The sequence below is a fragment of the Amborella trichopoda genome, chromosome 1 (assembly GCF_054954075.1).
Source record: "Amborella trichopoda isolate Santa Cruz 75 chromosome 1, AtrichopodaSantaCruz75HAP2 v2.0, whole genome shotgun sequence".
In the NCBI taxonomy this organism is placed as follows: Eukaryota; Viridiplantae; Streptophyta; class Magnoliopsida; order Amborellales; family Amborellaceae; genus Amborella; species Amborella trichopoda.
In genome coordinates this window covers 18,659,111-18,731,199 of record NC_142336.1, presented here as the reverse complement: position 1 = coordinate 18,731,199, position 72,089 = coordinate 18,659,111, and the positions used below count along the sequence as shown (strand labels likewise).

At 38.5% G+C, this 72,089-nt stretch overlaps 1 protein-coding gene and 2 long non-coding RNA genes across 7 annotated transcripts in view; 2 read left to right on the top strand and 1 right to left on the bottom strand.

The window, feature by feature from the left end:
- The window catches only part of LOC148783731 (uncharacterized), a 2,951-nt gene extending 124 nt beyond the window's left edge, over window positions 1-2,827 (top strand). The window contains exons 1-2 of the long non-coding RNA XR_016045469.1: window positions 1-263; window positions 2,339-2,827. The exon at window positions 1-263 is cut by the window's left edge and continues 124 nt beyond it. This is a non-coding gene — a long non-coding RNA (uncharacterized LOC148783731). The remainder of the gene's footprint in view (window positions 264-2,338) is intronic.
- A 510-nt stretch (window positions 2,828-3,337) lies between these two features.
- Window positions 3,338-4,479, bottom strand: LOC148783730 (uncharacterized). The gene is made up of 3 exons (XR_016045472.1): window positions 4,326-4,479; window positions 4,012-4,047; window positions 3,338-3,803 (listed from the first exon to the last, which is right to left on the bottom strand). It is a non-coding gene; the product is annotated as an uncharacterized LOC148783730 (long non-coding RNA).
- Window positions 4,480-22,351: 17,872 nt separating this feature from the next.
- Window positions 22,352-32,131, top strand: LOC18429812 (thylakoid lumen 15.0 kDa protein). 5 transcript variants are annotated; one of them, XM_006839094.4, is made up of 7 exons: window positions 22,352-22,711; window positions 23,503-23,606; window positions 28,920-29,010; window positions 29,104-29,172; window positions 30,370-30,479; window positions 30,837-30,984; window positions 31,129-31,387. In XM_006839094.4, exons 1-6 carry the CDS (start codon window positions 22,516-22,518, stop codon window positions 30,927-30,929), a joined length of 663 nt encoding a protein of 220 aa, XP_006839157.2. In that variant the 5' UTR covers window positions 22,352-22,515; the 3' UTR covers window positions 30,930-30,984; window positions 31,129-31,387. The 5 variants fall into 5 exon arrangements, with proteins under 5 accessions (XP_006839157.2, XP_088709281.1, XP_020520317.1 ...); XM_088853155.1 differs by lacking the exon at window positions 31,129-31,387 and adding an exon at window positions 31,592-32,131 and having other exon boundaries at window positions 22,353-22,711; window positions 30,837-31,053; XM_020664658.2 differs by having other exon boundaries at window positions 22,353-22,711; window positions 30,837-30,993.
- Window positions 32,132-72,089: the final 39,958 nt, after the last annotated feature.

Genomic DNA, 72,089 nt, shown 5'->3' with positions numbered 1-72,089 from the left:
TTGAATAGCCCTATAACCCTCTCTCGCTCGCGTGGTATGCCTACCTACTACCTCAACCCTCGCGCCCTCTCTCCCACACTCATACGCCATTCCCTCTTCTCTCTCTCTAAACCAGAAGAAATACGCCATTCCCTCCTCTCGTTGTTCTCTCTCTGCATGCCATTCCCTCTCACTGTTCCTTGACCTAGTTGAGCCTCTCCCTCTCTCTGCGCCTCTCAGACGACAACAGAAGGGAAAGCCCTCTCCCGCTCCCTGTCACAGAGGTACGAATAGTTTAAAATTTTATTAGAACTATATTTTTGGGTTTTTTTTTATTTGAAAACCCTGTGATGGGTTTATTTTTATGGGTTATTGGACTTGAGGTATTCTTCAGATTTATTTTCTGATTAATTTGATGGCATTCTTGGTCTCTAAAATTGTATTAGATCTGTATTTTTTGGGTTTTTTGGATGAATGATGCTTAATTTGGAGTCTGTAAAATTTTGTGAGCTTGATTTTGTTCTTAGAAGAATGATGCTTAGTTTGGGGTTTTTTGATGGTATGAGCATGGTTTTGTCCTTAGATGAATGGTGCTTACTTTGGAGGTTTTTGATGGTACGAGTCTTGACCATTGTAAAATGTTGGGGAATTTCTGAGATAATTGATCTCTGTCAAAGTTTCCATCTGAGTTTACTGCGTTTTTAATACTGCAGGTTGTGGTATTTTTTGTTTTTCATGGATACATTTAGATACATTGAAGTTAATCTCCATGTCAGTGGCGTTGGTTATGTCAGAGTTCTTAGTGCAAAATATAGTTACTATGGCTGAAATATCAGAGTCCCCATTTGGTAATGTATGACTCAAGTTTAGTATTGAGTTTTTGAAAGCCGTTTCTCTAATGGGAAAGCTTGTTTGTTGAGTTTCTTGATTCTTCCATGTAAGCTTGTTTGCTTCACTTTTGAAAGAGAGACACACTATTTCTTTATTCTGCTTACATTAAACTTGTAAATCTGTTGAAGTATCTATTTTTGAATTGAGGAATTATTATTGCTACTCAGGTATGGTTAATGAAACCATAATCAGATGGACTTGAGTATTTTTCCTCTACGAGCCCCAATCTAGAGGGAATAATTAAAGAGTTGAGTTGTACTATTTGTTGTTCTGTGTACTTGAACTTATAAATCTTTTAAAGGATCTTATTTTGATTTCTGGAATAATTGTGGCTACAAAGTTATGGTTACTGAAACAATAATAAGATGGACTTGAATACTTTTTCCTACCAGGTCCTTCTACAGGGAGAATCCCAATCATTCTACAATTCATATGTTCTGGATAATTGCTACCTGATTGTTCTAAAAAGCTTTCTTACTTGTGCTAGTAAAAATTAAAAGCAAGTCTTTATGCTGATTTGGTTCATAATGTTGTGCAACCTTTCAGTACTTGAATTTTCACTCTAAAAGAAATTTGCTTGCAATAAGTGAAATGTGTTATATGGTTTTTAGGACCCAAATTTGCACAAAACTCTGATAAGGACCCAAGTTGTTCTTGTATTCAAAGGTTTCAAATTTTGAATATAAACAAGGGAAATAATGGTTGTTTCACCCAGGTCAATGGATTCAAAAAATGAAGCAATGGTTGTGAAAAATTTCGAGTAGCAATAATCAGATGGAAGAAAAGCCCAATCATGAAGTGGATGTTGTAAATCAATCAAGAACTGTACTTCAACCAAACCATATGTCACCAATCTGATCAAAACAAATAAAGGCCCAAGAAAAAACAATTCAACTACTTCACTCTAGGGTCCTTTCCTGAAGGAAAACTCAATGAAATCAAACTACAACTCTCCATTTTGTTCTGCTTAACATGCCTAGTCGATCCAACTCATGCTAGTTTTTACCAAGTCGATTACTTTTTGAATGGGCCACGTCAGACTTGAAATTTGAAGGACAACTAATCAATTACTAATATAACATGAAGGACAACTAATTAATTATTCTAAATTGTTATTGTATTATGCACATCATGTATAAATTGTTATTGTTTGCTTCCAAGCATATCTGATTTGAATAGGCTTATTTGTTTAACCTGCAATGATCGACTAGTTTGGTCCCGATGTTTCATGCGATTTTGTGGTTAATATTTGAAAGAAAAGTTCTTTGTGTGAGTTTTTTTTTTTCCTATCGGTTACTTTAGTATTTGATTATGCTATACATATTTTTTTGACTTGTTCCTTAAAGGAAGATATTTAGTATATAAATGCTTGTTTCTATATGAGAATATAAAAAGCTTATGAAAAAAACATTAGATTTCCAAGATAAATTCATTTCTTTTGTTTCTTTTTTATGAAATTGGGATGCAGGTCTAGACCATTGAACTACACAACGTGTCATCAGGTTCCACAAGTGTCGGAGGATATCAATGGTGAACCTATCCACGGTGCAACTTACAATGCAACTTAAGTACATCAAGCTCCCGATCTAACCTTGGAAGAATATACTATCGGTGTACAAATTGTACTTTTTTCCAATGGCACAATGAATATATGGGAAGGGATGAATTATAATATAAACTTGGACGTCGTGATATACACCAGAACAATTAGTCACAATAATCGCAAGAGCATATTATGGTCAAGCCTGAACTGATAGTCATTCAACAACAAATTATTGATACTTTAGGGCGTATACATCAATTTTTAGTTTTATTGTGTGTATCGAATGCGTTTATGTTTGTATTACTTTTGTTGAAAAGTGTTTGATATGACTAGATAGTATGTAACCAGTTCACTCTCATCAGATTTGAGTATGTAACCAGTTTTAGCAATGGCACCTGAAGAGTCTTTTTTTCAGCTATCAAGATCTTAATTTTTAAAAGTTTTGCCTGGAATAAGAAATACTATCAGTGTTAAACACCAAGAAGGTGAATGCAAGAAAAGGATAATATAAGAAAGGAATACAAAAGGACTATTGTGATGAATCAGCCATGTTAACATGCATAAAACTGGAAGAAAAGAATACGAAAGGATAACATAAAACTGAATCACCCATGTTACAGGCATTGACTGTATTCATATAGTGTTCATGCATTAAACTGAATCAGCCATGTTAACAGGCATTGACTGTATTATCTGCCTCAATGGATCTGCTGGGTAGTGAACAAGAAGACGGGACACAATGTAACTTAATGTTTATGCTTGAAAGACACAAGATGAAGGATGACTTTAAGAGAAGACTTATATTGCAAGAAAAACTCAAGCTGTCTTTGAGATATACTTCCAAGTTCAGATTTCAAAAGTGCCTTTGATTGCACAGTTCAGTCAGGTATACTACCTATCTATGAGCACAAAAAAGATATTTTACAACAAAATATGGAGTAAGCCTCAATATGTCTCGCACATCAGTATTACATAACTATAGAATGCACATGAATAAAATCCACATACTCAGATGACTACGTTTGTCACTTATAAGTCAAACCAAAAAGGACATCACAAGAATGAACATCATTATTGTATAAGTACTGCTTACATAATTGTCTTTTTTTCCCCTAATACTACCACTGACTTGAGCATCAATGAATGGATTACCAGACAAAAATTGATTCTTTGTTGTACTCATTTCCATACAACACAATCACCACATTCACTACAAGTCCATTACAAAACTTCATTTTACCAATAAATGACTCTTGACTGCCCCATTTTCATACAACGCAATCACTACATTCAGCACAACTATGGACCTGCATTCACCACTTTCACCACAACTATGGCTCTTGAATTTTCTGTAAAATTTACTAGATCTTCTGTGGAGCATCTTTTGAACCTGTAACAAAAAAAATAGTCTTGATCTATTACACACTGAAATAGAGGGGAATAGTCTTGACCTTTTACCAAAATGCACAGTAATAAAAACATGAGACACATGGAGAGAGACTGAGGAGCATCTTTGTTGGCTTAAGGGAAGAGACCCATTATTAGGAATTTAGAGAGAGAGAGAGAGAGAGAGAGAGAATCAAATTTGGGAAAATTACCTGATATCATGCAGTCATGAAGATCCACTATTAGCCCTGCGTAACAACAAATTCTAATATTATATATAAGCTGATTTTCCTACCAATGACATCCTGAAAGAGCAACCCATATCTGGTCACAAGCAACATACATACAACATGCGCATCCCTCCATATATACAACATGCAAGCATACATGAGTATATAAAATATTTCATACATAGATGCATAATTGATACACCCCAAGAATTTACAATACTGTTATTCTTGAAATGTGATAGGCAAAACATATATACATCTATTGATAGGACAAATTTACAGTGGCGAGGTCTTACATAGTAAATAAAGAAAGCTAGCACAACAACAGTATCTTCCAAGGTTGATCTTGACTAGCACTCAAAATGAATCCGCAGTTATCCTGAAAAATGTTTACCATAGTTTGATGAGTTTGGCTACTCAGTAAGTGATCATCATAATCCTAAAAATAATCATGATTGAAAGATATCAATATTTTCCAAAATGAGATCTATTAACAGAAATGCATCAACAGTTTCACTTTCAATAAATACATAATTAAGTATAATCCGAGTAATTGAAATGCTTATAACACTTTTAACGGTAGTACATAATTCAAAGGATTTCACAAAATACCCTACTGGCGTCCCAAGTAGGTCACCTATATACCCCATCAGCGTCCTGATGGGTCCACTTAATCCCTATCGGCGTTCCAGATAGGTCCACTTAATCCATGCAGGTCCACTTATACCTCACCGGCGTACCGGATGAGTCCACTTAATCCCTACCGGCGTCCCAGATAGGTCCACTTATACCTCACCGGCGAACCGGATGAGTCCACTTGCATACTTAAATTATTTCTAAATCTCTTTAAACATTCGAAAGCAGCAATATCATGTACTCAACATATCACTAAAATCATTAATATGAATTTCACTTAAACCATTAATAACAATCACTTTATATAACATTTCAAAAATAACCAATCAAATATTTTGGGCTCAAATTTAGAAAGGTAGCAGTTTGTAAAGGCATTCTAGCATAATTGCCAATTTAATATGTATAGAAAAACTCTTATAAAAATTCAAGAATATGGAATTATCACAATTTATGGGATATCAATCCACAAATAAACATTTCACAACAATACTATAATCAATTGTAAAAATGTCAATTTTTTTAAATAATAAGGCAGTCATTTGCACATGAATTTTACAATGTCTAAATATTCAAAACAGTAGAAAGAAATTTCACAATTTTACTAAAAGCAGAAATATCACATTTATTTTTAACAATAGACAAGAAAAATGAATAAATTTATTTTTCTAATTTACAGCATTCAAAATTTCTAACATAGATAAAATATCACAATTTTTATAAAAAAGATTATTTTTCAAGATAACGAGGTCACGTGCGCATAAAAATTATCGCGCCTAAAATTCATGATAATAAGCAGAAATAATTATTTCATTTTATTTTTTAAAAAGAATGGATTATTTTTCGAGACAATGAGGTCACTTACACACAAAACTGATAAAATAAAAATCCTAGACTGAAATATCACTATTTATTAAAAATAGACTATTTTTCAGAAAGACGATGTCACTTACCCACAAATATTTGAGAGGGAACTTCGATAAATTTCGGCTAGAGAGAGAGAGATCTCAAAATTTTCTAGGGTAGGAGTGCTCACCTCCCCTATTTAAATTCTTAGAACGTATTATTATAATATTTTATTACGCTCTACCTCATACCTGAGGTGTCGCGTTAAGCGTCTGCTTTTAACATACGAAAACCACGTCTGCTAAAGAACATTGCCAGCTGCAAGCAGCAACTGCAAAGGCTGCAAACAAAAGCAGCAGCAAAAGTTTTACCAAGTAAAACTTTTGAAAATAGTGATGGTCCCCAAGGACCACCATCACCTATTAAAAGCATATTTTCTCCTTTTTTTTTTTTTTTTTTGAAATTTTAGGATTGTTACATTCTTCCCCTCTTAAAGAAATTTAGTCCTCTAAATTTGTGTACCTGATTATTGAAAAAGATAGGGGTATTTTTCTCTGATTTTGTCTTCTCGTTTCCAAGTCGACTCTTCTCTTGAATGATACTGCCATAATACACAGACTAAAGGAATCTCCTTGTTACACAACACTTGCACCCTTCTATCCAGTATCAAAATTGGCTGCTCAATGAAGGATAGGTCCTTCCTGATCGGTAAAGGTTCATATTTTAAGATATGGGACGGGTCGGGCTGATATTTTCGTAGTGAAGATACATGAAAGACATTATGGACATTTGCCAATTCAGGTGGTAAGGTAAGTCTATAAGCGACACCTCCGATTCTTTCCAGGATTTCAAATGGTCCGATGTAACGTGGGCTTAACATTCATTTCTTGCCGAATCTCATAATGCCCTTTATTGGTGAGATTTTTAGGAAAACTCGATCACCTTCCTCAAATTCAAGATCTCTCCTTCGGTTATCGGCATAACTCTTTTGCCGACACTGAGCTGTCCTGAGCTTTTCACGAATTAATGCTATTTTATCTGTGGTTATCTGGACAATTTCTGGTTCCAAAAGATTTCTTTCACCAACCTCGTCCCAACATATGGGTGACCTGCATTTCCTTCCATACAGGGCTTCATAAGGTGTCATCTGAATACTGGCTTGGAAGCTATTATTATAAGCAAACTCAATCAGGGGTAAATGGTCATCCCAGCTTCCTGTAAGGTCAATAACACAGGCCCTCAGCATATCTTCCAAGGTTTGGATGGTCCTCTCCGATTGTCCATCAGTTTGGGGGTGAAAGGCAGTACTAAAGGTGAGTCTCGTCCCCATGGCTGACTGTAGTCTAGCCCAAAATTTAGAAGTAAACCGAGTATCCCTGTCCGATACAATACTGACAGGAACTCCATGCAATCGCACTATTTCCTTAATGTACAACTGAGCCAGTCGATCCAAAGTGTACGTCGTTCGAATCGGTAGAAAGTGGGCAGCTTTGGTCAACCGATCCACAATGACCCAAATGCTATCATGTCTTGAATTTGTTCTAGGCAAGCCAGAGACAAAATCCATAGAGATGTGCTCCCACTTCCATTCTGGCACGGGTAAAGGCTGCAACAACCCAGCGGGCCTTTGATGTTCAGCTTTTACTTGCTGGCATGTTAGGCATTTAGACACAAATAGTGCTACATCTTTTTTCATATTATTCCACCAAAAGGTTTTCTTCAGGTCCTGATACATTTTAATACTTTCGGGATGTATTGTATAACGAGAATGATGTGCTTTTTCTAAGATAGCTTTCTTTACACTCTCATCATTCGGGACACAAATCCGACATTTGAATCTTAGCAAATCCTCACTACATATAGAGAATTCATCTCTCTTTCCTTGCTTCACCTCTTCTATAATTGTTATAAGCTGAGGGTCTTTCTTTTGTACCAATCGAATCGGTTGGATTAATTGGGGTTCCGCCTTAATGTTGGCAATCATACTTACCACACCATTAATGGACGGAGTTGGATGCCAATCCACTATTTCCTCTAACAATCGCATTTCTTGGATCATTAGATGAGCTAAGACTCCCGTAGATTTTCTACTTAGAGCGTCGGCCACAACGTTAGCTTTTCCTGAATGATAATGGATTGTACAATCATAATCTTTTAAGAAATCCATCCATCTTATCTGCCGCATATTTAAATCCTTCTGAGAGAAAAGGTATTTCAAACTCTTATGATCCGTGTATATTACGAATTGCTCACCATATAGATAATGCCTCCATATTTTCAAAGCGAATACTATTGCAGCTAGCTCCAAATCATGAATTGGATATTTTTTCTCATATTCTTTCAACTGTCTGGATGCATATGCCACTACTTTTCCATATTGCATTAATACACAGCCCAAACCTTTATGTGAAGCATCACTATAAATCACAAATCCCCCACTCCCCTCAGGAATAGTTAAAATAGGTGCTGAAGTTAATCGAACTTTTAGTTCTTGAAAACTCTCCTCACATTCACTTGTCCACTCAAATTTGACATTTTTATGTGTCAATCGAGTCATTGGGATTGCGATTCGAGAAAATCCTTCTACAAATTTTTTGTAATATTCTGTCAATCCCAAAAAGCTTCGAACTTCAGTCACATTACTTGGTTGTTTCCAATTAACAACGGCTTCAACCTTTGAAGGATCAACTGATAGACCTTCTTTTGATATGACATATCCTAAAAATGTCACTTGTTCAAGCCAAAATTCACATTTACTAAGTTTGACATACAAATTTCTTCTCTCTTAGTATTTGCAATACCATTCTTACATGCTGCTCATGTTCCTTCTGATTCTTGGAATAAATTAAAATATCATCGATGAATACCACAATAAATTTATCCAAAAAGGGCTTAAAGATCCGATTCATCAAATCCATAAATGCAGCTGGTGCATTGGTTAATCCAAAAGGCATGACTAAAAATTCATAATGGCCATACCTTGTTCTGAAAGCTGTCTTGAGTACATCTTCACTTTTAATCTTAAGCTGATGGTATCTAGATCTAAGATCAATTTTAGAAAACACTTGTGATCCTTGTAATTGATCAAATAAATCATCAATTCTAGGTAATGGATACTTATTTTTCACTGCCACTTGGTTCAACTGTCTATAATCAATACACAATCTCATAGTCCCATCTCTCTTTTTGACAAACAGTACTGGAGCACCCCAAGGTGACACACTGGGCCTGATAAAACCTTTATTTAATAATTCTTCCAATTGTTGTTTCAGTTCTTTAAGTTCTGCAGGAGCCATTCTGTAAGGTGCCTTAGAAATTGGTGCTACCCCTGGCAATAATTCAATGGAGAATTCAATTTCCCTGTCAGGCGGTAATCCTGGCAATTCTTCAGGAAAATAATCGGGAAATTCTCGGATAACCGGAGTGGTATCTAAATTTATTTCTTCCTTCCTATCTTCTTTGATATAGGCAAGAAAGCCTTGACACCCTTTTCGAAGGAGGCGATTAGCTCGAATACAAGAGATTAAATATGATGGGGAGTCTTCTTTGACACCATTGAAGTAAAATACTGGTTGATTTGGAATACTAAAGGTAACAATTTTCTTATAATAATCAATACTTGCATGGTATGCAGAGAGCCAATCCATGCCTAAGATTACATCAAAATCTTGAATTTCCAGGAGTATTAAATCAACCAACAGTTCTTTTTCTTCTATCTTTATTACACATGATTTGTACATTATATTGGTGTTAATTGAATCTCCCATCGGTGTGGCTACCTCTAGAATGTATTCTAATTGTTCTGGTTCTACCTTTAAGTGGCATGCAAAGTGTTGTGACACAAATGAATGAGTAGATCCAGGATCAATTAAAACATGAGCTACTTTTTGGAAGATAGTAAGAGTACCTTGGATCACTGATTTTGAGGCCTGAGCGTCTTGCTCGGTAATCGCAAATACTCTTCCCTTCATCTGAGGCTTCGGAGCTATCTCTCCCTGCTTTGGAAGCTGTTGTGTCTGTAAGCTAGGACATTGTTTAATCTGGTGTCTCAATTTTCTACATTTAAAACAGGCTCCGGTATTCCAATAACAAGGGCTTGATCCATGGTTTTTCCCACATTTTCTACATGGTTCTATTGGGTTTTGAAATGGCGAGGGCCTTGGCTTCTTGTTTGGCCTTTCAAACTGTTGTCGATTAGATGATGTAGGTCTAACATGACTGTTCTGATTTTTCTTCTTTTGGTAATCTTCAAAATCTTTTTCGACAATTTGGGCACGATCCACTATTTCAGCATAAGTTCTTAATTTCAAGACTGATATTCTGCTTCTAATAGCTGGCCTGAGACCCCTTTCAAATTTCTTCACCTTTCTTGCCTCATTGTTAATCATATGTGGCGCAAACCTGGCCAATTCAGTAAACTTGGCCTCGTACTGTGCTACTGTCTTATTTCCTTGGATTAATTCTAGAAATTCCATTTCTTTTTGGTCTCGAATAAATCTGGGAAATATTTTTCATTAAATGCCTCTAAAAATACTTCCCAAGTCAAGGTTTTATTTTCTTTAACCTATACTCCTTTTGCCATTCGCCACCAGTGTTGTGCCTCACCTTCTAACATAAAAACTGCCAAGGCCACCTTCCTATCATCAGGACATTCCATAACCTCGAATATTTTTTCCAATTGCATAATCCATCCCTCGGCTTTCAGTGGGTTTACAGCACCCTTAAAAGAAGGTGGGTTTAATTTCTTAAATTGTTCGATATCGCTCCCACCATTTCCTGTAACTGGCTGCCTTGGTGGATTGTTGTTTTCCATCTGATGTTGCATTAGAGCAACCATATTTTCCAAGGCTTTGTGAATTCCTTCCATATTGGCTTCAGCTATTCTGGATCCTGACTTTATCCCGGTCTGTACACACAATAAATGTGATTTTTAAGTACATTCTTTTTAAATTTCCTAAGGATCTTAAACCTATTGCTCTGATACCATAGTTTGACACACCCCAAGAATTTACAATACTGTTATTCCTGAGATGTGATAGGCAAAACATATATACATCTATTGATAGGACAAATTTACAGTGGCGAGGTCTTACATAGTAAATAAAGAAAGCTAGCACAACAACAGTATCTTCCAAGGTTGATCTTGACTAGCACTCAAAATGAATCCGCAGTTATCCTGAAAAATGTTTACCATAGTTTGATGAGTTTGGCTACTCAGTAAGTGATCATCATAATCCTAAAAATAATCATGATTGAAAGATATCAATATTTTCCAAAATGAGATCTATTAACAGAAATGCATCAACAGTTTCACTTTCAATAAATACATAATTAAGTATAATCCGAGTAATTGAAATGCTTATAACACTTTTAACGGTAGTACATAATTCAAAGGATTTCATAAAATACCCTACTGGCGTCCCAAGTAGGTCACCTATATACCCCATCAGCGTCCTGATGGGTCCACTTAATCCCTATCGGCGTCCCAGATAGGTCCACTTAATCCCTGCAGGTCCACTTATACGTCACCGGCGTACCGGATGAGTCCACTTAATCCCTACCGGCGTCCCAGATAGGTCCACTTATACCTCACCGGCGAACCGGATGAGTCCACTTGCATACTTAAATTATTTCTAAATCTCTTTAAATATTCGAAAGCAGCAATATCATGTACTCAACATATCACTAAAATCATTAATATGAATTTCACTTAAACCATTAATAACAATCACTCTATATAACATTTCAAAAATAACCAATCAAATATTTTGGGCTCAAATTTAGAAAGGTAGCAGTTTGTAAAGGCATTCTAGCATAATTGCCAATTTAATATGTATAGAAAAACTCTTATAAAAATTCAAGAATACGGAATTATCACAATTTATGGGATATCAATCCACAAGTAAACATTTCACAACAATACTATAATCAATTGCAAAAATGTCAATTTTTTTAAATAATAAGGCAATCATTTGCACATGAATTTTACAATGTCTAAATATTCAAAACAGTAGAAAGAAATTTCACAATTTTACTAAAAGCAGAAATATCACATTTATTTCTAACAATAGACAAGAAAATGAATAAATTTATTTTTCTAATTTACAGCATTCAAAATTTCTAACATAGATAAAATATCACAATTTTTATAAAAAAGATTATTTTTCAAGATAACGAGGTCACGTGCGCATAAAAATTATCGCGCCTAAAATTCATGATAATAAGCAGAAATAATTATTTCATTTTATTTTTTAAAAAGAATGGATTATTTTTCGAGACAATGAGGTCACTTACACACAAAACTGATAAAATAAAGATCTTAGACGGAAATATCACTATTTATTAAAAATAGACTATTTTTCAGAAAGACGATGTCACTTACCCACAAATATTTGAGAGGGAACTTCGATAAATTTCGGCTAGAGAGAAAGAGATCTCAAAATTTTCTAGGGTAGGAGTGCTCACCTCCCCTATTTAAATTCTTAGAACGTATTATTATAATATTTTATTACGCTCTACCTCATACCTGAGGTGTCGCGTTAAGCGTCTGCTTTTAACATACGAAAAACACGTCCGCTAAAGGACGTTGTCAGCTGCAAGCAGCAACTGCAAAGGCTGCAAACAAAAGCAGCAGCAAAAGTTTTACCAAGTAAAACTTTTGAAAATAGTGATGGTCCCCAAGGACCACCATCACCTATTAAAAGCATCTTTTCTCCTTTTTTTTTTTTTTTGAAATTTTAGGATTGTTACAATAATACATAATGCTTCTTACCCTCAACGCTCATGCCCCGCATTCTTATGAGACGGAATCTTATAGCGGACTTTGGAAATAACCCTGTAGTAAGAAAAGAAAATGCAATATTAACATTTCATAATGCATTCACAATGAGTACTATCATATGGAAATTCTAATACATCTAGATTGAAAAGCTTATACAATGAAAATTCAAAAGAATCTAAAGGGATTGATTACTACTTCTTACGAACGAACGATGGACAATTTCTTTTGTCATGCCCATTGCCCTGACAAACTGCACATTTCCTAGACTTTTCCATTGGCTTCCATCCCTTTGATCGAGCTTTTTTTCTTGCATTTGTCGATCGTCCATTTACCCATGCTCGTGGAGGATCAAGGACAATTTGGCAGTTGTAACTTCCATTTGGTGTGTCATTAGCACTAGAGGCTCCCTTCTCATCATTGACATGGGTCATGATGTCAACCTATGGACGTCGCTTACAACCGAATTTACCATCAATCTCTATGATATCATCGTGTACTTAAGATATTATAAAATCATGAACGTCCATACTTTCTGACGCACGCTCAGCGCGGTATCAAACAACCTGCAAGACATTGTTATATCGAATGGAGCGTGATAGTGCAGATGTATCATGAAGTTTTTTGACACTTTCTTCAACATAACGCCCCCTCTTTATGTCCTTTGACCAACACCTCATTATGTGTGCTGGAGGGATATAAGTGACAATTGCAAGAAGCCCTCTTCTCATGGGGATTGAATTCTACTAAGTAGGATTCAGATCTGGTTCCCACATCTGTCACCTTAAAAGTGGCAAGTTGTCCATTGTCATCAACTAACTCACTCATCAAATTCATACAATTGGCAACCTCTTCCAAAAATATGTTCAAAATCTTTTGAGTATAGATTTTTTATATCTGTGACTCAAATAAAGAAATTGTTCTTAAGATTGGAGTAGTTGTAATGTCTTTTAAGTCATTTTCCTTTTCTTTTCGTACCTTCTTATCTTGCACCTTGGCACATATTTCCAATATTGTACGTAAGCTTGTTTTGGATGTCAAATACATCTTGAAATGCTTATTCATCCCTTCACTTTTTTGGGTAGAAGTCATACCCATTGTGAACTTGTCAATCAAGTATACATCCACCCATAGCATGTTATAAAGTCTATTTAGCTATTCATTGCTTTCCAACTCATATTTTTCAATCATTAATTTCCATCCCAATTCAAATTCTTTTACTGTTGGGCTAGCTATACAACTCCTGAAGGTATCTGAAAAAGAAGGACGCATGTGCAAGACGTGACATAGTTTTTCTTTAACTTTCGAAAGTATATGCCACTTATAGTAATGATGCTCACTCTAATAAAAAACATCTCACTGCAGTTGTAATTGCATGGTCTTGATCAATAAGAATAACGCCCGGTTGTTGTCCACCTATTGCTTCTAACCAATTTTCAAATACCCAAACAAATCATTCTGCCTTCTCATCAAATATGAGTGCAAAGCCAAATAAGGTTGTATTGAAATTGTAATTTACACCAAGTATGGATGCAAAGGACATACTAAAAGAGTTTGTTTTGTATGTGGTATCAAATGTAATCATATCAGAGAAGCATTGATAGGAAATTTTACATGTCACACCTACTCATAAGATGGTGAAAATGTAATCGTCTTCATCTAATTTCAATCTATAGAAAAAGATGGATTTAATTATTTCATTTTTATAAAGCCATTGCATAATTAGACTACCATCTTCTCCTCTTAGTTTTCTTCTGGTACTAGCAAATTCATTTTCGATGTCCTTTTGTGTACATGTGAGATTCTCGATCCCTCCAGCTTGCTCTATGAATATATCATGAATATGTCTTGGCGTAACCATTACCGAAGTCATTGAATTTATCATCAACTTTGTCGCACTAGACAATGTTTGGTGGCTACGAATTAGACTAGCTTTTCTTGGACTGACTAGATCGTGATTGTGATCATCAATAAACCTAGTCAAGACCCATTCGTTGTCCCCTTTTCTAGTGATTCCCAACTTAGCCTTACACCCACACCTTGATTTAGGAAGTTCCTTTCCACTTACCTGATCTTTCACTTTGCGAAATCCTGCCTTAGAGAAAATAATTTCCCTATGAATCCTTTCACCTTTTTTTATTATGGTTAGTGCCCTTACGGATACAAAAACCTTTGGCCAATGCATAAGCCTTATAGTAGTCAATTGCATCTTCCTCTAAAGAAAACTTCATTCCTACACGGGGTACATTTGTTTCTAGGCCTTTGGTTGAGGAGTCAAGTTCTCCATCTTGCATTTCTGTGAATTTTCTATGAGGGGTTGAAAGATAAGGAACCTGCTCCATGAGCTCATTGGTGTCACGCATGTTGTCTACAATTGCGCAAGTGGGAGCTGACACACAATCTGAAACGGTATGATCCATCTAAAATTTTCAACTGATCCTACATAAAAAGACAAACTATATAAATATATGTATTCAAACCTTTATATAGACATAACACCACTCTTAGTAGACCAGATAACCCATTTGTTAACTATTCAAAGTTTATTGCTTCCATTATAAGATCAACGATATTCGAAGCAATTGTAAACAACATGGGTGACACCCTTATTAATGTGAACTTAACTCTTAAAGTAATGTGTACGTGAAAAGAGTATTATCCATTATGCAAATTCTGAAGAGATAAACAATCTATAGTTATATACACATGATCAACATCTCAATACACAAAAAAGGCATACAACGTTTAACATTTTAAAATGTGCTTACAATGGCACATGGATAATAAGGCAACTGGCATTTGACATATAAGAATTTTCTTGCAACAGCTTGTGGATAGTAAAGCATGCAAACATGAAAATTAACGAGCAAGAATACATTAGTAGAAGCATTCGACAAGGCAATGTTGATTCTATTTAAAATACACAACTACCTAAAAAATCATAAAAGTCATTTTCAAATTTTAAAAGCCATTTAAAATACCCAAGTACCTGAATGGTGAACTTTTGTATAATTTGAATCAGAAAAACATAGCATATATGCTTTCTCAACAATGAAAAGGAAGAAAAAGCCAACAATATGGACCTTGTGTTCAAGAACTTACTCCTTTGTAATTGAATGAGAGTTTGAAGAAGTAGGAGCTTATTGAACAAAAAATGCAGCCAGAAAAAATAATTCACATCATAGAAAGAAATGATTGTTATATTGAGTAGGGGTGACTAATACTGGATGAGGGTTTCATATAGGAACATGAAAATTACAATGGGAACCTAAAGGGAAACATGGAAAACAGAAAGCCGCTAATCCCAAAACAAAGAGAATCCAACAAATTTAGATACTTAGTAAAATATAATTCAAACAAATTTGCATTCAAGTATATTCAAATTTTCAGCATAAATTTCTTTTAGACTCACTCAAGCTACGTTTAATTTGGACGTGGTGTCAAAATTATAGGTCACTAAGACCTCACCTACTTTGTCAAAAATAAAAAATGTTCACATTCCCATTAGAGAAACGACTTTCAAAAACTCAATATTAAACTTGAGCCATATACTAACCACATTACCAAATAGGGACTCTGATATTTCAGCCATAGTAACTATATCTTGTAACAAGAACTCTGGCATAACCAGCACCACTGACATGGAGATTAACTCCAATGTATCTAAATGTATCTATGAAAAATAAAAAATACCACAACATGCAGTATTAAAAACATAGCCAACTCAGATGGATACTTTCACAGAGATCAATTATCTCAGAAATCCCCCAACATTTTACGAAGGTCAAGGCTCGTACCATCAAAAATCCCCAAAGTAAGCACCATTCATCTAAGGACAAAACCAGGCTCATACCATCAAGAAACCCCAAACTAAGCACCATTCATCTAATAACAAAATCAGGTTCATACAATTTTATAGACCCCAAACTAAGTATCATTCATCCAAAAACCCAAAAATACAGATCCAATACAATTTTACTAACAAAGAATGCCTTCAAATTAATCAGAAAATCAATCTGAAGATTATCTCAAGTCCAATAACCCATAAAAACAAATCCGTCACAGGGTTTTCAAACCAAAAAAACCCAAAAACATAGTTCTAATACAATTTTAAACTATTCGTACCTTTGTGACAACGAGCGAGAGAGAGCTTTCCCTTCTGTTGTCGTTTGAGAGGCGCAAAGAGAGGGAGAGGCTCAATTGAGTCAAGGAACATCGAGAGGGAATGGCATGCAAAGAGAGAACAATGAGAGGAGAGAGGAGGGAGAAAGACGCTGGTTTAGAGAGAGAAGAGAGAATCGCATATTTCTTCTGGTTTAGAGAGAGAGAAGAGGGAATGTCATATTTCTTTTGGTTTAGAGAGATAGAAGAGGGAATGGTGTATGAGCAAGGGAGAGAGGGAGCAAGGTTGAGGTAGTAGGTAGGCATACCCCTCGAGGGAGAGAGAGTTGCATATGCAGGTGTGAGGGAGAGAGCGTTGCAAGGCTACGCAGCAATTTCTCCTTTTGAATGAGGCATGTCGGTTTTTCAATGACCCCATCGAAACCATTGGCACACGACCACCCATACGTGATGCGACGTATCCCATCTTTTTCCTATATATATATATATATATATATATGCAACTTTAAACAATCCAATTAAGGCACACCTTCAAATTTTATCATAACATATAATTTTGAGGTAAAATATTCTTAGGATTATCTCAAAATCTAATTTTCTATCTAATTATAAATTTTTAAACTTTAAAAATGGTTAAAATCAAGAAGATATATGAACATATGAAAATGTTGAAAATAGACAGTCTAGATAATGTGTTGTAAGATGCACAATTTTGGGACTCAAAATATTTTTTTTTTGCCATAGTCATACATCTCGATGTTGAAATGATCAATTAGAGAGTTTTTCAACATTAAAACAACTTTCTCCAATGGATTTTTGAGGTGCATCTGTAGTTCTACATTTTAAAGTTGCAACCTTATATAAACTTTTTTCATATATATATATATATATATATATATATATATATATATATATATATATATGAAAAACACTACAAAACACCTATAGTTGAAGTTCTACAATATGCCTATAGGTGAAGTTCTACAATATTTCACCTATGGTTTTATCACTGTTCATAGTTTATTACACGGTCACAGATGTCTGATAGTGTTTGAATTTTAATATTTTTTTTAACAAATCATAATGATTTGAAATTTTGTAGATGTGTGCACCTTAGTGAGATGCACATGAATAAAATATAAAAGAAATAATTTGAATGATAAAAATTACAGAAAATACCATATAGTTTCAGGGGTAATTTCCTCATTTTATTTTATGACTATTATTTTTTTAATATTTTATTTTGGTGCAATTTGGTCATATGTACATAGGCCTCAAATTTTAGATGAATTTGATTGGTACAAAAATTATGAAAATTCAAATACTACTGAAAATTATGACCGTGTGATGAACTTTGGACGGTGATGAGGTGTAGGTGAAATACTTTAGAACTTCACCTATAGGTGTTTTGTAGATGCTTCCATATATATATATATATATATATATATATATATATATATATATACGTCTCGATGTCGAGATAATCAATTAGAGGGTTTTTCAATACTAAAACAACTATTTTTGATGGATTTTGAGGTTCATCTTTCATTCAACATTTTAAGGTTGCAACCTTGTATAAAATTTTGCCATCTCTAAAGGGGTGCGGTTTGTATAGAGCCAAGGGTCTAAATAATCAAAGTAAAGTGCACCTTCAAATACTGTCGAGAAATGTGGTTTCAATAGTGGATTTCTTTGTGATAGCCTTATAATATATTTTCATTTTTAATTATAAAATTTAAAGCTTCAAAATAGTGTAGATGGAACAGATCTTTATATAGAGCCGAGTCTCCAACCAATCAAATTAGAGCCCGCCTAAAAAAGTTCACTAAAAAGAGGTTGTTTTGATATCAAAATATCCTCAAATTGATCATCTTGACATCAAGATGCATAAACATGAGAAAACAAAAATGGAAAAGTTTTGAAAATAGTGCATCTTGTAACGCATTTTTGGACCGTCAATTTTCAAGTTTCATAGATCTGCTCGATCTGCATATTTTCGAAGCTTTTAGTTTTATAATTAAAGATGAAAATATATTTTAAGACTATTACAAAGATTTTCAGTATCGAAACCACATTTCTCGACAGTATTTGAAGGTGCACTTTTACTTTGATTGTTTAGAGCCTTAACTTTATACAAACCTTACTCATAAAAAAACGCTAACACGTTTGGTTCGCATGAAATTGTTTTCTATGAAAAATTCTCTTGTGTGGTTAAGTGTGGGAATATTTTCATACCAATTAGTCTTGACGCATCTTTTCACACCAATTGGCAACTAATTGATGAAAAATTTTCCCCACACTTAAAATTTTCATATGAAATTGTTTTCTCACGCGAACCAAATGTGCTCTAAAAGAAACTGGTTTCATAGGGATGCAACCATATCAAAATAAGTAAAGCCTCACTTTATAACTCATCAAAAATTACAATTCAAGTGTTGAAAAATCACCCTATCAAAATAAGTAAAGCCTCACTCTATAAATCATCAAAAATTGCAATTCAATGTTGAAAAACCTTTAAATCGATCTTCTAAAACTAATATTTTAAAAATCAGTGATTCGATCTAGAATCCAGCAATCTGAATCGAGAATCGCACTAGCCATCCCAAATCTCAAAAAATATCAGGATCTTGCCAATCTAGGATCCGTAATGAAAGGATAGAAGGCCGCCACGTGTTACTGTGTTTACAAATTTGAAGGTTTTTTTTATAAACGGAAGAAAGCAGCAGAAAAAATCTCCCGCTTTAGTTGCAGCATCTTGGCTTTAAAGAGGCAAAAACCTCATTAATTTTTCGATGTGGGACAAGATTAGTCCTTGCTCTCTCTCGCGCCCTCGTTCCCTCTCACTCGTCTTAATAACTTAATGGGTGCGATTGTATAGAGCCGTGGTTCTAAAATATCATATAAGAACCCAGCTCCAAATAGTGTTGAGAAACATAATTTCAATATTGGAAAGTTTTTTGATAATTTTAAATTATATTTTCATTTTGAATTATAAAATTTAAAGCTTCAAAAATGGAGTAGATCGAGCAGATCTATAAAAACTTGAAATTGATTGTTTAAAAATGTGTTATAAGATGCAATATTTTTAAAACTTGAAATCCATTTTTTTTTTTCATGCACATACATCTTGATGTCGAGATGATTAATTTGATGATATTTGAGCATTAAAACAACTTCTTCTAGTGAAAGTTCTGATGTCGGCTCTAATTTGATTGTTTAGAGCCTAGGCTCCATATAAACTTTTCCCTAATTTAATTACCCAAGAAAAAGATTTGGTTCTCTCTCCTTGGCCTCTCTCTCATTCTGTTTACCCTTGCTTCTCGCTCTCTCATCTTGGTTTCTCTTTCTAAACTCCTATTTTATTAACAATATCTATCTTGAGTTCTATTTATTAATTTATTTATATTTAAATTATATAATAATTTTTTTTTGTTATAGTTTTAAATTTTATTTATTTTTTTAAATTAGATAATATTATAAGACATTTAAATTTATTTCTAAATTTTATTATAGTAAAATAGTTATAAAATACAAACTGATAATTTCAATTTCAATGTATAATATTATAGGAGTTAGGTTGTTATAATTGTGGATGAACAATGATAATTAATAAATATTTAATGTGATACTGATTTCAGTTTATAAGGGGTAGTGTTTTTTTTAATCTTATAAAGTGGACTTTTTAAATTTTTTGAATTACTTTGATGCAATATTGTAATATTAAATTACAATTAATAATTATAGAGACATCCAAATAGGGAAACGTCACGGTAGTCACATATTTTTTGTAAAAAATGAAACTACATAATGTAACACCTCCAATTTTTTTTTAAACTTAGGAAATATTAAATATAGAAACTTTTAGTGATAACCAAAATTTTTATTATAATATTATAATTAATAACTATACATTGATAACCAAGTCTTGTATTATATTTATTAATTTATTTTCATTGTAAATTATGTAATGTATTATTTTCCTTATAGTTGTAAATAAGATTTTTTAAATTACATGATATTATAAGATATTTTAGATTTGATCTTATTTGTACTATAAAATAATTATAAAATACACACAGATAATTTCAATTTCACTACATAATATTATAGTTAGTTTGGTTGTGATAATTTTGGATGAGTTAATCGAATTAATATATCTTTGATATTTTGATATGATACTAATTTCACTTGGAAAATTAGTTTTTAAATCTTATAATATAGAAGTATTTTTCAATATTTTTAAATTATTTTGTTGCAATATTATAATATCATTTTATTATCGATATTATACAGACTTCCATGCAGGAAAACGTCTTCGTATGCACCTATTTTTACAAAGTAATGAAAGTACATAATACATCACTCCTAATTTCTTTTAGAAAATAAAAGAACACTATTTTTAGATATTTATAGTGATTTTTTGAAAAAATTTTGGGACAAAAATTGCTGATTTCTTTAATCCTTAGATCCGATCTACCGACTCTCTGATCCGACGCTGGTATAGGTGTGACAGATTCGAGTCATCGATTCGATTTTTAAACCTTTCTTAAAACTAAGTGGTCACAAATATGTAAGATCTATACCATTTTTTGAGTTTCAAAATTTATTGTGACCGTTGGAAATTAATTTTGAGAAATGTTTTTATGTGACCCCAACGACATATAACTTATATGCGACCCCACTTCTTAGTCGTTCGACCTGAATCAAACAGTTACAATTGTTCATACCACAATTTCATGTTAAACACTTTTTTATTTTTCATTTTTTTTACAAAACCTGTTTTGATGAAAATTTGGGCGTCCTGTTAGAAAAATAGGGCGTTCCTGAATAAAAATATTTTATATAAAAATAAATGACCAAAATTCCTCTACAATTTTTAGGGGTATTATGTTAATTTTTCATCATCGAAAATATTATTTTAATATTTTTAGCATGTGCACTCTTGTTAGATATATGCATGCTCCAAATTTTGTCTCAAAATTATTTGTAAAATAAAAATGAAAACTATCAAGATCTGACGATTAAGTGCTAGCTTGTGACATTGTAATTCAAGCCATCTCAACCATCTATTCAGATCTGACGGCTGAGATCAATGGTCACATGTACCGTATATGTGGATGGGGTCAATGCCGAAAGTTCTTTTCGGATTTGAGGTGAGACTTTAGTTTCTAGGAAAATTACAAAAACCCCCTCAAGTATCTATGCAATTTACCACCAGCTAACCTTTTCTCTCATTTTGTTTCCCCAAAACCATCTTTCCTTGCAAAAACCCCAATCCAAAACAAAAAAAAAAAAGACTAAACTATCCCCCTCTCTCTCCTCATGGCTTTTACACACGACTCTCTCCCCATGCGTTCTGGTAGTCCATTTAAACGCTTTAACAATGAAGACACGCGCTTTTACAATGCAACTCACTCAGGCAGTATATTTTCTGGAGCTATAGCGCTCTTGCGGTTGAATAGGTCGCTTTGGCAATGAGAACACACGCTTCGGCAGTACAAAGACGTGCTCCGATAGTACACCTTCTTGTGCCATAACGCTCCAGCCGACAGTACACCCTCTAGGCAGTACAAAGACGTGCTCCGATAGTACACCTTCTTGTGCCACAATGCTCCAGCCGACAGTACACCCTCTAGTGCCACAACGCTCTAGCGGTTGAATAGGTTGCTCCGACAATAACGACAAGCACTCTGGCAGCACACCTTCGGGAGCCACATCGCTCTGGCAGTTGAAGTGGTTGCTCCGGTAATACGCTACTTGGGACTGCCAATTGACCTTTTTTTTTTTTTTTTGTAGGGAAGGGATTTTCATTACGTTTGGGGGGTTTTTGCGAGAAAAGGAGATTGAGGGAAAAAAGTGAGAAGAAAGATTAGTTGGTGTAAGCTGCATAGATAATAATTTTTCCATATTTTCTTTTCAAAAAACCTAGCCGAATAACAACTTCATCCAACACTAAACTACATAGCCAAGTAACAACTTCATTCAACACTAAACTGTGTGGCTGTTCGTACAAGACGGACCCACCAAAAGGCCTAGAATTTCCTTTAAAAACACTTCTGAAGTAGAACTAAACGATACTAGGTTTTGGACTCAGAAGTCGCAGGGCAATGGCACATCTATATTCACATCTTCACTCCCCCATGATGCCTTCAAATATTGTCTCAAACAACACTTCCTCAAAGCTTTTCCCTCGTGTTTCAGCTTCCATTAGACCTAATTTCAAGAAATGGTTTGGTAGTTTCACGCTCAAATCACTGAATTGGGCTCTGGCTGGAACTCTCGCTCTAGAATTATCTCTCTCTGGTACCAAATTGATTCCTTAAAATTCACTGGTATTCGCTTCTTTGGATTTGGGGACTTTATTTCACGCTTAGTTTTTTTTTTTTTTTTAAAAAAACCTTACTTTGGTGTTATTTTATCTATTTCGGAATGAATTATTGCGGAATATCCATTCAATATCCGAAATTTTTTTCCAAAAACTGGTTATTAGCTAGGTGTAAGCTTGCCCTGAAAAATGCAGAAGTTAAGTGGAGTTATGGAACGGAGAGGAATTCTGGAGAGATTAGATTGAAACAGAATTCGTAAGTCCTGAATTTTGATAATTTGGCCTGGCATTTCTTATATTTTCGTCCATTTTTTTCTTCTGAAATTCAGAGTCTATCCGACTCATACTTGAGATTTTTTTAAATTTTCTTCTTTACAATTTCAGATTCATGCTGAAATTTTGCATGAGTACACAGTAATATACTCTCCGTGGTTCCATTTACTTGCATTCGGAGCTTCAATTGAAACTGACAATGCCAGTTGATGCTAAATTTTTCTATATATGAACTATTAATTCCACTCTCAGTACTTGTATTTTCACATTCTTTGGGAAATTCCATGGAAACCGAATTTAGCTGTATATTGGATATAATAGACACTGTTCTTTGTATGCTTGTATTTACTTGATTTTGTAGCTTTAATGGAAACAACCCATACCGAAAGATGGTAAACTTTTGCGTAGCTTGGTTGTTAGTCGATATTGTACTCTCTATGCTCATATTACATGCTTTTAGTGCAGTAGTGGAGGCTAATACAAACATGGGTTGTAGGACCTGGACTTGCTGATGCAAAAGTAGGTGTGAACAAGCCTGAATTGCTCCCTGAAGAATTCAGTCCTCTTATTGATGTGGCTGGGTTCCTCTCTACTGGTCAGGTGTGCATCTTTGCTATTCCTGCTTCTTCGGGTCGCATTTTCTCACTCTAGTTATGACAGTTCTTGCGAATTTTATTGGAATTTTTACAAATTCACTAAGTTTCACAATGGCAACATTGAAAGCGTATTGAATTACTCAAGTCATTACTTTGTGAATATAATGTCTAATTCATTGTTTAAGGTTTTCTTTGATTTCCATCCAAAGAATTCTCGTGTCTATTCGTGCAGTTTGGAGGTCTTTTGGCTGCCTCCAACCAATTATTTGAGCACCTAAACTATTTGGCTAATATGGGAACAAAAATTTGGTTATGAGTTTGTCTTTGGGTGGAGAAACAGAGGTGAATTTCAGCCAAGCAATGGTCTGGGATTCATACAAGGTGGCCTAAACTATCTAAGAAAACTATATGTAAAAAGTTATTGCTAGAATTATCTGAATGTGATATGCAAAATGAACTTTTGTCTGCATTTGGCAGTCTGACGAGAAGTTTGAAACTGCTCCTAGGCCAAAAGCTATATTGGAACTGAAGTTTTCAAAGTTAGCCAAGATGATTGGTTACATCTGTAGCTCAAAACCTCAAGGCTCCTGCATAACTACACCTGCTTCTGAATTGAGTTGATGTATGATTCTGTTTCATACTGACAGGAGCCATGATGAGTAAAATTCAAACATGGTCAAGACTTGATGTTAAGTTCACGCCCTCAATATCAATGTAAAATTCAAACATGGTCAAGATTTGATGTTAAGTTCATGCCCTCAAGATCAATGCCTCTAAAAGGTTTCATTTAGTCCATCTATGCATAGAGAGCCATTATATTGGAACCATCGAAGCTTCTCCCTTGTTTTTTCCTTTCATGTGTACAATACAGTGGGATATACTGATAGTTCAGAAGAATAGGCCATGGAGGTTCACTAGATATTGTGTGAAAGTTAGGAAGTATATTGTTTTTAGCAGTGTTTTTAAAACTCTCGGGCTGAGATTTGCTAAGTCTTCTGATCAGGCAAAGTTCCTGTTCAGGTTCAAAAACCTCAGGACTTCCTGCGTCTCACCGGTTTCTCGACCCTCCTGTCCTATTTTTGCAGAGACTCGGCCAAATCAGACTCGCTGGCTCGGGCTCTGGACCCTGGTGAGTCCAAGCCTTAGGCCATGGTTTTAATCATTGATTATTAAAGGTAGGTTTGTCTACTCAAGAAATGGTATACTTGATGTGGAAATCCATCAGCCATATGTCATTTGCTTTGTTATGTTACATGCTTATTGAGATGAATGCTTTTTGCTAGGATAATATCTTTATATTTGAAGCCTATGAGGCTGGAGTCGGGCTTTTTGGGAGTCAGCCATGATTTTTTGAAGGGACTGATTTGAGTCATTGAGGTTGCATCTGTGGCGATATTACTTACGAAGGGGAAGGTGTATTTTTGAAGTGGCCACTCTTTAAGTGCTTAAGGAGGGTATATTAGGGGAAAGAGATGGTTTCCAAATCAAAGATGTTATAGAGGTATGTATTGGTGATTCCTTTTAAGTTGCGGATATATTGTCTTGGAGGGCACTGGGTCCTGGTCTTTAGCTTGCAATACAGATGCTCCCTAATCAAACTTGCCAGTTGGTGAATTGAGTTACATGACCTCTTTCAATATGAAGAAACCATCATTGTGCTTTTCTTATGCTAGCTAATGGCACGTTCATTGCACAATGCTCCTGCTGAGAGATTGGATGAACAATACTTTTGAAATATTCATTCTAAGTAAAAATTAATAATTTATTAATTTTTTAGTTACTTTATTTCAATTTTACGTCATTCATTATTAGATTTCTACCTGTTTAATTTTTTATCTAATATTTTCTGTACTCGTCTTGAGTTTACTTTTATTTGATAGGCTGAATGCTATTTTATTATTTCCTATCTTTGGTTGGAATAACTAAGCTTATAGAAGCCCTTCAAAATTTCTGCAGTTTCCCTTTTTTGCCTGCTTTTATTTCCTCTCCAAAATAGATTATGTTTTTACAATTACTTTTCAGATATAAAAGATAGTTCTAAGGAGAGAGGGCTCCTTTTTTTTGTTTTTTTGTGTTTTTGTTTTTGTTTTGTTTTTTATTTTTTTTAGGGGGGAGGGGGGGAAGAAAGATTTTAGGAAATGTGGAGGGAAAAACAAGATTGCTAAGAACATATTAAAAAAAAAAAGGTGGTAAGAAATTTAAAAGTTACACTGCTATTCATTCTTCCTAATGTATATGGGATTATATACAAGGATATACAAGGATACTATTTTACCTTTGGTACAAGGAGGTCACAACTACTTGTAACCATCCAATGTGAAATCTAATAGCTTGGGTGCGTCACAAAGTTCGAAAAAATTTCTTTTGAACTTTGAGCTTGGTCAATGGAATAAATGCAACACCCAATTTCACATCTAATGGTCAAGATTAATTGTGACCACCTTGTACCAAGGTAAATAGTCTTGTATACTTTTCCATTTGTATAAAGGACTGTATTGAATAGTTGTGCGAAAAAAGTTGTTACCGACTTTATTTTATATATTCAGGGTAACAAGTCATTTGCACCAAACCAGAAATATCTTTTTCACATTTTTATGAAAGAAATGGGGGAAACATGACAGAAAGATATTACTTTTCTTTTATCTACTTTTTTTTTTCATGTGATGGGATCTGAAAGGAACTTCAGTGTTGTTGTATAGATGCTGCCCAATAGTGGAACTTTGGATGTACATAAATGGTGTATTTTGCCCTAAAGGAGGAGTTTTTGAAGGTCATCTATTCGAAGGTAGCTTATTTGAGGCAATTCTATACTGAATTACAGGCTTTTTAGGGTCAGCACATTCTTATAAAGGGCGTTTAATTTGACTTCCTTGGGTGAGCTGTTAGGGGTGGGTCACTTTGAGAAGCTAGAGGTGGACGATAGCTCATTTGGGTTCATCTCAGGTGGGGTATTGTCCACATTGCATCCGCTGGGTTTCTATACTGCTTCTTAATTTGGAGTGAGATATACCACTTTTACAACAAGGCTCATGTCTTGGTCCTTGAAGGCGCCTCATTCTTGATGGAGTTATTTGCAAGGGGCTCATCTAGGGAAGCTTTTCAGTCAGTGTGAACAGTAGCAGATATTGCATTTGACTTTGAGGGCATTACTTATGGATGCTTGGGTGGTGGTGCCATTTGAATGGTTCAGAGGTGTAGAATAGGACAAGGAGTCAACATGCCTGCAACCAAGACAGATGACAGATTCAAGACTTATTAGGAATGTTTGGGATAATCTGTCAGCAAGAAATAATAAATAGAACATAAAAAGAAATTAGGATTGCTTGGGGTCTGTCTTGACCTTGTGCCTCTGGGGTCCTGGATGAAATTCAAGGGCTCAGCTTCTGGTTTTGAAGGGATGAGATTGAAAGCTTCTCAACATTTTGAGATGATATGGAGAAGTCAAATTTGAAAATACTTATTAATAGCTGGTTAAACCTTGAGCTGTTATTATATAAGGGTTCTCCTCTGCAAAGAAATGTAGCCATGGCACTAGAAATTTCATATGAAAAGTGTCCTTTGACATCATAATTAATTCTTCCAGTTTGAGTATGCTTTAGATCATCACGGAGCACGTGCATCTTTTAAGGTTTGTAGTATTCTAGTTTATCATGCTCGATGACTAATCAAGATATGCTATTTTCTTATATGCACAAGTTACAGAGTCATTTGTTTTGTGCAAATAATATTGTAGATGCTGATAGGATCATATACAATGTCAAGTCGCTTGTGTTGACCTTGGTTTGGGATTAGAGGAACTTCTCGCATGAATGGCTTCTGTTTGTACTCGACGTGTCCTCTCATGTTTTTCTGCAATTCATTTGTGGTTTAAGCACTATTTTTATCCTTCTCACTAGATTACAAAGATATTGCTATTTCATGTTTTCTTTATCATATGCTACATCTTAAACATTGTGTAAAATCAGCTTTGGTTTTTGTCAGAATTTATATTTGCTTCTGCGAGCGTACAATTTTGTTAGTCATCATAATTATTGAACTCTAGCAAGTCTTCGTTGGTATATGTCATCCAGGGATCTAATAGTGCCTTAAGGCCCCATTTGTTCCCTGGAAATGGGTATCCTGGGGAGATGCCTCTCCTGAAATCGGTATCTCCTGGAATTGGCATCTCCTAAAATATAGGTTCTCCTATTTGGATAACATCTGGTAATAGACCTGGAAGATGCTATCCATTGTTTGGATTGCCTGGAAGTCGTGTCTCTTGGAAATTTTAATTCCACCTATTTTCATGCAATTGGTATTTCCACAAAAAAGGATTAAAAATGTGGAAATCGGTCTCCACGCAGAAATGGGACTCCGTCCCTGGGAGGGCATCCAAACAGCATTTACGGGTCGTTTCCATGGATATGGGTCTCTAGGAGACCCATTTCTAAGGAACCAAATAGGCCTAGAGTCTTTCAAGATATTTCTATGTAATTTCTAATGCTAGTACAAGACTGATGATGTCTTGTATTTCCTAACATGTCAAGGAGGTGGAATAGGAGTATTTGTTGGTTGTAGTATTGATGATTATACGAGCTAGTGGAGATGTGCTTTCGAGGACTTATTTGATTATTGTGTACAAATGAAACTGAAGGGGAAGTTTTGTAGGATGACTGTAAAATTAGCCACGTTTTATGGGACGGAATATTGTGGGGTCAAGAAACAACATATCTACAAAATGAGTGTAATTGAGATGAGGGCGTTGTCATAGATGAGTGTCAAGACAAGAAAGGATAGAATTCGTAATGGATACATCCGAGGGAACTCGGGGTTGATTCCAATAAGTGATAAGATGATGGAAAGTAGACTTAGGTGGTATGACCATGTGCAGCGTCGACCTAGAACAACACTGGTTAGGAGGGGGGATTTGGTTCAAGTGGAAGGCTCCAAAAAAGCTCGGGGAATGGATGGAAGTAGTGAGAAGAGATGGTGACTTATGGTCTCACTGAGGGTATGGCCCTTGATAGAGTGGAATGGTGGAACATAATTCATGTAGTTGACCCCAAATAGTTGGGATAAGGCTCGGGTGATGATGATGATGGTATTGATGATTATAGATGCTTATTAACTTTTTTCTTTAGTGTTCTTTTGTGAAGATCGGAATGAAATAACATCAATATGTGATGTCTGACTTGTTTGTTGGTTTCTCTTTACAGATCTTTAGCTTGTCAGTCTTGAATGACAGTTATTTATATTAGGCAAGGTTTATTTGATGCCTTTAGACGTAGAATTCAAATGTAGTTTGCATGAATTGATATTATGTTGCTATTTGTGTCAGGAATACAGAATTATCCAAGAGATTGTAAATCTTGAGAAGGATACTGGATTCAAACTAAGAGTTTTGGCACAAAATTACCCAGACACCCCTGGTAAAATGCGGGGCCACAGCTTTCATTTGTTTTACATAAACGTCATTTTATTGCACTGAATATTATAAGTCAAGTAGTTATCTTCTATTACAGGTTTAGCAGTGAAAGATTATTGGCAAGTGGATGATAAAACCATTGTCTTTGTTGCAGATCCTGCCTTTGGTAATAATAAATACTTTAGCTGTCAGAATATCTATCTTTAATTATCACGGTTTATGTTTTTGGGGATTCTATACTGTTGCTTTTAGTAAGGTATTCTGAATAGCATCTTATAGTCCAAACAAAAATGAGAATATTGAGGATATGCGGTCCTTGTTTCTTTTCGTTTTTTTTTTTTTGGCTTTCATATTTCTTTTTTTGTTTGTTTGTTTTATGATAGATGCCTTAGGAGTTGGCTTTAGGCATATATTCTGATTTTCTTAAAAATGGTGAAAGAAGCCAAGGACTTTCATAATAATCTATGTACTCCTAATATATATGTGTTCATAATTGTTTTAGTACCCAATCCTGAGCTCCAATGGAAAAGTTGTACTGTTAAGACTTTAAAGCTCTCTTGACTATACAGAAAAAGGAAAAAGAAATTATTGAAAAGAGCTTTTTCACCACTATGGTTGAAATTCTCGTTACTTCAACCAATTGGTTTGCTTATTACATCCCTGATCTTTCGATATCAATTGATATCAACCCTGACTCTCTGTTACGAAAGCACTTGTTTTTCTCAGTATATGCATATGTCCCTTGCTTCTTCCTCATGGAATGATTTTGTTCTTAGTATAACATCTTTGGACTACTGTGCTTAATTTTGATGAGTAACGCAAAAATGTTCTCTTATGCTAAGCCACTCCTAAAAGATGCAATATGGATCCTTTGCCATCTTGTGATATGACATAGCTTGTTTTTTTAGCTAAAGAATGACCAGAGACTTCCTGCACTTCATTAGAATTCTGAAGATTTGTCAAGTACATATGGAGGCCACTAAGTTGGTTCTAATATTACCAAATTTTGGTGTTTCTAGGGTCATCATGGCATTTAGTTTGCAAATTAGTTACTCAAAGATCATATGCCTTTCAGTTTTTCTTGATAAAATTTCAATGACCTTGAATTAAATATGGAAGCTTTAGGGGAACACAAATCATGGCCTTTGTATACATGACTGATGAATTCATGGAAAATAATCCAAACCTGCAATCCAATTGCACTTAGGTAAGTCAGTTTCAGTTTCAGTTTCATGTTCAGGTATATGACTTGGTTTGTGCCCTTTTTTATGGTTGTTTTGCCTGAAAATGACATTTTTTGCTTGTAATTTACTTTTCTAGGGCATAAATCTGCATAATATGTACTCCCTCGGCCTGTGGGCAGGTAACATCCTCAATTTCAATGTGGGGGCTTTGGTCGATTTGGATGTACCTCGTAGCTTCTGGAGTCGATTGGCTGGAAAATATGGAAATATGTTTTATTGGAAGGAGAAGGTTTGCTTGTTTATCTGGATCTTGCTCTTATGTGTGTATATATATGTATGTGTGGCCCAATCTTTGAACGCTTGCTTACTAACCTCGGTCATTCATCCAAATTAAATCCAAAAGCTCATGTGGATCCTATCTTTTCTGCTTCAGAATATGGTGGTTGGATGTGTGGTCCAATCTTTATGATGAGCACTTGCCTCCCTAACCTGGGCCATTCATCTAAATCAAACCTAAAAACCCATTTGGATCGTATCTTTCTGTTTCTATACGCATGTGTGGTGCTTTGATACATGTTATGGACGGGCATGTTTTGGTGGAAGATCTAAGGTTTGTGATGGTAAAATATTGCCTATGGATGAACAGGGGGAGGATGCATCTGTTGAAGCTGCTGTGTTGGCCATATCGAGGTGTTTGAGAGAACCTGTAGGCCAAAATAACTGTTCAGAAATTGAGTGAATGGATGCTTCACTCGGTCAATTATCAGAACAGCTTCTAGTTTTCTTTTATTGTGGTAATCAAGGTGCCTCACTCGGTCAATTATCAGAACAGCTTCTAGTTTTCTTTTATTGCGGTAATCAAGGTACAATCACTTGCATTTGCTTTCTCAGCCAATGTTAATGCTAAAGAGTTCTTTCTTCTTGTTGTCTTCTTTCAGGTTTAACAAACCAAAACTATAGAACCTCTACTGAGCCAAAAGCAATTGTATCAGGAATTTTTGATATTTCTGGGTAGCATTCATGGGAGAAGCATATCATGGTTATCTTTTATATTCCTAAATATTGTACCAATTCTAAGAAGAATCGAACACACAACTTGCTAAGTTTTTGAATTAACATGTAGAAGTGCAACTCTGGCAGGAGGTCGCAGTAAATTTTCATATTTATAAGATGGTGGTTCTAGTTTATTTTTGAAAATCCCAGCATTTATTTTCTTTTTGGTAGTCTTAACAGTTTTTAAATGATTTTGTTGACATAACAAGGTGGGTTTCTTTGTTCAGTTCCTCTTATAAATATCAAAGAACCGAGGGGTTTCATTCATAATTAATGAGGATTGCTAGCATATGCCTTTGTTCATGGTTGCAACTTGCAACACTGATAATTACTATTTGAAAAATCAAGGTCCCTGTGCTGCATATGCTGGAGGGATTTATAACATCAAGTCATGATACCTGGTTCGCTGAAATGGCCTTGTTGATGTTATGGTGGTATGGAAAGAAGGGCTACTCTTAAAAAAGGGTGAAGGCTTCAATTTTCCACACCCCCGTGAAGGTCCTATTTCGAATGGCCGTTATTTATGGTTACACACCCATTTCTGAGCAGAACACAACGAAGAGTGGTCCGGACCTAGTCTCTCTGCTCTAGCTTACTATTGCTTAGCTCCCATTTGATTAGCAGAGGCTCCACCTCGTGCACGAATTTGAGTTTCGTGAGTCGATTTTCATGCCGTATGCAGTAGATAAGATAATTTCCAAACTCTGTCAATTGTTTTAGATTACAGAAGATTCTCCTTTCTCTAGATTTTGGAGTTGCATCCGTGCAAAAAGCCTATGACCTATTTTTGCTTAGCAATTTCCTTTCCAATTGAAAATCTGTGGTTTCGTATTCGATATCTGACCTTGTAAATTAAAAATCTCAAACGAAAGAGGAAATTTTATTCAGTTGATTTCTCACTGCCGAAAGGGGTCCTAGGGGTGGCAACAGGTTTGGGTCGACCTGGGCCTTTACCGGACCCATTTAGGTTCCACATGTCGGACCCGATCCGGTTGGGTCCACGTGACTTGGACCTGGACCCAATCCGATTGCCACCTTCACTTCTTTGTTCGTGATTGAAATTGGCATCCTGCTTTAAGGTTGGATGCTTTAAATGAAGCACCGGAGATTCTTGGCAGGGTTGAAGGAGGAAAAGGGTTCTTTTTCGCCTCTTTCCATTCACTTTGTACGTTAAAACAAGGGTGACAAAGGCTAATCCAAAATAGTGGACTACCAGTGCGTTAAGATGGGGCCTTAGCTTCTCTCTTTGGTTTATCAACGCTGTTGAAAGAAGTACTATCTCCACAAGTTTATGATTCATTAATAAAATGGGAATGCAAGAGTTGCGTGAGTAATTTAAAGATTTCAGCGTCAGTTACCTGTCAACTCGTCTTTTTAGCTTTAACTGTTCTTTTCAGCTTTAAGTGTTCTTTTCAGCTACGTCTCCAACTTAAGTATCAAAGATCATGTGTCTTGAGTGTATGCAGGGTACACCATTCTAATGGTGAACTTAAAATTTATACTGTTGAACTTTAAACAACATAATATCTTTACATGTTTAAAATTAACTTTTGACTGATTTATTTTTTATGCATTTTAAAAAGGGTTAATCTAACTTTCACACACCTAGAAAAACAGGAGGTGATATTTAGGTAGGGATGTGAATGAGAAATTGACCAAAAATAACCTTTCTCTAATGTAGTTATAACACAATTTTGGAGGGAACTTGGGAAATTTTTTTTTTTTGGGTAGTTAAAATAAATTATTTTAATAGATTGACAAACCCTTTGGATCATAACAAAAAGTTGCAGTCCATTTTCTTTAGGCGAGAAACCCCAAATTCCTCTCTACCCAATTATAATCTCCATGCCTTCTCCCTCTACATGCCCTCTGGCTCTTCCCTTAAATTAAACCATCTCTCTCCTCACCTTCCCTTCTCACCCCTTGAATGAAACCATTTTTCTCTACTCACGTTCCCTTCTCACTCTTACCTGCGCTCTCTCTTTACCAGCTAAAATTCCTTTTTTTGTATACGTAGCTGTATTTACTCGATCGATCTCTCTTTTTTTTTAGGAGAGGGCCCCTACTCTTAGTAGAAATTGAGCCTAAAACGTAACAATGCAAATCGTCAAGCGCTAACAATTTAATCTTGGGCTCACGCTAAAGAGTACCTTTCAGCCATTCCTCATTTGCCTTTAAGGTGGAGGTAAAAGCTTTGTGGAAGATTGGGCATTGGTGAAAGATAGAGAGAGACATTTGGATGGCATGAGGGTTGGGAAATGAATAGGGAGAGAGATGGGCGGGACGTGTGGGTGGTGGGGGGGGATTGGGTGTGTATGTGCAGAGAGAGAGAGAGAGAGGCGGTGGGAGGAGATTGGGTGTGTATGTGGAGAAAGAGGCAGGAGGTCGTAGGTAGAGAGAAAGGAATTTGAAGAAAGAACAATTATTCCATGCGAGCTGGACCACATTTATACAATATACAGTTTGGATCGCATTTCTACAATATGCAGTCTGAAGGTGTAAGCATTCTTTTTAAAGGTGGATGAAAATAGATGGTCTATCTAAAAACAATTGTAACTAACGGTCCAAATGTTTTTTTAATATAATTATAATTTCTAGATTTCAATTTTTATTTATTTTCATATTCATGATCTCTATATTAAATATTATATATACTTTAAAAATTAGGATCAAATTATATTTAAAAAATATATTTATTGTCAAGCTGGCATTTCTATAATATGCGGGATGGCTGCATGCTAACCGCGTCCTTGAAAAAATTGGGATCTGACACTTTTACAAATATACCCAATCAAGATTCTTAAAAAAAAGGGTAATTTTAGTCAATTCATCATTCATACCCCTTTCCAAACATCACCTATCCGGGGGTGTGAACGTTAGAGTACCCCTTTTAAAAAGGGTATTTTGTTATTTGAAAATCTCTCTAAAATCAATTTTTTCTCAACCAAAGTAATTTGAAATTAGTAATACGTCATTTCTTGAAATCCTCAACCTAGGTCATGTAATTTTTAGATTTATAAGGATTTTTTTTTAAGAAAAAAAAAATCGGAGTCAAATTTAATGACTTTAAACTTTCCCTTAACCTATCCCAAAGAAGTGGGTTGTTTTAGGTAGACAACCGATATAAAACTTTACCAAAATTTTTTATGACTTAACCGACCTCAAATAGTTGGAAAAATATGTGGATGGATGATGAATTAAATTTACCATTGTGGCAACCTAATCCAAAATTTTAAGACTTCCTGAAAGTTTTCGAGTTCTATATGCTTTCTAAACATGCTAACCTTCTTGGTTACATTCCAACAATTTTTTATTATCTCCTTACAATGTCTATGTTTGAATTATATATTAAAGAATTTAAAAGGCTTAGGTCATCAACCTATATCCCCTAACAATGTTTATGTTTGAACTACATATTAAAGAAGAACAATAGTTTTATGTGGGGCTGACTTGTATTAGTACAATATGCGGTCCAGACGTATAAAGCATCCATCTTAAAGATGGATGCAAATAGGTGGTCCATCTAAAAAATATTGTACCTAACGGTTTAAATGTTTTCTTAATATAACTATTATTTTTAGTTTTCAAGTGTATTTATTTTTTCATATTCATGATCTTCATGTTAAAGATTATATTATATATATTTTCTAAAATTTAAGATCAAATTATATTTTAAGAAAATATTTATTGCCAAGCCCGTATTTGTACATGTGCGGGCTTAGCCGCATGCTAACCGCGTCCATTAAAGAATTTAAAAGGTTTAGGTCATCAACCTATTAGTTGATTGATATGAAGTGCAACAAGGCTGCGGCCTGAAGTAATTATTGGAAAACTATTTTTGGAGTGAAAGAAGAGATCCGATGCTTTGAAACCAATGTTTCATTAGGTTTTTTAAAGATAGAATCTCCTGTTACTTGGTTATATCTCTTAGATAACTGGTTGGACTGCCTCTCTAAGTCTACTATCATTATTCGTTTTTTTTTTTTAAATTTCCTTTCTCATGGAATGAGTTGTCATCCTATGTTTTCACATTTAAGGATGTTGAAACTACATTTCTCGACACTATTTGAAGGTGCGCTCTACTTTGATTGTTTAGGGCCTCGGCTCTATACAAACTCCACCCTAAATGTATTGCGTGGAATGAGGAGATAATGTCTCGGAAGAGCATGTTATTCTAACAGAGAAAGAGAGTGTTTATGGGAATAGGGTTCAGGCATCGATGATTAGAGTGGTTGATGCTTCAACATAATGTCATGTCCTCCATTCCCACATTAACAAGTCGAAGAAAAAGAAAGAAAGAAAAGAAGTGAGAGTGTTTGTGCGCCTGTAATCGGTGTTAGGCATTTTTTAAACTAAATACTACTTTCGTAGACATGCATTGATGTATGTTGTTGTTTGTTCTTCTTTGGATTGAAAGATGCATAAAATAATGGATTTAAATCCATTGGACTTTGGTCCAAAATTGATGTTTTGGTGGGTACCACAAATGTTCCCTACCACACATATTCCCTTATCCGATTGGCAATGGGCTGGGCGGCCCTAAAATGTAGGACATGAGCCACACATTGTGGCTTGAGGGCCATGCTATCACTAGGCCTGTTCCGTTTGGCCAGGTCATTTTTTTTTTTTTTTAAAATTTTTTCTTTATTTGATTTTTAACCTGACCCTACTCTAAGAGGACTAGGGCCGGGCCTGGGCTAGACCTATGATGGCAAGGTATGGGCCACAGCCAAGGTTGGCTTGGGCTCCCCCATTGCCACCATAGGCCACCTCCACACATGCCCTTAGTGAACATGCATGGGGGCAAGTAAGTCTTGTAATTTTCGATCCATTCCTTTCCCTCCCTAAGTTTTTAGAGCATCTTGTCCTTTTATTCTTATAAAATACTGAAGTGGCCCAAATGTACTATCTAGATACTGGCCTAGAAACTGTTGTTATAAGCAAATTCTATTAAAGGCAAGTGCTTATCCCAATTCCCTTTAAAATTTGTGACACAAGCCCTCAACATGTCTTCTGGGGTCTATATAGTCCTTTCTGAGTGTCCGTCTGTCGGAGGGTGGAAAGCTGTACCAAATGCAAGTTTGGTCCTCATAGCTGACTGTAGGCTGCTCCAAAACCTCAAAGTAAAATTAGAGTCCCTATTGGACACAATACTAAGAAGCACCCCATGCAGTCTTACTATCTCCTTGATGTATAATTGGGTCAACTTATCCATGAAATAAGTAGTACGGACTGGCAAGAAATGGGCGGTTTTAGTGAGTCGGTCCACAATGACCCAAATACTATTATGCCCCATACTTAACCTAGGTAGCCCAGCACGAAATCCATAATTATGTGCTCCCACTTCCATCATGGTATAGGTAAGGGTTGTAACTGTCCAACAGGTTGATGTTCAGCCTTTACTTCCTGACACGTCAAACACTTAGAGACAACTGTGCTACATCTTTCTTCATATTATTCTACCAAAATACTCTTTTTAAATCCTGATACATTTTCATGCTCCCTGAATGTACCGTATAACGGGAGTGATGCGCCTCTTCCAAAATAACCCTTTTCACCTTCTCATTATTGGGGACACAAATCCGTCCTTTGAATCTTAACAATTCATCACTATCCAAGGTAAAATCCTCCTTCCCTTCCGACCATATTTCCTTAAAATTTTTCATGAATTGAGGATCCTCTTTTTGCGCTACTCAGATTTGTCGAAAGAGATGGGGGTTATACATGAAATTATTCCTTTCCCATCATCAAGGGGCAGAGTTGGGTGCCATTCTACTACATCTTCTAGTAGCTTCATCTCTCGGACCATCATGTGAGCCATTGACACCACATGCTTCTTACTTAAAGTATCCGCCATGACATTGGTCTTACCCGGGTGGTAGTTGATAGTACAATCATAATCATTAAGCAAGTCCATCCATCTTCTCTGTCTCATGTTCAATTCTTTATGAGAAAACAAGTACTTAAGGCTCTTATGGTCAATGAACACTTTAAATTGAGTTCCATACAAATAATGTCTCCAAATTTTTAGGGCGAAAACCACAGCCACCAACTCCAAATCATGAGTGGGATAGTTTTTCTTGTACGACTTTAATTGCCAGGAGGCGTAGGCTATAACCTTTTCCCCTTTGCATTAATACACACCCAAGCCCTTTGTGTGAGGTATCAGTATAGACTACAAAATCTTCATTTCCCTCAGGCAAGATCAGTATTGGGGCTGTAGTCAGTATCTTTAATTATTGGAAACTTCTCTCGCAGTTATCAGACCATACAAACTTGAGCACCTTTTGGGTTAGGCAGGTTAGGGAGGGTGCTATCTTCGAGAACCCCTCCACAAAACGTCTATAATACCCTTCCAATCCCAGGAAACTACGGACTTTAGATACATTTGTTGGTTTTTCCCACTTAAGTACAACCTTAATCTTACAAGGATCAATTGCAACCCCTTCTTTGGAAATAATGTGCCTGAGGCACGCCACGCTTGTGAGCCAAAACTCACTCTTATTGAGCTTAGCATACAATTTCTCCATCTTTAGAGTCTGGAGGACCACTCTTAAATGGTGCTAATGATCTGCCTGATTTCTGGAATATACCAAAATATCATCAATAAAGACCACTACAAAGTTATCAAGACAGGGCCTAAGACTCTGTTCATCAAATTTATAAACACAGCCGGGGCGTTTGTCCTTCCAAAAGGCATGACTAAGAACTCGTAATGGCCATAACGAGTCCTGAACGCAGTCTTGGAGATATCCTCTTCCTTAACATGAAATTGGTGGTACCCAGACCAGAGGTCAATCATAGAAAATACTTGTGTTCGTTGCAGCTGATCAAATAAGTCATCAATTTTGGGCAACGGGTATTTATTCTTCACTGTAATGTGATTCAATTGTCTATAATCAACACATAGCCTCAAAGACCCATCTTTCTTCTTCACAAATAAAATCGGTGCGCCCCATGGTAACACACTAGGTCAGATGAACCTCTTATCCAATCAGTCATATAATTGCTCCTTCAATTCTTTAAACTCAGCTAGGGCCATCCTATATGGGGCTTTAGAAATAGGAGTAGTAACAAGTGCACCTCTATTTCAAATTCAATCTCTCTAATTGGGGGCAGAGAAGTTAACTCTTCAGGAAAGACCTCTGAATATTCTCTCACCACCGGTATCTCTTATAATTTAGACTAAACACCCCCGGTTTTCTACTACATAAGCCAAGTATCCAATACATCTTTTGGCCAACAGAGAGAGGCTCGAAGGGCTGAGATGATGCGTAAAGGAGAAACATCTTTAATTCCCTTAAAATATAGTTCATGTTGACCCGGGCGTCTAAAAGTTACAATCTTATCAAAATAGTTCATTGTAGCATAGTGGGTAGACAACCGATCCATACCCACAATAATATCATGTCTTGAACATCTAAAAGTATCAAATCTATAGAGTTCAAACAAGTTGTACAGGCTTAACATTCAAGTGATATGCAAAGTGCGATGCAACAAATGAATGGGAAGAACCAGGATTAATTAAAACTCTTGCTTCAATTCCACATACAGAAAGCGTACCTTGAATAAAAGAGGTTGACGCCTTGGCCTCTTGCTCGGTCAAGGCAAACACCCGCCCTTGAGTCCTTGGTAGATCCTCTGGTTCCCTGACGGTGCAGTCTTTCACTAGATGGCCCAATTTGCTGTACTGAAAGTAGGTCATGGTCTTCCTGAAGCATTCAGTCATCGTATGATTTCCCAAACCACAGTGAGGGCAGACTGGGTGTCGGTTGCCCCTTACATCATTTGGATCAACCCCTGGGATCTTGACACCACCTTTATTGTTTCTCCCCTTCAACTCTCTCCTCGGAGGTGGTCGTGCCTTCTTCTTAAAACTCCACGACTAGGCGACACCCAACCTTCCTTCTCTTCTTGCCCAAAAGTCGTCACAATCTCTCTCTATCTTTAGGATCAGGTCCACCAGCGAGGAGAAGGTCTTGAGGTTTGCTGCGATAATCCTTCCCCTTATATCAGGCTGAGGGCCCCTCTCAAATTTACTAGCCTTTTGTGCCTCAGAATTAATAATATGCAACACATATCTAGAGAGTTTAACAAACTTTGCTGCATATTGCTCAACGAACATATTTCCCTATTGCAACTTTATGAATTCTACCTCTTTCCTTTCCCTTTACAGAGTCGGGGAAGTATTTCTCATAAAATACTTCTAGAAAATTCTCCTAAGTAGTCACAACTCCTGACCCTTCCCATGATTGTTTTACTGAGCTCCACCAGTGCTCAGCTTCTCCTTCGAGTATAAAAGTACCCAGCCTAGCTTTCTACTCGTATGTGCAATTTAGAACTTCAAAGATCTTTTCTATCTGCCTTCTCCATCTCTTAGCCTTTTCTACTCCCCCCTTCCCTACAAAGTTTGGTGGTGCCAGCTTCCTGAACCTTTCTATCAAATTACTATCGTTTGATTAAGGGCAGGGGTAGACGAGGCCGGCATAGATTCTGTCATCATTTGTATCATGGCCCCCAAAGTTCTGATAAATTCTCCAAGGGCTGTTGTGTTCTTGCCATTGAAGCTCGCGTTATTAGCACGAGTCCTTGACATCTTGGTCCTACAATAGGGGCACCTCAGTCACTAGTCTACTCAAAACTATTTTAGAGACACTTCTACAACATTCTAGGTCAAGAACCTTATCCTAGCTGCTCTGATACCATAACTGTCACGACCCGCCCCCTGACCCCTGCCAGCGGGCGACATAGCACGGGAATCGCTATCGGAGCTTGCGAACGTTACTCAGGTGGTAATAGCTCAACGCATAAAAACACAGGATCAAAAGCAAACCATGAGAGAAAACTAGAATAAATCCATTCAACAAACAAATATCAATTCAAATGTATAGCCATCTCATTCATTCGATATCCCAAAGGTTGCTACAATTCCTTTAAGGCACTACTGGCCCAAAATACACAAAATAAAATATAGATCATATTGTTGAGACCACCAAAACATACTATGAAAGTCTTCGGAGGACGGGTTTTCAAACTTCTCAACTTCGAGCTTCAATCCCCCAAATGGCCACCAGCCTTTAGCACATATGCCAACACCCTTCAATTCTACAATTATGTAAATGAGATGGAATGAGCTAACAGCCCAGTAAGCAGATCTACACCATTGCATTCCAACTAGTATAATAGTGATAACAATATGCAGTGTACCAAAGTACCAAGTGGAGTCCTCCAATATGCTTTCTAATATTCTAACATTATTATGATGAAGCAGTTTAATATACAACGCATGAGTCATAAATCACTCATTATCGACAATATAGTAGGGGCAACATAACATAGTTATAGAACTAGTAAAGCTTACTCTTGAAGTAGAAGTTCCATTGCTCAGGTTGAGCCAATTCTGCTGCTTGAAACCTCTACCCTCATTCAGGAGAGAGGACAATGACAAGTGGATGTCATACTTTGTAATGCCCTCACACACATATACACACATCCCCAGTGTGTTTTGGGGTTTCGATAGGCAGTGGCCTTACAAGACATGACCGACCCAATGCATAGTGGCCATATCAATCTAGGGGATTCGACCCTCCCAAATATTCACATTCACATCCAGACTCCCGTCCTATCATGGGGATTTAGGGAAAGATCTTAGCTGTTGGTACCATCATTCACATAGTAGGTGCCCAGTCACATAACACATTGGTTCGGTGCGTAGATCTCGCCCTCCGGATCTAGGTGATCTGGTGGCACGTATCTCGGGTTTCAAGAGAACCCGGGATTTGAGATCACTTTCTCAAGAACCTTGCTCAAGAACAAGGGTAGGTATTACCAACCAGTGATAGAAGAATTAGGGTCGCGTGGTGAGACTTACCTCGCGTGGATCCGTGACACACTTGGGCTAGCTCGCGTGGTGCCCTCTTAGATCACATTGGAATGGCCTCCGGCCTGTGGCCGGTTTGGAATCGCTTCCCTTGACCTGTTTCTCCTTTCCTGGAAACACACACACAAACATACACACACACACATTAGAAGTACCGACAGGTAGGCCAAGGTCCCCACCTTGTTACATGATGAAATAAAAATGCGTAGTAGGATAATATAAGTGGAATAAAATAAATGAGATAAAGGAAAATGAAATAAAATGAATGAGGTGAAAAAAAAAAGGTAAATAAAATAAAGAAGATAAAGATAAATTAAAATAAAATAAGTGGGGTAAATATAATATGGTAAAAGAATAATTTAAAATAAAGTAAGGTAATATAAAATTAATGAAATGAATAAAATAAAATGGGGTGATGGAAATAATATAAAAAGAGATGAAGTGAATAAAATAAAATAAAATAAAATAAATAAAATTGAATGAAGATAGAATGGATGAATAAGATAAATAAAATAAAGTAAAAATAAATGAAAAAATTGGATAAGGTGAACTAAGGTATAATGGGTGACATGAGGGGAGGTAAAGCAAAATAAAAAGAAAAGCGATAAAACCGTTAAAAGAGGGAGAGAGAATGTTTGAAAAAAATAATGTAAATAAGTTAGCTAGTTAAGAGAGAGAGAATGTTCTAATAAAATAAGACTAATAAGTTAGTTAGGGGAGAGAGAATATTTAAATGGAATAAAATAAACGAATGGGTTGGTTATTGGAATGGGTTGAAGGAAGTATAAAAATAATAGAAAAAAAGGGTAATGATTTGGTTAAGAGGAAGAGAGGGAGGATTTGATACTTGGAAGAGGGTAACATAAAATAGTATTAAAAAGGGAATCATTGAGTTTTATATAAATGAAAGAGGAGTGTGTTGGATAATAAGACAAAATGTAGAAGAGAATGAAGTGGGGTGAGGTGAGACGACATTAGGATAAAGTTTTTATAGGTGGCAGTAGGATAGAGTTTTCATAGGAGGCAATATGTTTTAGTTAACATGGGCGGCAATAGGTTTTGGTTAACACGGGCAGTAATAGGTTATGAAGATTTGGGGAAGAGTGGTTACACGGGACCACGAAGCATGAGAGGGACTGAAGGGACACGAAGGTGCACCAAGAAGGGTGCTATGAGGTACACAGAAAAAGTAAAGAGAGAAAGATGGACATGAGGGTCTACCAAGAAAAGGAGAGGTAGGAGAACCCGAGGGTGCACAGGGAGAGAGTGGTCATACAGGGGTTAAGGGACTAAGAAAAGAGGGAAATTGTGGTCATGCCAGACAACGAGGAGGGAGAGGAGAAATTTCTGGTCTTGAGGGACCACAGGGAAGGGGGAAGAGGAGGTTCGTGGTCATATAGGACCACAAGGGTAAAAAAAGAAAGAGAAGAAGGGAAAAAGAATTGAATAATAGACGACGATGAACCTCCACCATCTGTGAAAGAGGAGAGAGAAAGAGATAGAGATGAGAGAGATGAAAAGAGAGAAAGAGATAGAGATGAGAGATATGAGGAGGAGAGAAAAAATTACCTTACCGAGGGGTATCAGCTCTTTTCTTCTCACTCCTCTCTCTCTCTCTCTCCAAGATACACCCACAAACTTAAGCAAGAACGAAAATTTTATTGAATCATAGAAAAATGAACCAAAGGTCTTTTACAATTAGGTCATGTTTGTATAGAATTGGGCCCAAACATGGGTGGATACCCAAAAACTACATCAATTAAGGATAATTACAATTATAATTAAAAAAAATTACAAAAATGGGATGCAAAATGACTATTTTACCCCTGTCTAATAATTCATGAAATTTCAAAACAGACCTTGCTGCTGGCCTAGATTTTGCATTATCCGGGTTTGCTCTGATGCCCGTTTGATCGAAAGATAATCATTTTCTTGTAGCGCTCGACATAGCGATAGATTTGATACCAATTTCGAGACATGGATCGTGTTTTTAAGCCACGATCATGAGACTTGAAATTTGTATGAACTGTGAAAACTTCGGATCGATAGTGTGCTTGTTCCTTGATGTTTTTCTGTGATTTCTTCGTTGTAGTGCACTGAGCATGCCATCATGATTGCGTGGCAACAAATGGGATGCGATTTGGAGTCCGAACGAAGATTTCACAACTTTTGGGTTTTCGCCGGAATCTGAAAATCCGACAGCCAGAATTTTAGTCACTTCATCTCCTTCATGTGTAAAATCCAACTATTCATCATGTACGAGGCTCGAACCAATGATAGCCCTGGACCTTATGCACACGACGGAATTAGTTTCGTGTTGATCTGATATTCGAGCACCATGATTTGGCCACTTGAGGGAGGCATGTCGCTGCTGAATTTTCTATAACTTCTTCACGGATCGGCAACTTCTCTCTAGCTTTTCTCCTTGCTCAGACGTCATCACAAGACGTACCACATATCAAAATGCTCGTCTTGGCAAGACAAATACACTCACAAAATTTGAACATGATCCGAAGAGGAATGAGTGAGATATGGACCCTGAAAGTCACTGCCCGTGACTGTAAAAACAACCACCTTTAATGGTGTTTTGGTGCAGGGTGGCCACACGGGAATAGTGTGCTGCCCCTTGTGTTTCAATGTTTTACTTATAACTTTGTCTTAGAGTGTCTATTTAGCCAAAAATTGACCCATGGGGGTTTTCAACTGTGCCGGATCCAATGGCGGTAGTCCCACAAAGATTTGACATGCTAAAAATATAGTTCTAGTTATACAGGTCCGTTTCTGGGTGCTAGAGGCCAATTTTTCAAAAATTATTTCTTTGTATTCACTGCCTTGGACATGTTTGACTGGATAAAACTTGGCAAGTGGCCTTTTGGAGTGCTAATGAAGATCTTGACCAGTTCTGGGGCAATTTTGAGACTGTCGAAATTTCCACTATTTTTGTTAGGCTTTATTGATTTGCTTCCTCTTTATTCCGCATCAAGGACCAAGGTGCTGAAAAATGCATTCAAATAGCTTGCCTCACCAATTATTATACTTTGAGAGAAGCGAGAAGGATAACATTCAAAAAATTTCCTTCGGCTTTATTATTTTTTTCTTTCTAGCCACAGGACCACGTGAACACTGAGGAGATTCATGTAATAGAGCAACTAGGATGCTCAGATGTTTGGATGCAATGTACAGGTCCATCCATAGCGACTTTAGGGGGAGCAAAGAATTTTTTGAGGAATCTTATCCAATTTCTCACCCTTGTGTGGACTGTTTGTGATTCTGAAGCTGAGGATTTTATACGGACCTCGTTAGTCCGAATCTGACCCATCTAGCAATTGAGTGCCATGTCGAGGGCATTATTCCCATTGGGTCTGGGTTTCTTTGTCTTGGATAGACAACAAAAGAGACTTTGGTTTACGCTCGTCTGCTTCGTGCACCAGCTATTCCTTAGCAAGTAGGGTACCTCAGTTTATTGAGGTGACCTGCTTTGGGTATAACCCCAACCCACTGCTAGCAAGTCGTTACATAGCAGGTCCAAAGTCAAGGCTGACTTAGCCTTCTTGGGGCTCGAAATGATTTCCTTGTTTGCTTGTTCTGGGTGGTTTGCTGAACAACCTTTTGTCGGTGCTCGTTTGCATCGTTCACCAGTTATTCCTTAGCGGGTAGAGTACCTCAGTTTATAGAGGTGATCAGCTTTTGGGTATAACCCCTACTCACTGCTAGCAGGTCGTTACATAGCAGGTCCAAAGTCATGGCTGACTTAGTGTCTCTGGGATCTTGGAGGGCGTTTCATAACCTCCTGAGAATGATGCTCTTCTTCATGAGACTTGTCTTGCCTTCTTAGCTGAAGCTGCATGGGGATTAGGTCTTGTAGATGGCAATCGAACTCCCTAGGGATAAAATGGTTAAGGCTAGCAAGGAGTTCAGATGGGAAGGCTGACCTCACTGGTGATAATGGGACAAGTGTGGCTCCTTAAAGGTGAAAAATGATACTCAATAGAGAACAAATTTATTGAAGATGACCGAACTCGTTGAGGATGGGATAACTAGGTGTGCATTAGACCCACTGGGGAATGAAGTGGTACATTGGGGATAATGGGTTGCATCACAGGTGTGACTCCTACTAGGGATGAGAGTTATGGCCTGGGCTAAACGACCTGGGTACCACTTCACTGGGGATAGTGGTAGAATATGCTCAATGGTAACGAGGTCAGTATAAGGGCATGCATGACAAGAAGTGGGGTCAACGTAGTTAGGGTGCACTATGGACGCTTAAAGAGCCACAAATGGTGTATTTCAACTAGGAAAATGGGAGTCCAATGGTGAAAGGCCTTATCAGGTGAAATGATATGAAGTCACACGGTCGAAACTGTGGTACGCCTCATTGTTGATGAGATGGTTGCATGCTTCAGAATCTTACAATTACAACTGCGGTACACACGCCTCTTTATTGATGAGACAATTCCATGCTCTGCTTCGAAGCCTCACAGTTGGAACTATGGTACGCCTCTTTGAAATATAGCTTTAGTAGAGGCGATCACATGCTTTGGAATCTCACAGTTAGAACTGTAGTACTCCTCTTTGTTGATGAGATGGTTGCATGTTTTGCTTCAAAACCTCAAAGTTGGAACTGTGGTACACCTCTTTTTAATATAGCATTGTAGAGGTGGTCACATGCCTTGACGTTTACATCTCTGCTTCAGAACCTTCACAACTGGAATTGTGGTATACCTCTTTTGGATATAGCATTGTAGAGGTGATTGCATGCCTTACATGCTTTGCTTTGAAGCCTCACAGTCGAAACTGTGGTACACCTCTTTGGGATATAGCCTTGTAGAGGTGGGCGCATGCTTTGAAGTGCACGCTTTACATCAAAGCCTCACAGTCACAACCATGGTACGCCTTGATTAGGGAGGACATGTCGGAGGGGTGGTGTCCTTTGATCGGGGCTTATGAAGAGAGATGTAGTAGGGGATGTGTAGGAGGGTGTCATGTGGTAACCCCATGGAGATATGTGGGAATTGGAAGCAGTTTATAATCATGCTAATGGACTATATGTCGTGCAATTTTAACATTTTTCTACAAGGATATTTGACATTTTTACTCGTGATGACCCATAGGGGAGAATCAACATGCCCGTCATTTGGGAGTGAGTGCCCGGAGGGGTTTACACCACACCCCGTTTATTTTGACAATCTTTCCTATAGTGCCCTTGCGGGTTTTCACTATGCCCGTCTTTTTCTTTCTCTTTTGTTTTTATTGACATATTTTAACCATGGTGGCCGTTGGGGTGCACACCGTGTCTGTCATCCAATTTTTTTTTTAACATTTTTACCGATGACACCCTTGTGGGTTTTTGTCATGTCCGTCTTCTTCCTCTTTTTTTTTTTGCGGAAGCATGTTTAAGGTCATGCCACCATGACCATCAATTTGGCGTGTTTTAAGGTCATTTGATGAGACTTGAGGGTATGTTTAAGGTCTTGCCTCCAAGACCGTATGTTGTGCAGTTTAACATCTTGTCATTAGGACACGTGCTATAATAGTTTAGGGTCGTATAGCTTGGATCGCGGCTATGCAGTTTAGGTTCTTGTAGCTTGGACCATGTAATTTAAGGTCAAGCAACTAGACCTCTACTATAGTTTAAGGTTGTATAGTTTGGACCCAATTTCTCATGTCTATGAAGTTCTAGATGATGTCCTTGGCTGCACGACACTCCTCAGTGTTATGACCAAGTTTCCTATGATATTGATAGTAATTGGGCTTGCTTTCCCTTCCAAGTTCCCTCGATTTTTTGGGCACGGTAGCTCGATCATCCCCTCTGATAGGAGAGACTCAAGCATCTTGGGGATCATACAATTGTCAAAGGAGTAATCCTCTTGTCAGCCTTGGCTTAAGGAGTGCGAAGGGTCTAGATATACTTCCATGGTCCTTGAGCAAACCTTCAATTTGAACTGCCTTATCGACCATCTTGGTGAATGTAGTGGGCCATGATGAAGTGACATCATGAGCAAATTCTGGGTGCATCCTGTCTATGCAGTACTCTATATCTTGAGGCTCACCTATTGGTATGGCCCAGTGTTTAAAAAAACGCCGAGTCGAACCGGACTCGCCCGGTTCGACTCGGGAATAGCCATGGACGGATCGAATTGGCGAAAAAAAAGGGAATCGTCCGGTTCTAGAGAGAACCGGATGATTCTGCACAGTGACTCGCCGATTCACTGTACGGAATCGGCGAGTCCCGTACGGACTTTTTTTTTTTGGTAATCCATGATAGATTTTTTTGTAATACTTGATCGATTTTTTTTTAATCCATGATCAAATTGTTTTTTTTTTTTTTTTTTTTGTAATCCATGATCGAATTTTTTGTTTTTGTAATCCATAATAGAATTTTTTGTAATCCATGATCGAATTTTTTGTAATCCATGATCGAAATGTTTGTTTTTTTTCTTGTAATCCATGATCGAAATGTTTGTTTTTTTTTTTGTAATCCACGATCGAATTTTTTGTTCTTTGTTTTTTTTGTAACCCATGATAGAGTTTTTTGTAATCCATGATTGAAATTTTTGTAATCCATGATCGAATTGTTTTTTTCTTTTTTGGTAATCCACGATCGAATTTTTTGTTTGTTTTTTTTTGTAATCCATGATCGAATTTTATGTAATCCATGATCGAATTTTATGTAATCCATGATCAAATTTTTTGTCATCCATGATTGATTTTTTTGAAAATTTGCGATATTTTTTTTTTAATCCATGATCGAATTTTTTTTTGTAATCCATGACAGAATTTTTTGAAAATTTGTGATTTTTTTTTTTTAATCCATGATCAAATTTTTTTTTGTAATCCATGATAGAATTTTTTGAAAATTTGTGATTTTTTTTTTTAATTCATGATCAATGTTTTTGAAAATTTGTTAATTTTTTTTTTTAATCCATATTATTCAAAGAGAAAATGAGAGAGATGATGATTCTGAGGCCACCCTATCCCAGCCATATTATTCACATATCGAGTCCCAACAGCAGCAGTGTAGGGATGAGCACGACAGTGCAGGTGAGCATGAAGGATGGACAAGCTACGGGGATTTTAGATTGGGAACACAACCAAACACTAACACTCAGGGATTTGGGAATAGTCAGACGCCTTCTAATATCGATGATTCGTTTTTTGATCGAATCAATGAATTGTTAAATGAATTCAATCATTGGCACCAGCGTGACCAAGAAGAACAATAACGTCGTCTATCATTTTATTTTTAGATCATATGTTACTAATTTTATGTTTTATTGTAGTCCATGTATGATGATATACTTATTCCATGATAATTCTATGTTTATCCTTTTGTGTGATGTAAATTAAATGCTGAATGACGGTTCATGCAGGGAAAGAACATATCAATATTCGCATATTCATTCAAAAACATGAAAATTCTTAATGGAGTACCCTCATTTCTTATTGAATTCCTAAAAAAATATATTTATAATGAATTTTAATAATTTTAATAATTTTTTCGGATTTTTTTTAAGCTTTATTCTGACCGATTCACCCGATTCCCGATCCAGACCGCCGATTCGCAGATCCGGATCGGTTTTTTGGGTGCCCGATCTGGGTCACCGATCCATTTTTTAAACCATTGGTATGGCCAAATTGATTGCCAGATTAAGGCACCTTTCGATGTACTCGATCATTGGCTCGTGTGGCTTTGTTTCACCCCAAAGTGTTCAAAGATTTGCTCTTTCCTTTCTATATTCTAGAAGCGCTTAAGGAATTCTTCCTCCATTTGTTCCCATGATGAGATTGACCCTGGTAGTAACTGAGGGTACCATTTGAATACTGCCCCTGTAAGGGTTCCCACAAATTGCCGAAGCAGTAGGTGCTCATTGTTCGCTGTATTGCCATACGCTGCAATGGGCTGTGTGTTGCCACGATGAGCCAGTACCATCAACCTAGGGGAAATCGAATCTTTGATAGCTCGGTGGAAATGGAGTTTGGTCAACATACGCTGGGTATGGCTTTTGATAGCGATTCAACTCTTCCATCACTTGGATACTGTACTTTTTCAATGCTTCAACTGTTATGGCTTTCTCTAGTTCTCCATTTCCAACCTGAGTCGGTGGGGAGGCCAGGGTGGGAGTGGATCTTCTTTCGATGGTGTTGTTTCGACCACTAGGCAAGGTGCTTGAGAGATAGTAAAGAGGGCTTGGTGCCCTGAGGGGGTACGAGACACCAATACCTCTTGGGGTAAAGTTTCCATTGTTTCATCTTTTGACCTCATCTCAGCTTGTAATCGCCTCAATGTGGCCTTGAGTTGCACAATCTCGTCTCCATAGGATTTTAGTACTTCGTCGATCACTATAGCTTCAACAGCTGCCATACTTGAGAACTCTTCTTTTGTTTTCCCATTACATGCCTCGAAACTTACAATCTTGATTCGACTGCTACTGCTTCAACTACATCATTAGTGAGGGTCATTGGGCCTTCCCTTAGGCCTACTTCATTTTCCAAGGCTTGGGCATCCTCATCATCTAATGAGAATGTGAAACTCTCATAAGATGATGAGGTCACCTCATCATCATTGGGGGAGCATTTTTCAAAATATCGAAAGAACATGTGATTGTCCTCATAAGGAGCCACAACACTTTCAAGACATGGAGCTCATATGTGGTCAGCCTCCTAAAGAATCATGGCGTCTTTGGGAGCTGGAGGCACTATTTCATTGGGGTGGTCAGCGAAGGGAATGCTGACCACCTCATCCTCTATTAAGGAATGATTTTCCTCGAATGAGAGTGACGAGCTCTTGTCAGAGGTAGGAGTCATTGGGTTGATAAGGACGAGGGATGTCGCCCCATCAGAATTGAGCTCTTCATCATCTAACGAAAATGTGAAACCCTCATAGGATGAAACCTTACCGTCATCATCAAGAGCACACATGCAGCACGCATGACATGGGGGAAGCATGCAGCTGGCTTTGCGGGGAATCATGGTGCCTTCATGGCATGGAGGAGCCATATTAGTGGGGCTCCCAGCAGGGGAAGTGCAACTCATCCTATCCAATACTGAGGAGTGACTTTCCTCAAATGATAGTGACGAACTCTCATCAAAGGTAAGAACATCTGGATGAGAGAGGGTGAGGGATGCCACATCATTAGAACCATCCAGAGGCGACGGGAGTTCGTCATTTCTTCGAGATTCTAGAGCGAATCACTATGAAGGGCGGGAGAGGGTGAACGACAGCAAAGTCCCATTCTTGTTTATGAGATCGATCTCAACAATGAGCTTTTCAGCCCTTTGAAGCAGCTGAACAGTATCGGTTCTCTTTTTAGTTTCATCTCGGGGAGCTGGGATGTTGAAGCAAACTTTGGGAGGCGTTGGTGGATCATTCTCTTACATTATGGAAAGACTAGTCTCTTCATAGTTCAAACTCTCCACCACCAAGGGATCATTGGCAACACCCTTGGTGGGTTTGGCTTGCGTCTCACTTGAGTCACCGGGATTGCCCCAGTGGTGCCTTCTGGCTCATCAGGAGTCTAGGGGAAAATGATTCGGGTTTATGAGCTCCTCGCATTCAGTCTGCTCGCAGAAGGCTTTGCTCTTGATGCCCTGACTTGAGAGGAGCTCGGGAGCTTGATCGGGTGATGGCTCAACCGGCTCAGGATTGATGGGGTGGGTCATTGGGGTCAGATTGGCTCTTTACCCTTTCTAAAGGCTCCCCTTCACCCAGAGTCAAGCTTGGATCTTCATAGATAATTGGCTTCATCATGCCCCGAGTAACTGTTTTGGTGTTCTCCTCTTTCGATAATTTCCTCTCATCATCCACATTGAGGGGAATGAAAGGGGAGAATCCATTCTCTTCATTGGAAGAGAAATCTTCAATCACTTTCTTTCCGTTGTTCATGAGCTGGGCCTACAATGTCTTGGTCTCTCAGCCCAATTTTCAGGCTTGACCATGATTTTCCTTCTTCATGGCCAGATAGAACTGTCGTTGAGCGAAGGCAAACTATTCTTCCAACCCATTCATGTGGCTGCCCTTGGGACTGAGTGGAGTGCTAGATCCGTGCATGTGTGCACAGTGCAAATGTGTGCTTAAGGAGGGTGGGGGGATTGGCGTGTGTGCGCCCTTTGCAGAAGGACTGCGGGTAAAACTAGAGGTCAACTCGGGCTCGAGTAGTGTGTCCGACCTTTAGAGGCATGGTGCCGCGAGCATGTGTGTATGAAGGAATGGCCATGTGACCATCCCTCACAGAGTCAGCAGACACGTGCTGGGAGGAGAGACCAGGAGGTTCCCCTTCATGTGCTCGGGCAGACACAGCAACCAGGCTACCCCAAGTGTTGTATTGCATACGCAAAGGATGTTCAAGGCTAGGTTCAATAAGACTCAAACCCTGACGGTGTGCCGAGGTGACCTGAAGGTTGCCCTGAGGTGTAAGAATGGATGGTCCACTAGCTTTGGTGTGGGTGTGTGGCTTCTGGGCCACCTCCTCCTGGTGTCGAGCATCTTGTTATAGGGGCTCGAAGTGATAAAGAATGGGGGGTAGCCTTGCGGCGACCCAGAGGAGCAATGACAGATGAATTGTCAATCGAGGGAGAGGGATGGGCAGCCTTCGAGCTGCCCGGAGTAGTGGGACCGGCAAGTGAGTTGCTGGTAACAGGGTGCATGTTGTGTGTGGTGGCGTACGCGCCACTAATGCAATGTGCGTTGGCGTAAGGTCCGTCAATGCAAGGAGGTAGGGAGCGAGGGACTTGTAGGTCCATCCTCACCTTTATTCAGGTGACGACCTAGGAGCGCGACATAGGGTCCATGCTTAGGAGAAAGGTCAGGAACGAGGTTCATGGAACCTGTTCTCGATGAAGACTCACAAATGCAGGGATTATGAAACCCCCAACTCAGATGGAGGGGTTGAGCAACCCCAAAGACAGGTGTGTGTATAGTGAGCAGGAATAAAGAGAAAGGAAAGTCAAACAACAACGATCCAACGATGGGGTAGCATGTCCCGAGTGGAGTCGCCAAGCTGGTTAGGTGCCTCGATATCGATATTTAGATCTAAGTGATCTGGCGGCATGTATCTCGAGTTTCGAGAGAGCCCTAGTTTTGAGATCGCTCTCTTGGGAACTTTGCTTAAGAAACTTAAGAACAAGGGTGGGTATTATCAACCGGTGAGAGAGGAATTAGGGTTGCCAGGTGGGACTCACCTTGTATGGGTCCATGACATGCTCGAGCTGGCTCGCGTGGGTGCCTTCTTAGATCACGTTGGAATGCCCCCTTGGCCTATGGCCGGTTTGAACCTGTTTCTCCATTCCTATAGAGACACACACACACACACATTCGAAGTACCAAAAAGTGGGGCAAAGCCCCCACCTTGTTACAGGATGAAATAAAAATGAGAGAGATGTGAATTAAAATAAAAATAAAGAGAAAATAAAATTAGGAAATGGAATTAGGATTAAAATGGAATGAAGTGAAGTGAAAAAAATAATGAAATAAAATAAAAGGGATGGAAGAAAATGAGATGATATAATTAAAATAAAATAGATGAATAAAAATATAGTAATGGATAGTAGGATAAAATAATTGGAATAAAATAAATACAATAAAATGAGATAAAGGAAAATGAAATAAAATGAATGAGGTGAGAAAAATAAGGTAAATAAAATAAAGAAAATGAAGATAAATTAAAATAAAATAAGTGGGGTAAATAGAATAAGGCAAATGAATAAATTAAAATAAATTAAAGTAAGATAAAATAATTGAAATGGAAAAATAAAATGGGGTGATGGAAATAATATAAAAAGAGATGAAGTGAATAAAATAAAATAAATAAAAAGGAATTTAGATAGAATGGATGAATAAGATAAATAAAATAAAGTAAAAATAAATGAAGTAATTGGATAAGGTGAACTAAGGTATAAAGGGTGACATGAGGGGAGATAAAGCAAAATAAAAAGAAAAGGGATAAAACCGTTAAAAGAGCGAGAGAAAATGTTTGAATAAAATAATGTAAATAAGTCAGTTAAGAGAGAGATAGAATGTTCTAATAAAATAAAACTAATAAGTTAGTTAGGGGACAGAGAATGTTTTAATGGAATACAATAAACGAATGGGTTGGTTATTGGAATGGGTTGAAGGAAGTATAATAATAATTAAAAAAAGGGTAATGATTTGGTTAAGAGAAAGAGAGGGAGGATTTGACACTTGGAAGATGATAACATAAAATAGTATTAAAAAGGGAATCATTGGGTTTTATATAAATAAAAGAGGAGTGTGTTGGATAATAAGAAAAAACATAGAAGAGAATGAAGTGGGGTGAGGTGAGACGACAATAAGATAAAGTTTTCACAAGTGGCAATAGGACAGAGTTTTTATAGGCGGCAATAGATTTTGGTTAACACGGGCAGCAATAGGTTTTGATTTATATGGGCGGCAATGGGAAGAAAATTGTACAAACGGTGCTAGGTTATGAAGATTTGGGGAATAGTGGTCACACAGGACCATGAAGCATGAGAGGAAAAGAAGGGACGTGAAGGTACACCAAGAGGGGTGCTGTAAGGTACACAGAAAAAGTTAAAAGAGCAAGATGGACATGAGGGATTACTAAAAAAAGGAGAGGCAAGTGAGCCAGGGAGAGAGTGGTCATACAGGGGATAAGGGAGTAAGAAAAGAGGGAAATTGAGGTCATGCCGGACCGCGAGGAGGGAGAGGAGAAAGTTGTGGTCATGAGGAACCACAGGGAAGGGGGAAGAGGAGGTTCGTGGTCATATAGGACCACAAAGGTAAAAAGAGAAAGAGAAGAAGGGAAAAGAAGTGAATCACAGATGGCGATGAACCTCCACCGTCTGTGAAAGAGGAGAGAAAGAGAGAGAAATAGATAAAGATGAGAGAGATGAAGAGAGAGAAAGAGATAGAGACGAGAGAGAAAAGAGGAGAGAAAATTGCCTTACCAAGGGGTACCGTCTCTTTTTTTCTCTCTCCTCTCTCTCTCCAAGATACACCCACGAACCTAAACAAGAATTTGAATCATGGAAAGATGAACCAAAGGTCTTTTATAATTAGGTTTAGAATGTTTATATAGAATTGGGCCCAAACATGGGTGGACACTCAAAAACTACCTCAATTGAGGATAATTACAATTAATCTAAATTAAAGAAAATTAAGAAAATAGGGTGTAAATTGACTGTTTTACCCCTGCATTGCAATTCATGGAATTCCAAAACAGTCCTTGTTGCTGCCTTGGAATTTACGTGATCTTCCAAGATTCATTCGGTGTTACTCTGATCGCTGTTTGATCGAAAGATGATCATTTTCTTGTAGGGCTCGGCATGACGATTGATTTGATACCAATTTCGAGCCATGGATCATGGTTTTATACCACGATCATGAGACTTGAAATTTAAATGGACTTTGAAAACTTCGGATTGATAGTGCACTCATTCGTTCCTTGGTGTTTTTTTTATGATTTATTCATTGTAGTGAACTGATCATGCCATCACGATTGCTGGGCAACAAAAGGGATGCGATTTGGAGACCGAACGAAGATTTCACAAGTTTTGGGTTTTGACCATAATATGAAAATTCGTTGGCCGGACTTCAGTCACTTCATCCCCTTTGTGTGTAAAATCCAGTCCTTCATCACGTACGAGGATCGGACCAAACCTTACACACACGATGGAATTGGTTTCGTGTTGATCCACTGTGCGAGCACCATGATTTGGCCACTCGAGCAAGGTGTGTCGCTTCTGAATTTTTTACAACTTCTTCATGGATTGGAAACTTCTCTCAAGCTTTTCACCGTGCCTGGTTTTTATTTACAGAATGCTTTTACTCATGGTTCGTGACCATGCACATTCGTCATTTTTACTCATGGCGTTCCCTTTTCAGGTTGACACCATGCCCTTTTTTTGTGGGGGCATGTTTAAGGTCATGCCTCCGGGACCTAAGCAAAGAAGTTTAATGTCATGTGACCAAGACGTGCGCTACAGTTTAAGGACGTGCGCTACAATTTAAGTTCATGCAACTGGACTATGATGGCGGTGAATGACGGTCTGTGGAAGCCATGGAATGAGTATGATGATGGATTGACTCATTTGGTGGAGATGGCACGAGACTGACTATGGATGATGGATGGTGTTTGAGTGCAACGTGGAATATGGGTGATCCACTAATTGACGGCCAGTACGGATGATGGAATGGCTCGCTGTTTCATGAGCATGGGTAAGACTCACTGGGTGTAAATGAGTGTGTGGAGAGGCTGACATGAAAAAGGCATGTGTGCAATGGGGGGCGCACATGTATGGGGGCATATTTAAGGTCATGCCACTGGGACCTGGGCGAACCAGTTTAACGTCATGCGGCCAGGACGTGTGCTACAGTTTAAGGTCATGCAAGTTGACCATTGTGCAAAGAAGTTTAACGTCATGCGGCCAAGACGTGCGGTATAGTTTTAAGGTCATATAGTTGGACCACTATGCAAAGAAGTTTATCGTCATGCATCCAAGACATGGGCTGCAGTTTCGAGTCATGCAATTGGACCGTTGTACGAAGCAGTTTAATGTCATGTGGCTAGAATGTGCACTATAGTTTAGGGTCATATAACTGAACCGTTGTGCAAAACAGTTTAGCATCATGCGACCAAAACGTGCACTATAGTTTAAGGTCATACAGCTGGACCGTTGTGTGAGTCGCCATGTATGTGGGTCACCAATGAGGGCTGGACTTACTGAGAGATGTGAAGTGGATGAGGCTCCATGGGGAATGGGCTTGTGGATGGTGGTCTGACTCATTGAGGATGAAATGGCTGAGACCATTTATGGGTGGTGGGTTCAGATGGTGATGGTGTCCTAGTGAGGGATTATAGGTGGAAATGGACTCATTGAGGAATTAAGAACCAAGGGTGCTCCCCTGCTAGTGACGGAAAGGTAATGACGGCCAAACCTGCTGGTGAGCACACGGACTGGCCGGTTAGGAAAGCGTACATGAAAGTTCATGCAAAAGGAATGGGTGCAGCGTCAAAAGGTTGCGCACGACAGGACAGAGTTAGCCTGCTTTACGGCAGCATCAGCAGAGATCATCGAGGTGCATACTGCAACAGAGTATGCATGACAACGAACGCACTCGATTAGCAAGAGGCGCACTGAAGAGTAAGAGGCACGTTGCGGTGAAAAGTACGCAACATCAAAACGTGCATGGTAGCAAGAGGCGCACCGCAGTGGAGAGTGCGCGACGTGCGAATGCACATGGTAGTGAGAAGTGCACGGCAAAAAAAATGTGCACGGTAGTGAGAGGCGCACAGCAGTGGAGAGTGCAAACACGCACGGAAGGGAGAAGTGCATGGCGATGAGAAGTGCTCAGCATAAAAAATACACGTGGAAGTGAGAGGCGCCCAGCGGTGGAGAGTGTGCTCGACAATATGTCTCAGTTTGGGTTTGGGCTCATATCAAGCCCAACCCGATCTCACCCATCACCGTTTGGACTTTCAGACTTGGGTGTCATTTCTTCTTTACAAGGGAAATTTTGGGAACCCATAGGTATAAAAGGGGTTTAAACCTCTTTTTACCTTGGTGAAAAACAATCGAAGGTTTTGGCATCAAGAGAGAGTGAACTCTAGTGAGCAGAGAAAAAGGGCTCGGTAGTGGGTATTTTCCAGTGAGGGAATGTACCAGAAAGAAGAAGAAGGTCTAGCAGTGAGAATTTTTTGGCGAGAGGAATGCATTGGACAGGGGAAGAAGAAGGTAAGGCAGTGAGAAGAGTGTTTGCTAAGAAGGGAGAAAAGGGTGACATGGCCTTTTTTCGTGCAAGGGTCTGTAGGCAGCAAGGGTAAGGAGAGAACCAGAGTGCTCAAGAGTTTCCTGGTGGCCACAGGTGTTGAGCATAGTGAAGGTAGGAAGTTTGCGACGAGTTCGTGCCAAGGCTTTGGGAGTTCAAGCAGTTAGAGCAATGACAATAACAATTTCCCTATAATAGGGAATCCGTTCAGCCTCTGTTGGTTGAGGCAACCAAGGGTCACCATTTGCTCGTGTGAAGGGAATAGACGTGCTGGCCAGGTGTCGTCCGCACAGTGCACATCAGCTGAAAAGTCAGTCGTTGCAGAGTCATACATGTGAAGGTGACACATGCGAAGGAGATAATAACATGTCATGCACGACAGTAAGAGATGCACGATAGGAAGCTGCGCTCATTGGTGAAAAGTGTGCACGATAATGAGAAGCACGTAGCTGTGAAAAGTGTGCAGCATCAAAATGCGCAAGGTAGTGAGAAGCACGTTGCATCAAGAAACGCGCACGATAATGAGAGCCACGTGGCATCAGAACGTGCCCATATTCAAAATGAACATGGCGGTGGGGAGCTCTAGGCTTTTATGATGTGCTTGTCAGGGAGAAGCACGTGACTTTAAAACACGCACGACAATGTAAAGTGTGCATCAACAACTTGCACTTGGTTGTGAGGAAAATGGCCGAGTCCTCGGGTGATCAGGACTCTACCCCCATTCCACAAGTTAAAAATCATCCCAAAGCTGGGGAGTTGGGGACTAGTGATTTCACTTGTGAGTGTTTTGTAGGGGGGACCTGATCTGGCTCACAAAGCCTGCATGCACACCACACTGGCCTCTGAGCATCACCTTTATCAGCTTACTAGTATGTTTTGAATTTCGTGAATATGGTGATGGCAACGTTTTAGATGAACAGGTGGGGGATGGCTTGCTCCATTGTCTCCATTGGGAAGTGGCTGCTTGTGAAAACCTTCTTACTCTTGGGACGAGGATGGTTTAGACAAAGGGGTTGGTATGGTCCCCCACCGGGCTTTGGGTTCAGGGGGAGCATAAGTTTCTGAAGGGGTATACTTCTTGGGCACTCAACGTGTTGCAAATTTATGCCAACTTACTCAAACGTGTTTCCCTATCGAAAGTGATCCAATGCTCAGCAGGGTATTTTCACCGGTGCTCCAATACCATCAAGGCGCTATTGGAGACATGGAGTCATGATAGCAATACATGGCTCTTCGGGCATGGTGAGGCAGGGATCTCTCTGCTGGATCTTCATTTTATTGGTGGCTTGTCATTAACAGGGGCGATGTATGATATGTTCGTGCCTCAGAAGTCGGTCATCTTTGGCGAGGCATCGCTAGGTGGCAAGGTACCTCTTGCAGGCCTTAAGGAGTTGTTTGAGATCTACCAAGTCCTCGTCTTTTAGTCTAGTAATGATCGTGTGACCTTTAACGACTGGGTGCGGTTTTTTCATGGGGGATCCACTGAGCGAGTGGAAGACATTGAGAAGGGCTTCACATCCCTTGCGGGGCCTTGAGGTTTGAAACTTGGTTGTGCTCCTCCAATTGACTGATTCTTGGAAAAAAAGAACGCCTCGAGGCGGAGGATTGTACTCGAAAATGGAAGCTCTGTCCCCCTCACACTATATTTTGAATTAGGGGCGAGATTCTTAAAGCAGTAGCGAAGTGCTCTTTCGGTGAGTTGCCTTTGACTAGTGTTTTTAAAAGGTAGCTTATCCGAGTTAGCTCTTGAGCTGGTTCTGCCGTGCCATAAGCAACGTATATTCTGGTTAATGTTACTTTCTTTATTCTGTTTACTTGCCTTCCTCCTCATCCTTTGGTTGCCTGTCTAGCCACTTCTTTCTTTAGTATCTGAGGTGGTCTCTTTCAAGAGCTCCTTAGGCAATGCCATATGTGACATTCATTCTTATCCTTCTTTCTTTATATTCGTTATCTGGAGCAACGAGTTAGTTTGTCGAAAGCTAGTGCTTTTTCGGTTGGATTCCATCTGCTTCCTTCCTCCGGTACTGCCTTTGTTGATAGTTTTTTGCCTTCCTTAAGCACAACAAGCAGGGCATTCCTATTCTTTAAGCACGGAAAGCAGCCAAGTGGGAGAAGCTGCAGGGGAAGCGCCATAAGCCCCAAGCGACCTAGCCTAACCCTAAGTAAGGATGTTGATTCTCGCTCCGAGTTTGATTTTGGATTCGCGTAGTGATAAAATCATTTCCCATTAGCTTTCTTTGTGTTGTTTCTCGGAACGGAATCTAATCTTTCTGCCCTACCAACTCTTTCTCCATAAGAAGAATTGGGCTCTTCTGGTGAAAACTTAGATGTTGAAGCATGGGTGGTGGCTTGAGGCCCGTTCCGAATGACCTATTCGACCCTAAAACGGCGTTTTTTGCTTAAGAGAGGGGCCCTTAGAGCCAAACTCAAACTTTCATCTTGGAGCTAGGGCATACGTTGAGCCAGCTTTGCCAGATTGGACCGCGTTCAAGCTCATCACTAGGTAACGAACGAGTCAAAATAGATGGTGATAAGAGGTGGATAGCTCCACTAAGACAAGCTCTAGCTAGTGGAGCAAGGGCTGAAGCTGTAGCTTCAAATCCAACAAAGAAAGTCTTAAGCAGAATTTAGGGCTGGATAGAGGTTGCCAACCGAGATTTAGTACCCAACTAACTAATAAAAAGGGCTTGTTGCTCGCTCTAAACTAAAGGAATTAGAGCTTCCTTTGGAGGCTCCTCGGGGATAATAAGGTCGAAAGAGTGGAGATATGGGCTAGCCCTAAAATCAGTGTATGAAAAGTCCCTAACGATGGGGATTGTCACGACCCCGCTCCTTGACCCCTGCTGGAGGGCGATAGAGCGTGGGATCATGACCGGAGGTCGTGAATGTCACTCAGATGGGAGTGGCCCAACGCATGAGAACACGTAATTGAGAGCAAACCATGAAAGAAACTAAAATAAATCCAACAATCATTAATCCAAAAGTACAACCAATTCATTCCTTCCCCAATCAAAAGTCTTTACAAGATCGTTGTCGCACTATTGGCCCAAAAGATACACAAAATGAGGAATACATCATATCACTGAAATCACCAAAACATACTCCGAAAGTCTTCAGAAGATGGCTTCTGAAACTTCTTGATTTTAGGCTTCAGGCCCTCAAAAACTACCGCCCACCTTAAGCACAGCTGCAACCAGCCTTCACTCTATTGTTATGAAATTAAGAGGGAATGAGCTAAAAGCCCAGTAAGCAGATCACTACTCTTGCATTCCTGACGATCAGTATATACACGTTAACATGCTCATAGTTCATCAGAAATCGTATTTTGTCTTATAGAGTAAGGTCACATATAAGAGTGCACATGAAGGCTATATAAAAGAATTAAAATAAGTTAATAGAGCATCACTTGCATATCACAGTTACAGTTAGGTAATGTTACAGAATACAGAATTCAGACAAGCAGAACAAAGTAGTTAACTCCCGAAGTAGAAGTCATAGGGAACAGGTTAAGCCAATCCTGAGCTTAGGACTTCTACCCTCATTCAGGAGGGAGGACAATGACAAGTAGAGGCCCTACTTGTAATGTCCTCACTCATGCACACATCCACAACATGCTTTAGGGTTTTCGATAGGCTGAGGCATTGCAAGACACTACCTTCTTACTCTTTCACCATTAGAGGATGTTACACTACCAAAGGGGTCCCGATGGATAGTGCCCAGAAATCTCGGGGGGTGCGACCCTCCCTAGTATAATCAGAGCCTAGCTCCCTTCCTATCATCGAGAGTCAGGGAAGGATCCTGTGGCAAGTCCATGCTCACACTTTCAGAGTCTGACATAATATTATATATGTGGCAAGTCCATGCTCACACATACAAAGTCAGAGAGCTCACTATCAATGGATGATCCATTCTATAGCGATCAGAATTAGAGTCCATATAATAGAATCATAGCTCATAAAATAGAATCAAAGTTCATGTAGCAATAGTCAGAGCTCTTATAACAGAATTAGAGTTCATATAATAAACTCAGAGTTCGTATAACAGAATCAAAGTTGATATAACAGAATCAAAGTTCTCATAATAGAATTAGAGTTCATATAACAGAATCATAGTTCATGTAACAATAGTCAAAGCTCTTATAACAAAATCTGAGTTCATATAGCATAATCAGAGTTCTTATAATAGAATCAGAGTTCATATAACAGAATCAGAGTTCATATAAGAGAATCAGAGTATCGATGTCATGCTTTTTAAAAATTCAGGTAGTGACATCAGAGTCAAAACAAGGCTATAACTTTCAATTCATCTGGAATTTGAAGATAGTTCCAAAATCAATTTTATGTTAGACACAACTATCTTTTAATTAGGTGTGGGTTGAACGCAATTGGACCTTATTTGACAAACCCAAGAACATAGACACTTAATCTGAAATCTGTTGTGCAGTGAAGGCAATGATATGTCTTTGAAATTCTGCCCATGTTTCAAAATCCAGAAGGAACCTCAAAATGTGCTCAACATGTGAATTAAAGATGACTAATAACCGGTTGCAATGGCTATGGTTTGAGCTAAATTGGATACCTTTTAGTTAGACAAATTCAGTGACATCAAAGGCATTAAATCTTTGCTTTTGCTAAAACTGTCCACAGTGACATACCTTCATAAAACGAAGCGTAACTTTCAATCTAAAGAGAATTTAGAAATATTTTCTCGATGAAACTTTTAACGCATTCAAATATCTTTCAAATGGTTGTGGTTGGATGAAAATTGACGTCATTTGGTATGTAAAATTCGATGAACACAATGGTTACTGATGACAAATCTAGGAAAAAGGTCCACAGTGACGTACCCTCTCATTTCGAAACAGAACTTCATTATTGTAATGAATCCCAACAGTGGGTAAAAACAAACATTTTACTAGGCACGTATATATTTCCAACAGTTGTAGTTTGAGGTCAATCAGACTCCATTTACTGTTCAAAAGCCTCATTAAAGTACACACATATTCTTGGAATTTCATGGTTTCATTTAACAGGTGTCAACAATGCCTTCCATAACCATCATTTTATAATGAAGAACACGATAACATTCATTCTCTCACAATGTGAATAAACATAACATGAATTTCTTACATAATCTAAGAATTACAACCCTATTCTTACCCTCATCATCATCATAGAACAAAACCCCAAATTTCCATTGAAAAAGGCATAAGGGTTTTTTTTCTACATAGCACACTTCTATTGCTCATTCATATGTCTAAGTTTCCATGTATTCCCATGAGTACAATACAAGGGTACTAGATCCACTTACCTAATTAACAATGGGGCCTTCTCCAACCTTTGCTCATAGCTCTCACCCGCCCGACAACGGCTGCTCACAAAGTCACTTCTTCAACTTTGTGTCTTAGAGAGAGAGAGATGTAGGCATGAGGGGCATGGGTGAGAGATGAGGCTTACTCATGGGTTTGGGGTGGCTGGCCAAGTGACACCATGGAGGCTTAAAATCTGGACAAGTGGCACTCTCATTAGCATGCATTATACAAGTGTCACTTCCAACTCATGCATGTTAGAGACACGGCCGGCGCTAGCCTCTTCACTTTGCTCTAACCAATGCTGCACAATCCAACCAGCACTGGCCTCCTTACTTCCTCTAGCCGACGCTACACAATCCAACTGACGCTGGCCTCCTTACTTCCTCCAGATGGCACTGGACACAACTTCTTCTCTCCTTGACTCGCCATGCATTATAACTGGCCGGGAAAAGTTTGGGTCATCGCATCATCCCCCCCTTAAAAAGATTTTGTCCTCAAAATTGCTAATTGAATAAATGGAGGTACAATGTCCGAATTTCATCTTCTCGCTCTCTCGTTGATTATTCTCATGAATGATATTGCCATAAAACCCATACTAGGGGAATCTCTTTATTATTCAAAACTTGAACCCTTATGTCCAGAATCTCAATTGGCTGATCCACAAAAGTTAAATCTTCGTTGTTAGGGATTGGCTCATATTTCAAGACGTGGGACGAATCAGGCTAATACTTCCTTAATAATGAACCATGAAAAATGTCATGAATGTTGGCCAACTTGGGCGGTAAGGCTAGTTGGTATGTTGCAACTCTGATTCTTTCTAATATTTCAAAAGGTTCAATGAATCATTGACTTAGCTTCCCTTTTTTACCAAATATCATAATTCCCATTATTGGTGACACTTTCAAGAATACCCGATCCCCTACTTCAAATTCAAGGTCCCATCGGTGACTATCGGCATAACTCTTATGCCGACTCTGAGCAGTTTTAAGCCTTTATTGAATTAGAGAGATTTGCTTTGATGTTACTTGAACAATTTCTGGCCCTAAGAGTCTCCTTTCGCAGACTTCATTTCAGCATACTGGTGATCGACACTTTCTTCCATATAAAGCTTCAAAAGGTGCCATCTGAATACTGGCTTGGAAACTGTTGTTGTATGCAAATTCGACTAAGGGTAGGTGATCGTCCCAATTTCCTTTGAAGTTAGTAACATAGGCTCTCAACATATCTTCTAACATCTGAACGGTCCTCTCTGACTGTCCATCGGTTTGGGGGTAAAAAGCAGTATTGAAAGTAAGTCTTGTCCCTAAAGCTGATTGTAGATTGCACCAAAATATTGAAGTAAATCTAGAGTCCTTGTCGGACACAATACTGATAGGTACTCCATGCAGCCTTACTATTTCCTTGACATAGAGCTGAGCCAGTTTATCAAGGGTATAAGTAGTGCGGACTGGTAAGAAATGTACAGCCTTAGTCAATCAGTCCACAATAACCCAAACACTGTCATGACCCAATCTTGATCTTGGCAAACCAGACACAAAGTCCATGGTGATGTGTTCCCACTTCCATTCAGGCACAGGTAAGGCTTGCAACAGTCCAGCCGGTCTTTGGTGCTCAGCCCTCACTTGCTGACAGGTCAGACATTTAGAAACAAATTGTGCCACATCTTTCTTCATGTCATTCCACCAGAAGGTCTTCTTTAAATCTTGGTACATTTTTGTGCTTCTTGAGTGCACAGTATAATGGGAGTGGTGCGCTTCCTCTAGAATAGCTCTTTTTATATTCTCATCACTTGGGACACACACCCGTTCTCTAAATCTTAACAAATCATCACTACCAATAAAAAAATCTCCTGCTCCTTCCTGTCTTAAGTCTCCCAAAATTTTACTCAGTTGAGGGTCTTCCTTTAGGGTTACCTTGATCTGTTGAAAGAGTTGAGGTTACTCGCAATTATTCCTTCCTTGAAACTAGAGGGTAAGGTCGGGTACTACTCCACTGCATCCTCTATCAGTTTCATTTCTCAGACCATCAAATGTGCCACTGATATTGAGGGTTTCCTACTCAAAGCGTAGGTGACTACATTTGTCTTACTTGATTGGTAATTGATGGTGCAATCATAATCATTCAGTAGATCCATTTGTCTCCTTTGTCTCATATTCAATTCCTTCTGAGAAAATAAATACTTGGGGCTCTTATGAGAAACTAAATATCTTGAACCGGGTTCCATAGAGATAATGTCTCCAAAATTTCAAGGCAAAAACCACAGCCGCAAGATCTAAGTCATAAATTGGGTAATTTTGCTCATGCGGCTTGAACTGTCTGGAGGCATAAGCTATAACTTTCTCTTGCTGCATTAATACACACCTCAATCCTTTATGGAAAGCATTAGTGTAGATTACAAAACCTTCATTTCCCTCAAGCAGGGTTAGTATTGGGGCCGTAGTCAATATCTTCTTAAATTCTTGGAAACTCTTCTCACAGTCATTTTTCCATATAAAGTTTACCCCTTTCTGGGTCAGGCGAGTTAGGGGAAGTGCTATCTTTGGAAAACCTTTTAGAAAATACCTGTAATATCCTACCAGACCAAAAAAACTGTGGACTTCTGGCACATTTGTCGGCCTTCCCCATTTAAGAATAGCTTTAACCTTCCACGGGTCAACTACGATCACATCCTTAGAAATATCATGCTCAAGGAAGACCACAACTTGAGAGCCAAAACTCGCTTTTCTCCAATTTAGCATATAACTTCTCTGTTTTTAGAGTTTGGAGGACCATCCTCAAATGCACTTCATGATCTTCTAGATTCCTAGAATACACCAGATTGTCATCTATAAAAACCACCACAAAGTCATCCAAAAAGGGTCTAAACACTCTATTCATCAAATCCATAAAAATAGCAGGGGCATTAGTCAGCCCGAAGGGCATTACTAAGAACTCGTAGTGACCATAATGATTCCTGAATGCTGTCTTGGACACATCTTCCTTTAATCATAGCTGATGGTAGCCCGACCGAAGGTCGATCTTGTAGAATACTTGGGCCCCTTAGAGTTGATCGAAAAGGTCATCATTTCTAAGCAAGGGGTACTTGTTTTTCACAATGACTTGGTTCAACTGCAGAGAGTTTATAGATAGCCTCAAAGACCCAGCCTTCTTTTTAACAAATAAGACAGGCTCACCTGAGGGTGACACACTAGGTCGAATAAAACTCTTCTCAAGTAACTCTTGTAATTACTCTTTTAACTCCTTTAGTTATGCCACGGCCATTCTATAAGGGGATTACAGATAGGGACAGTACCAGGAATCACATTGTCTCAAATTCTATTTCTTTGATTGGGGGCATAGAGGTTAACTCCTCGAGAAAGACCTCCGGATATTTTCTCACCGCCAGTATCTCTTCTAACTTAGACCGGTCATTCCGATTTTCCACTATGTAAGTTAGATACCCAACACAATTTTTATAAACAGTATCAGTTCCTATAGATCCTCCCATAGGTGTTCATTCTACCAAGAAGGTCTAGCATCTATGTGGCATGAAAAGTGAGGTGAAGCAAAAGAGTGTGTAGATCAAGGATCAATCAAGATTTTTGCTTTAATGCAACTAATGGAGAGCATACCTCGGATGACGAAAGTTGATGCCTTAGCTTCATGTTTGGTAAGAGTAAACACCTGACCTTGAGTCTTTGGTTGGTCCTCAGGCTCGCTTACTGGGCAATCTCTAATCTGGTGGCCCGGCTTGCCACATCTGAAGCACGCCCCCGTCTTCCTTGGCAATCAGCCGCCGAGTGGTTGTCCTTCCCATAGTGTGGGCATATCAAGTGTTGATTTTCTCTTACATCACCCGGTAACGCTCTCAGAATCTTCTTGCCTCTTTGCATTTCTCTTCCCCGAAAGGTCCTCTTCAGTGGTGGTTGAGCTTTCCTCCCCGAGTTTCCAAAATGGGCTAGTCTCATCTTCCAGTTTCCTCCAACCCAGGATTCTCCATCTTCCCATTATATCCTCATAGCCAGATCCACTAAAGGGAAAAGGTCTTTAAATTGGCGGATGCCACCCCCTTTCTTTTTTTCAGCTTAAGGCCTCTTTCGAACTTTCTAGCCTTCCGTGCCTCAGTATTAATGATGTGTGCCGCATACTTCGACAACTCAACAAATTTTGCTGTGTACTGCTCCACAGTTAAATTCCCTTGTTGCAGAGTGATAAACTCCACTTCTTTCCTTTCCCTCACAAAATTAGGAAAGTACTTTTCATTGAAGGCTTCTAGGAAATTCTCCCAGGTCATCTCAGTCCCTGATCTTTCGCAAGATTGTTCTACCAAGCGCCATCAGTGTTCAGCATCCCCTCAAGCATGAAAGTGCTCAGTCTTACTTTCTGTTCATCAGTGCAGTTTAAAGCTTTGAATATCTTCTCTATCTGTCTCCTCCATCTCTCAGCCTTTTCTATCTCTCTAACCCTAAAGAAGGTTGGAGGATTCAACCTCCTAAACTTTTCTAATAAACCACTCTCATTTGAATCAGGGGCAGGGGTAGATGGGGTTGGCATAGCTTCCTTCATCATCTATGTCATGACCCCCAAGCCCTTGACCAACTCTCTGAAGGCATTAGTATTTTCATTATTGGAGCTGGCATTATTGGCCTTCGTCCTCAGCATCTTAAACCTAAGACACAAACATTCAGTTACTATTCTACCCAAATGATTCTAAAGACACTTCTAAGCTCCTTGGGCCAAGAATCCTATCCTGACTGCTTTGATACCATAACTGTCACGACCCTGCTCCCTGACCCCTATCGAAGGGTGACAGAGCGCGGGCTCGTGACCCAAGGTCGCGAATGTCACTCAAGTAGGAGTGGCCCAATGCATGAGAACATGGAATTGAGAGCAAGCCACGAAAGGAACTAAAATAAATCCAATAATCATTAATCCAAATGTACAGCCAATTCATTCCTTCCCCAATAAAAAGTCTTTACAAGATAGTTGAGGCACTATTAGCCCAAAAGATACATAAAATGAGGAATACAACATATCATTGAAATCACCAAAACATACTACGAAAGTCTTCAAAAGACGGCTTCTCAAACTTCTTGATTTTAGCCTTCAGGCCCTCAAAAACTGCCACCCACCTTAAGCACAACTGCCACCACCCTTCAGTCTATAGTTATGAAATTAAGATGGAATAAGCTAAAAGCCAAGTAAGAAAATCACTACCCTTGCATTCCTGACTATCAGGATATATATGTTAACATGCTCATAGTTCATCAGAAATCATAGTTTGTCTTACAAAGTAAGGTCACATATCAGAGTGCACATGAAGTTCATATAAAAGAATTAAAATTAGTTAAAAGAGCATCACTTGCATATCACAGTTACAGTAAGGTAATCTTACAGAATACAAAATTTAGACAAGTAGAACAGAGTAGTTAACTCCCAAAGTAAAAGCCACAGTGAGCAGGTTAAGCCAATCCTGAGCTTGGGATTTCTACCCTCATTCAGGAGGGAGAACAATGACAAGTAGAGGCCCTACTTGTAATTTCCTCACTTACGCACACATCCCCAGCACGCTTTTGGGTCCCGATGGATAGTGCACATAAATCTAAGGGGGTGCGACCCTCTCAAGAATAATCAGAGCCTAGCTCCCTTCCTATCATTGGGAGTCAGGGAAGGATCATGTGGCAAGTCCATGCTAACACTTTCAAAGTCTGACAAAATATTATATATGCTGCAAGTCCATGCTCACACATACAGAGTTAGAGAGCTCACTACTAATGGAGGATCCATTGTGTAGCGGCCTGAATCAGAGTCCATATAACATAATCAAAGCTCATATAACAGAATCAGAGTTCATGTAACAATAGTCAGAGCTCTTATAATAGAATTAGAGTTCATATAATAGAATCAGAGATCTTAGAGCAAAATCAGAGTTCATATAACAGAATCAGAGTTCTTATAACAGAATTAGAGTTCACATAACAAAATCAAAGTTCATGTAACAGTAGTCAGAGCTCTTATAACAAAATCAAAGTTCATATAACATAATCATAGTTCTTATAACATAATCAAAGTTCATATAACGAAATCAGAGTTCATTTAACAGAATCAGACTATCGATGTCACGCTTTCTAAAAATTCAGGCAGTGACATCTGAGTCAAAACAAGGCTATAGCTTTCAGTTCATTTGGAATTTGATGATAGTTCCAAAATAAACTTTGTATTAGATACAACTATCTTTCAATTAGGAGTGATTTGAGGACAATTGGCCTCATTTTCACCCTCAAAAAAACCCAAGAACATAGACCCTTAATCTGAAATCTGTTGTGCAGTGAAGACAATGATATGTCTTTGAAATTCCGCCCATGTTTCAAAATCAAGAAGGAACCTTGAAATGTGCTCAACATGTGAATTAAATATGACTCATAACCGGTTCCAATGGCCATGGTTTGGGCTAAAATGGATACCTTTTAGTCAGTCAAACTCAGTGACATCGGGGGCATTAAATATGTGCTTTTGTTAAAACTGTCCACAACGATTTACCTTCATAAAACGAAGTGTAACTTTCAATCTAAAGAGAATTTTGAAATATTTTCATCATACAAATTTTAACTCATTCAAAGGTCTTTCAAATGGCTTTGGCTTGGCCAAATATAGAAGTCATTTGGTTAGCTAAATTCGATGAAAATAGTGGTTACTGATGACAAATCCCGGAAAACAGTCCATAGTGACATACCTTCTCATTTTGAAACATAACGTCATTATTGTAAAACATCCCAACAGTGGGTAAAAACAAACATTTTACTAGGCTCGTATATATTTCCAACAGTGGTAGTTTGAGGTCAATCAGACTCTATTTAGCCATTAAACAGCCTCATTTAAGAACACACATATTCCTGGAATTTCGTGCTTTCATTTAATAGGTGTCAACATAACATAACATAACAGGTTTCATTTTATGCCTTCCGTAACCATCATTTTATAATGAAGAAAATGATAACATTCTTTATTTCACAATGTGAATACACATAACATGCCTTTCTTATATAATCAAAGAATGAGTACTCCATTCTTACACCCATCATCATCAACTTTTTGTTTTCTACATTGCATACACTTCTATTGGTCATTCATATGTCTATGTTTCCATGCATTCCCATGACTGCATCCACTTACCTAATTAACAATGGGGCCTTCTCCCACCTTTGCTCACAGCTCTCACCCTCCCAACAATGGCTGCTCATAAAGTCACTTCTTCCACTTTGTGTCTTAGAGAGAGAGAGAGAGATTTAAGAATGAGGGGCGTGGGCAAGAGAGGATGCTTAAATACTCATGGGTTTGGGGTGCCTGGCCAAGTGTCACCATGAAGGCTCAAAATCTGAACAAGTGGCACTCTCATCAGCATGCATTATACAAGTATCACTTCCAACTCATGCATGTCAGACACACAGTCGGCGCTGGCCTCTTCACTTTACTCTAGTCAGTGCTGCACAATGCAACCGGCCTGGCCTCCTCACTTCCTTTAGCAGGCACTGTACAATCCAACCGGTGCTGGGTAGCCAATGCTGGCTTGCTTACTTCCTTCAACCGGCATTGCATAATCCAACAGGCATTGGGCAATCGGCGCTGGCCTCCTTACTTCCTTCAGCTGGCACGGGACATAACTTCTTCCCTCCTTGACCCGCCATGCATTCTAACTAGCTGGGAAAAGTTTGGGTCGTCACAAGGATCGATCTTGGGAACGGGGCTAAACTAAACTCCCTCGAGAAGGGAAATAAAAGAGCTTTTAAGCCACGTTAAGAATGGTCGGTGGGGTCAGTTAAAGGTATGTAAGCTGACATTGACGCAAATACATATGTTGTTCAGCAAATGAAGAATAGGATTTCCTCCCTTTTAAGGTAAGTATATGGGTATGAGCATAGAGTAGCTGGTGAGGAAGGAAGTGAGGCCGGTGTGAAAGGAAGATGTTTGTGTCATGTAGCTTTCGGCCAACAAGAAAGGAGGGCAGTGAGAACTTCACTCAATAGAAGTTCGACCATACATACCCTAGACCAATCACAATGAACAACGCGGTCTTAGAATAGAAAGTTTCAGGTACTGGGTCACATTCTATTGGTTTGACACCTATAGAGGCAACTGTATTCAAATGAGGCTGCCATCCCTTAGCTTAGGGTGGGGAAGGGCTGGGGAAAGAAGCGCTTCAAACAATCCATTTTTCATTTTTTGTTAGTCTTCCCTCGACCGATGGTTCAATCCCCTCAACCGCTGATGTTCGATCCTTAATTACCGATAGATGGACACTGCTCTATCCCAAGAAGCTGTTGAGGTCAACCCTGACCACCCTCTAGATAAATCAGCCATCCACTCAATTGCTGCTAATAGACTTGCACACACCAGATTGCCTATGGAAAAGGTAGAATCATAAATACTATCCGAAATAGTGGGAGGTGCTTGGTAATATTCCATTCCTTGAAACCCTGTGGATACTAAAGCCAGTGAAATGGTAGCTACTAAAGCCTAAACTGCTCATTTTTCCTTCCTTGCGAGTATAGCATGATGAGCCCAAGTTACGGCATCTTCGGATTAACGGATAATAGGGGTATTAAGAAAAGGTATTTCCCTAGTATCTAAAACCCTAATTCCTTTGGGGGACAAATACCTCTGATCTCTACCGTAGGTGCTAAAGAAGAATGAGAAGAAGATCGAAAAAGAGCAAAAAGGAACATGACCTCCGATATGATGAACGGAATCGAACCATATCGAGGTCCTAATTGTACGACTTTGGTATGATGTCCTTCCAACGTGGATTCACGTAGAACATCGTGCCACCATACGAACATGGTATATAGGATAAAGAGAAGGCCAAAACTAGTCGGGCTTTGAATTTCTAAATAGAGCCATCGGCCCTGTACTTTTTTTATATACCAATCTACTAGCCATAATATGCTGCTTATCTGGAGGAGGGCTCCGCTCTCTGGCCTCCTTTTTTCTTTTCAAGGGATCTCCACTTCAATCCAACACTCGTGAGTGACAGCTTTAGAATTAGATTCAGGTTCCTTACTTGAATGAATAATAGATATAAAAGCTTGATGAGACTTTGAAAAATAATCATACGAGACAAATCTATCTATGGGAAATTGAACACGAGAGAAGTGACGAACCTGAGGGGATATGGGAATGCCTTCCGTCTGAGAGGACAATGTGGAAGAGGTAGAAAGTTGGACATCTACATCTGCAAGACGAGAATCAAACGATTGCTCTAGTTGTGCATGCATCTGCTGGTGCTTTTATGTGTTGTGTTGCAAATAAAGCACCCTAATAAGTGAAGTTGCAAAAAACCCACTTTTGGGCTTTGACGAGACTTGGCTACCACGGCAAAGAAAGGGCAAAAAGTCCAGCCATTTGACCTTGCTACCATTGCTAGACTGAATCGGTATGGTAAGATTTTCATTCTAGTGGCTCAAGACCTTCGATCGATCATGTGACGTATTCTACCCTCGAATTTTTTTTTTATTGAAGTGTAAAAGGCTCCTTGCAACTCATGTTGCATTTCTTTGAAGGTGACAAAATTTGTTCTGTGGATCTCTAACAAAGGAAAGCCCCTTATACTATGCCATTTGATTGATTAAAGTTTCGTGCTGCCCGCCACTCCCCGAGGCCAATGACGAGGTCGAACTGTCATTCCAAGATTGCAGTACAATACATTTCCATTATGTTATCTAGCTAAAAAAACCACCCACCTCATGTGCCAAAGTCAAACGGTTGCTCTTCCTTCCTTGCTCCCTTTTGTTCTACATATGCGGTGGCAGGCAGAGGGTTACCTGTCAACTTCTCCCTGACGAGGCCGGGTCAAATCATGGTCCTTTAGGGAGGAAGAAAAGGGCTAAGAGGAAGGTGATTCCCCCATCTTACAAATGTCAGTCTGCAGATGATG

Coding starts and splice junctions, on each gene's coding strand:
- LOC18429812 (XM_088853155.1), top strand. CDS start 22,516: ATGGCACATCTATATTCACATCTTCACTCCCCCATGATGCCTTCAAAT. Junction 23,607..28,919: donor GGTTCCTCTCTACTGGTCAG/GTGTGCATCTTT, acceptor TATTTGTGTCAG/GAATACAGAATTATCCAAGA. Junction 29,173..30,369: donor TGTTGCAGATCCTGCCTTTG/GTAATAATAAAT, acceptor GCCTGTGGGCAG/GTAACATCCTCAATTTCAAT.